Below are 66,634 nucleotides of genomic sequence, written 5' to 3' on the forward strand. Positions count from 1 at the left end.
AAATTGGATGCAGTCTATCACAGTGCAATCCATTTTGTCACCAAAGCCCCATATACTACCCACCACTGCGACCTGTATGCTCTCGTTGGCTGGCCCTAGCTACATATTTGTCGCCATACCCATTGGCTCCAGTACTTCTACAAGTCTTTGGTAGGTAAAGCTCTGGCTTATCTCAGCTCACTGGTCGCCATAGCAGCACCCACCCGTAGCATGCTCTCCAGCAGGTATATTCCACTGGTCACCCCCAAAGCCAATTTTTCCTTTGGCCGCCTTTCCTTCCAGTTCTCTGCTGCCAATGACAGGAACAAACTGCAAAAATCACTGAAGCTGGAGACTCATATCTCCCTCACTAGCTTTAAGCACCAGCTGTCAGAGCAGCTCACAGATCACTGCACCTGTACGTAGCCCACCTATAATTTGGCCTCACCCAGGCCATCCCTCCAGACACTGTGGAGGACATCCAACTCCTCATGGTGAGAACGATGACAGAGGCAGGGACTGACCGAGGAGACAGGGGAGGGTGTGGCTCTCTGCAGTGACCTCATCCTTTGCAATCGCCTCATTTTTTATTCATTTTTTTATTTCATCTTTATTTAACCATGTAGGCTAGTTGAGAACAAGTTCTCATTTGCAACTGCGACCTGGCCAAGATAAAGCGTAGCAATTCAACACATACAACAACACAGAGTTACACAAAACATACAGTCAATAATACAGTAGAACAAAAGAAAACAAAAAGTCTATATACAGTGAGTGCAAATGAGGTAAGTTAAGGAAATAAATAGGCCATGGTGGCGAAGTAATTACAATATAGCAATTAAACACTGGAATGGTAGATTGGCAGAAGATGAAGCTACATATCTATTCACTCCAGTGTTAATGCTAAATTGTAATTATTTCGCCCCTATGGCCTGTTCATTGCCTTACCTCCCTTATCCTTCCTCATTTCCACACACTGTATATACACTTTTCTATTGTTTTATTGACTGTATGTTTGTTATTCCATGTGTAACTGTGTTGTTGTTTGTGTCACACTGCTTTGCTTTACCTTGGTCAGGTCACAGTTGTAAATGAGAACTTGTTCTCAACTAGCCTACCTGGTTAAATAAAGATGAAATAAAAAAATGAATAAAAAATGAGGCGATTGCAAAGGATGAGGTCACTGCAGAGAGCCACACCCTCCCCTGTCTCCTCGGTCAGTCCCTGCCTCTGTCATCGTTCTCACCATGAGGAGTTGGATGTCCTCCACAGTGTCTGGAGGGATGGCCTGGGTGAGGGGGACGCCAAGGAGCTGCATTTCACCTATGACAGGCTGCTGCAGCAAGACAATGGCTTCAGCTGTCTCAGTGACACTCTCTGGGTCCCCCCTCATAACATATCAAATCAACTCAAATGTTATTTGCCACATGCCCCGAATACCACAGGTACAACCTTACAGCGAAATGCTTACTCACAAGCCCTTAACAAACAATGTAGTTTAAAACAAGAAAGAAAGAAAAAAAGAAAGAAAGTAACAAATAACTAAAGAGCAGCAGTAGAATAACAATAGTGAGGCTACATACAGGGGGTACCGATACAGTGCGGGGGCACCGGTTAGTTGAGGTAATATGTACATGTAGGTAGAGTTAAAGTGACTATGCATAGATAATAGACAGAGAGTAGTAGCAGCGTAAAAGAGATGGGGGGGGTGCAAGTAGTCTGGGTAGACATTTTATTAGATGTTCAGTAGTCTTATGGCTTGGGGGTAGAAGCTGCTCAGAAGCCTCTTGGACCTAGACTTGACCCTCCGGTACCGCTTGCCGTGCGGTAGCAGAGACAACAGTCCACGACGAGGGTGGCCGGAGTCCTCGACAACCTTTTGGGCCCACCTCTGACACCGCCTGGCATGTCCTTTACTACAGAGCTGTTATTAACATACTGTAGCTGGGGTGGGAAACTGATACACTAATGGGGTCACTGTTATTAGGGGTTCAAGCAGCAAAAGAAAGCCTATTCCCATGAGATGGTAAGGCCTAGGAGGTTGCAACCTTGCATGAAGGTAAAGGGCCAAAGGCCACACCCTCTCATGGAATGGCATGCCAATTGACCACATGGTGGCGCTATAACAAGCGATACAAAATGCTAACTTTAAAATAATAATAATTTAAAACAGTTCCTGACATAACCACACACCGGGGGCGGGCTCTGTGTTCCTCTCCTTTAGCATTTAAAAGTACAGGGTGGGGTTTGAAAATACCTTGACCTGAAAATATGGTTTGTTGTGCAAATATGTACATGATGAGTTATGTGTACATGAGAGCTAATGGCGATGTATTCAGTTTGTGTCAAGCCTTTTACTGGGTTCTTATGGTAATTGTTTTCTCAGGTATTTATTTTTAAGACAGAGTGGAACTGTATATTTATAATTGATTTGTTACATATTTTTGATAAATTCACTCTCAAATACAAACAAACACTGTGAATGATGGAGTCTCAATACAGTTCTATTACATGCTCTTAAATATGAATGCTAAAAGTAACAGTTTGAAGTGAAGGGATACAAATAACTGACATTTGTGTGTTCTTACTATGCATTATTTTGAGTTGTAGTTTATTACCACCCTCCTGGTTAGGTTGTGGTTTATTTGTTATTATTTTTTCAGAAATAAACAAATAAGACAATATAAAGCTAAGACTACAGAGTGAGGTCACATTTAAAAAAAAAAAAAGCCAGTTAATGCTAAATTATATATCTGGCTCAAATTGCATAATGATGTCTGCTCTGTCGCTGTTGCTACTGTATGTATTGTACATCAACATATCTGATTCTGATCAGTCACAAACACAAATATAACAATTTGGCTTCAAGTCAAAATGTTTTAGTATGTTCTTTTTACAGCATCACTGTATTATTCTAATAATGAACAATCGTTCCTTACGTTTGACTCCACAAGCACTGTCAATCATAATTCCATTTATATATAGTGTGCAGATACAGCTCTCCAATAAATCATTGAACAAATTATTTGCAAGCTCAAATATGGTTAGACACACCATTAGGGGTCAGGATAGTCAAGTTCCCTCTAGCATTCTGGTCTGCCTCGATGGCTTCGAAAAGAGCCTTGAAGTTGCCTGCACCAAAGCCCTTGGAAGAGTACAAAGACATGTTTTTACATCATTTTCAGTCTAAATGTAGACCTGCACATCCACCTTTATCATCACTACATACTGCAAATTGATTTTTCAATAAACTAAGAAAGCTCATATTCTTAAAATCATAATGGTTTCATATTGTTTCATTTGTAATGCTCTATGATATTTCATGCTACTCTCACCTGATGGTTGTGTCTCTGAATGACCTCCAGAAACACCGTGGGACGGTCCTGAACAGGCTTGGTGAAGATCTGGAGCAGGTAGCCACTGTCATCAAAATCCACTAAGATCTTCAGCTCCTGTCAAAGCAACAGGACATAAAAGTGCTTATCAGGCTGAAAAGCTAAGAACCGAGCATGGAACTTCAAATTAACTGATTGTAATTACCATCCTTATGCATTTAACTATCAGGTATTTGGATAAATTAAATATAATAAATAATTGGAAAATGTATTCAAACAGCAGGGAAAGTTGTGTCTCTGACCTCCAGAATGTCCAGGTCCTCAGTGATCCTGACTTGGGAGTGTTGGAGATTCTTTCTCAGCAGCTGGTAGTAGGTGTCTGGCACACACATGAACTCCATGCCACGCTCCTTCAGGTTACGGATCTACAACAAGGAGAATACACTAACCACACCAAGCTTTCATCTTCCATTGATGTGTATATTATAGTGACCAGGTTGAGCTTAGCCTTTATTTGTGAAAATACTTACTGCAGTGATGATGTCTGATGTGTTCATGGCGATGTGCTGGACACCTGGGCCACCGTAGTATTCCACATACTCCTGTTAAATCCAGTGAGTTTAGCAAGGTACAAACTCTACACTTGACTTTTTTGTAATGCTACGTTTCTTAAAGGTACAGTACTAAATATATGTGAATGGAGGACATTTGTATGTCTTTGTTACATAAGTAAATACCTCTTGACATACTTAATATATGATATATTGAATAACAAGGCATATGACTTGCCTGGATCTGGGACTTGCGTTTTCCCATGGCTGGCTCATTAATGGGCATCTTCACTGTCTCTTCATAATTGGCCACAACGATGGAGCGCAGTGCACTGAAATCTGTCTGCAGCTGCTTGTCATCCACCGACCAGAACCGGTGGAAGAGCAGGTTCTTCTGGTACCTATGGAAACATAACTACTACTCAGGAATCTTTGTGTGTTGAATGGATAGGTGAGAGACTACACTATATCTATCCCAAGGCCCTAATCCTTGGGCCTTCCCTTTAGAGATCAAACCCATCCCTGTTTTTCATCTCAGAGCTGCATGGGGGACCTCTAATTGACTCCAGATGTGGGGAGCCCCTGGGACCCAGCTCAAAAACTGCTAAGTAATATTAGTCTCTGACCTATGCCAAACAGCCTGGGTTACGTAATACAGACACGTCCCCACCCACCCATCTATCCACCAACCAAACCACTGCTGTATGGAGAAACGTGAAGAGCAGTCAAACTTGGCTTTACTTGCATTGGATGGAAAACATTCTAGAGAATGTCAAATGAACCCTAAAATGTTGTCTATAGACTGCTGTTTTTTATATTGTGATTAGTGTGTGGTAGTTTTTTTTTTCGAGGAGGAAACTGATATCCATGGATGTTTTTGTATGGAACAAAATGTACAGCAGGATGTGTAATAGTAGGGCAGCAGGTAGCCTAGCGTTTAAGAGCATTGGGCAAGTAACCGAAAGGTCACTGGTACAAATCCATGACTAGGTGAAAAATCTGTTGAACTCTAATTGCTCCTGTAAGTCACTCTGGATAACACCATCTGCTAAATTACTAAAATGTAAATGTTGTAAATCCTCTAATCTAGACCTAGACAATGCCTTACCATTCCACCACAGGCACCATCTCATCATCCGGCTGGTTCCCCACAACATGGTCAATGAAGTTCAGTAATCCACAGGGTCTGTAATGTTAGATAAGGCTTCACAGTGACGCCAAACTGCTTAACTGAAACAGTGTCTCGTTTACAATGATCTATAAAAGCTAATCTCATCTCTAACACCAGGTATATTTGCTCATACTCACAGCTTGGCCAACAAGGGGTCCCGGTGGAGAGGAGGATGGAACCCTGGGAGGAAAAGCCCTTTGTAGGCTGTCCTCTCCACAAATGTGTGTGTTGTGTCCCCATACTATAGTGATATAAGAGAAAATCCCAAATCTAGAGCATACTGTAAATCTACTTTCCTCTGCTCAGTTTCAGCAGATGTTGACTGACTTACCGTCTGGAGAACAGCTAGCTTAACCCTGCCATAATTGTCCTCCAATACATACGGCTCTTTCACTATGATGGCACCACGCTCTCTGGCTTTCTAAAGAGTATAATAGACAAATAAACATATGCACATGTGATAAAGATCCAGGAAGATTAAAATAATTATCCTATAGCTATGCGTCTTTTCAATAAATCCAAGAAAAAGATGGCAATCCTTAATAATATTTTCAACCCATCTCATTAGGAAAGAAGCATTCTCCTCATTCCAGAAAAAGCTGATATTTTGGATTAAATAGCAAGCATGCTTTGATACCTGCACAAGGTAATCACAGTTCTCCACAGTGAATGCAATGTCCCTGGCGCCATCCCCATGCTTCACCAAATGCTCCCCCATTTCTGAATAAGGCAGATGGACAAAAGTGCAGTATATTAAAATCAAAGTGAGTGAAGTAGCACACTAGTCAGTGACAACCAATCTCATAATATTTAACCATATGAACGGTGACGTTTTTGTCATACTGTACCTTTGTTTCCAGGATTGAGGGCGGACGCGAATACATACATAATCTGGGAAAGACAAAAAGCCCAAAAGTTACATGATGGACAACCACGGAACTTCCATCACTTGTAACAAGTTACGATCTATTATTAACATGTGCCATAATTAATTTAGGATATGCTGCAATGCTCTGCTCACCTTGCCTTGTTTGACCACATGAGACACCACATCACGGCAGCCTGTCTCTAAACCCTGGTAGGCCAACGGTTCAAATCCAAGCTTGTTACAATAGTAAGATGCTGCCTGTTGAAACAGAAGAAAAACACCATTGGCACTCACAACCAAACACTTGTACATTTACTGTTTAGGCACAAAACTTTAACACAATTTCTATACAGTGTGTTGTTGTACTGTAAAGGACTGGTGTGCTGGGAGCGCCACCCCTTGGTGATGGAGTGGGAAAGCATCTGGATCAAATTAGAGGATGATGGGGTCTACTCTGAGGTTTCATGCCAAATGTCCCTCCACCCCTTAAAAGAGCCAATAGCCATCCCCCTCAGTGAATAGTCCTCTAACTTTGAGAATGTTCAGGAAAAATGTAACAACATGCAAAACAATTTAAAATCAGCACATGAGCTTCATACCTGTTTGGCATTTCCAACCCAGAATGTGATGTGGTCGAAACAGATGAACTTGCCATGGTCGTGCTTCGAACAAAACCAGAACAATTTAATACTGGTATGTGAGGGGGATACATCTAGCATACATCAGTCCATATGACAGCAATTAGAAAATATGAAATGTAAGAGAACGATTATGCATATTTAAACATATTGGTAGTCTAGTTACATTTTTTAAATCATACTTTGAACTAGTTAAAATACACATCCATAAAAAATAATTGTGTGTTCATTAAAATATCTATTCACAAAGAGTATTAATTGAGGGACTTACATGTTCACCTCTGTCTGTGTAGGTAGTCTAAATAGATACAAAACATTACACATCAGCATAACGTTTAAGATCATCATTCCAACGACTAATAAATCTTGGAATGTGAAATAGTAATTATAAATTCAATAACAACTGACAAATCACAACTGACAAATGTATCTAAATAATACAAATGTAACACTTTTCGAATGAATATATATTTTCTCTTACCATCTTGTACCCTTCGGCGTTCAACTGCTTGAAAATAAACTCAGTACAATAAAGGCAAGCATTTCAACGTTCAGAATGAAGTTCCACGCCCTGCCGCTGTTCGAGGAGGAGAGTACACGGAAGTATGCGGAGCTATTGAGAGAGAAAGAGAGGTTACGCAATAATTTCTCATCCCAATATATATGTTTAAAAAAAATACAAGTAATGGTACGCTTGACTCTACGCTTGGAATACATTTCATACTAGAAGTTTATCTTAGGTGCATCACATAAATTAGGTGCATACATCACATATAACAAAAAGTGATATGCGAAAAAAATGCACTTACCTCTTCTCAAATACCGGAAAAAGTTATATTAAAAACGAAATGGTTAATTATTTTTAAACTGAAACTATGCAAAGACAGAAAATGCACTCACAATCTTTTCTAGTCAGGCCATGTGTTTGTATTTAGTCTCGAGGAGGTTCGCTTGTACAGCTTTCCTATTGGCTGTTTATTTTGACATATGTATGGAGCAGTCGCCACAATTTTCACATTGCAGAAACAAACTATTGGTAGTCCTCAATAGTCTCCCCTACCCTTCTTCATAATTAGTAATCTGTTAATGACAATGTTTTATACCCTCTATCATTCTTTACAAATCCTTTATCATCAACGTTTGTATGAACATGGTTATTCCAGACGTTTTCAATTGATCTATTGTTGTGTGTGAATGACAATGTTGCCTGATGTACTTTTGCCCAATGTGACAATATTGACAGCCCTCCCAACTGATTTACATAGTAGTGAATATGATACACTACTACACTAGAGCTCATTTCCTCAATTGAACTAGTAGTCTGTGTCTTAAGAAAGTGATGTCAACAAATTGGTTAAATTCCTGCATAAATGAGGAAAGCATTTATCCCTAGTGTGGAAATGGAACAGAAAGGCTGCCGAAAAGCTAATTATTCCTAAAGAAGAAGATATTTGACAGATTGTACTGCAGAAAGAGACACCTCTCGAGCTATTCTTTGCTTCTTGGATTTTGAGCGGCTTAAGTTTGACAGCCTCAAAAGCATCAACACAACAATAGGTTGTATCTTGTCAAAGTGATCATTAGATATGTGTGTGTGTGTGTGTGTCCTTATGTTCCAATGGGAGTGAATAAGATTAAGTCAATCAACGAAAGCAATGCATGTCATAACCCTGTAATTTCCCTCAAACACAGGGTCTTTACACTGACTGACCCCCTGTATTCATAAGTGACACTTTATCATGCAAGACTATCACATGAACGCTCTCTGGTGTAACAATACATATGCAGATATTCTGTAAAACACAGATACTGTTTGTAGAACAGATATTGTTCTATCAATTCTCTTTTAGCACCACAGACTAATGAAAGTGCAATGTCACAGTAATGAGCATTTGACACCTTCAGCAACTGTCCCTGATGGGGTTTGTTTATCTCTGTTACCAGGGGGCTTTTTGCTGTCAAGAGACGCAATTAGAGGCAGTAAATGAAGACGGTGCTGCTTACACAACAGTGTGATGTTGGAGTGGTAGACGGTTGATCTTTACATTCTGTATATGAAAAGAAAGTATGATTATTCATGGTCTAGACACGAGGCCTACTGATTTCTGCTAACTCAATGGTGTAACTTAACTGATCCAGAAAGGGCACAACCATTACATTATTGTCTAATTCACAATTGATGTATAACAACATAATACAAATACATCATCCAAATATGTTCAATTCAGGCAGTTTAGTAAAAACAGTTTGATAGCCTGGGATAATTGGCTTGGGCCATTTACAAAAAACAGAGTTAGACAATTGGGCATGAGAATAGTTAATCATATAGGTGTTACAAATGCTGTTATTACCACTGAGCCTAATGTATCCAAACTATTAGAAAATACAAAAGTGATTGTACACTTTAAACACAAAGGCCTGTGAAAACGGTTTGTAAGAACTATTCATATAACTGAATATGAGGCAGATTGCAGTGTATTCCCATGACAAATAGCACCCTTAGGGGAAAGAAGCAACACCTCAGGCAATTAAGACCCTCCTAGTCGCAGGGCGTGCAGAACAGTGTATAGTCACTGAGTTTACAGATCACTACTCAGTGGGGAAGAACAATACAGCAGCACGGACCAGGCAGAAAGTTGAGGAATAACAATGAGTGAGTTATCTTCAGATAAACCACCACAGCAACTGGATGCAGGGACACCAGGAGAACAGGATGGAGAAGAGTCTCTTGACAAAGCAGTGGACATTTCTCAACCCATCTCTCTCCTGATTAATTCTGTCAGTCTCAGTGACGAAAGCGCGGAGGACCGCATCCCCGCAGAGAGGACAACTCAAGCAAAGATGCAGTCTGTTTTCCAGCAGGTGCGCAAGCAAGTCAAATCACAGGTGGGCATGAACGTCCCAAGGAATGGCATTCTGGAACTCGTTCAGATGGTCAAAAGCAGAGAGCTGGAGATGGCAAAGGTGAACGGCCCAGAAAACACAGAGAAAGCAGGTGCAGAGATTTTGGAAGACAAGCGTACCGGTGAGATGGATGTCAAAAGGGAGGAGCTTATAGCGGTTTTTCAACATGAGCTGGAGGCCAGTAATGAGGCACTGAGGGATGAGTTTAAAGAGCAGATCACCCAACTGCAGATAGAAATGCAAGCCTACACAGACCAGGCTCTGAAGAGTCTTGAGTCCAAGGTGCCGAACAGGCAAACATACTCCCGCAATATACTCCAGCGGATGTATCAAGCAGAGCAGCCAGAGACCAGGAGTCTTGAGAAGAAGAAGAAGTCTCCAGCAGCACCCTTACTGGGCTCTGGTAAGACCAGAGTTCTGAGCCGAACCATGACAACTCTCACCCCGAAGACATGTCCCCCTATCGTCCTCGGGCCTCGCTCTAAATCAGAGACCTTGAGCTCCTCGAGGGATAACAGTTCTCTGCCTCACTTCAAGGATCCACACTTCCATGTTCTCTCTTTTCGGAGCCCCAAGTACCATCAGTCCTGTGGACCTCTGCTACCTAGCTGCCCCCCACGTCTCAATTGCAAAAAGCCTCTCCGCACCAAAGCTCAGACAGGAAACTAAAACAGTTGCATTGAATTGGATAAAATGTAATTGCTGACACAGAGATAATAGATTGACCCAAAAGGAATTTGGGGAGTTGTCATAGGCTACATGTTACCTTTTCATAAGATGCCTTATCTGAAGTCAGTGCAGCCAGCCACACAGACATGCTGAGTTGAATGCTCAAAATCAGGTGGGATGCTGTTGTTTACATTATATTTTTTACATGAAGTGAAATACTACTTTTACTTCTGTTCCATATTAACTATATGGCTATGTTAGATCTGTTAATATTTTCAGTCTATTTGATTTCTAATTCTTAACTTGTTTTAAGCGGTACCTCCTGAAAGGGCTGCAACAACTTAGAATAAGCTAATAGAAATGGGGTGAATTTCTAATTACTTTGTTTCAAAAACCCATGTTTCAATCATAGAAATAGTTCACATGGTATATGATTGTATGGAAAGATAAAACATTTCTGCTCTAGGATCAAAGCTGATATTTACAATATGCTTCACAAATCACACTGAAAACTTCTCTCAAGTCTAGAGCCTCCAAAGAACCATGCTCAAGATTACAGTAAACAATTGTATTATTGTCATTTGTGTGTGCTGCGAAGGATACAGTGAAATGTAACTTTAAAAAGTGATACAGAATGTTAAATAATGGGCGGCAGGTAGCCTAGCGGTTAAGAACATTGGGCCAGTAACCGAAAGTTCACTGGTTTGAATCCCAAGCCGATGAGGTGAAAAATGTGTCGATGTGCCCTTGAGCAAGGCACTTAACACTAATTGCTCCTGTAGGGTGTTGCGGTCGGCAAACTACCTGGCCTCCAGGGCACCCGATGTCACAGGAAGGCCAAAAAGATCATTAAGGACAACAACCACCCGAGCCACTGCCTGTCCACCTCGCTATCATCCAGAAGGCGAGGTCAGTAGAGGTGCATCAAAGCTGGGACCGAGAGACTGAAAATCAGCTTCTATCTCAAGGCCATCAGACTGTTAAATAGCCATCACTAGCACATTAGAGGCTGCTGCCTTAGACTTGAAATCACTGGCCACTTTAATAAGTGTAATACTAGTCACTTTAATAAGTTTTACATATCTTGCATTACTCATCTCATGTGTTTATACTGTATTCTATCCTATTCTACTGTATCTTAGTCTATGCCACTGACATTGCTCGTCCATATATTTATATATTCTTAAATTCCATTCCTTTACTTAGATTTCTGTGTATTGTGTAATGTTGTGAAATTGTTAGATATTACTTGTTACTTGTCATTATTGCACTGTCGGCGCTAGAAACACAAGCATTTCGCTAGAACCACAATAACATCTACTAAACACGTGTATGTGACCAATAAAATGTGATTTGAGTTGGATGAGAGTGTCTGCTAAATGACAAAAATGTAAATGACAAAATGAAATATCTGTATAATTGAGTGAGACTAGAGAACTGGATGTGAATTCCTCAGGGGTCTGGGTTGCCCTCAAAATGAGTCAAATAAGACTGTAACACTTCAATATCATTAGAGCAATACACTTCACAAGGTGAACAATAAACAGGGATACCCGTTGCTCACTCACTGCTTTGCATCCTTGTGTTCAAGTGCAGCTGACAGTCACATTTAGAACTTTGAGTAACAACTGAACATACTTGTCTGATGGGAGTTTTTAGGCTGCAACAGATGTCAGAGGGAAAAAAAGAGGTACAAATGAGGGGATGGCACTGGATGACCGGGTCGTAGGGCTGTTGTGAACATATTGTACTACAACAAGAAACATTGAATAAAGACGAACACAAAACAATAAAGGTTCATATGACAGCATGAAATGACTGACGATTAACAGGTGCTGTGAATTGCAGGGGTTTTGTAAATGATGTTGTGTATGTTCATTGTTTAAATACATTTATACAAATACCTGATCATGAGAGATGACAATGGCTACTTCAAACACAGACCAATCAGCAACTGCAGTACAAGGGGGTGTCACACCTCAGAGGTATTGATCAATTGAGTCAGGTTGTTTTTAGGTAGAAGGTTCATCAGTGGTACAGGACTGAAGGACCAATTACGATATAAACGATATCATAACCGCCATCGATAAAAGACAGTACTGTGCAGCCGTCTTCATTGACCTGGCCAAGGCTTTCGACTCTTGTCAATCACCGCATTCTTATCGGCAGACTCAATAGCCTTGGTTTATCAAATGACTGCCTTGCCTGGCTCACCAGCTACTTCTCAGATAGAGTTCAGTGTGTCAAATCGGAGGGCCTGTTGTCCAGACCTCTGGCAGTCTCTATGGGGGTGCCACAGGGTTCAATTCCCGGGCCGACCCTTTTCTCTGTATATATCAATGATGTCGCTCTTGCTGCTGGTGATTCTCTGATCCACCTCTACGCAGACGACACCATTCTGTATACTTCTGGCCCTTCTTTGGACACTGTGTTAACAACCCTCCAGGCAAGCTTCAATGCCATACAACTCTCCTTCCATGGCATCCAATTGCTCTTAAATACAATTAAAACTAAATGCATGCTCTTCAACCGATCGCTACCTGCACCTGCCCGCCTCCAACATCACTACTCTGGACGGCTCTGACTTAGAATACGTGGACAACTACAAATACTTAGGTGTCTGGTTAGACTCTAAACTCTCCTTCCAGACCCATATCAAACATCTCCAATCCAAAGTTAAATCTAGAATTGGCTTCCTATTTCGCAACAAAGCATCCTTCACTCATGCTGCCAAACATACCCTTGTAAAACTGACCATCCTACCAATCCTCGACTTTGGCGATGTCATTTACAAAATAGCCTCCAATACCCTACTCAACAAATTGGATGCAGTCTATCACAGTGCAATCCGTTTTGTCACCAAAGCCCCATATACTACCCACCATTGCGACCTGTACGCTCTCGTTGGCTGGCCCTCGCTTCATACTCGTCGCCAAACCCACTGGCTCCATGTCATCTACAAGACCCTGCTAGGTAAAGTCCCCCCTTATCTCAGCTCGCTGGTCACCATAGCATCTCCCACCTGTAGCACACGCTCCAGCAGGTATATCTCTCTAGTCACCCCCAAAACCAATTCTTTCTTTGGCCGCCTCTCCTTCCAGTTCTCTGCTGCCAATGACTGGAACGAACTACAAAAATCTCTGAAACTGGAAACACTTATCTCCCTCACTAGCTTTAAGCACCAACTGTCAGAGCAGCTCACAGATTACTGCACCTGTACATAGCCCACCTATAATTTAGCCTAAACAACTTCCTCTTTCCCTACTGTATTTAATTCATTTATTTATTTTGCTCCTTTGCACCCCATTATTTTTATTCTACTTTGCACATTCTTCCATTGCAAATCTACCATTCCAGTGTTTTACTTGCTATATTGTATTTACTTTGCCACCATGGTCTTTTTTTGCCCTTACCTCCCTTATCTCACCTCATTTGCTCACATCGTATATAGACTTGTTTATACTGTATTATTGACTGTATGTTTGTTTTACTCCATGTGTAACTCTGTGTCATTGTATGTGTTGAACTGCTTTGCTTTATCTTGGCCAGGTCGCAATTGTAAATGAGAACTTGTTCTCAACTTGCCTACCTGGTTAAATAAAGGTGAAATAAATAAATAAAATAAATGTTTTGAAGCAATAGCAGGCGCCATAGAAGTTTACAGTCATGTCAAAATTTTTCTACAGAATTGTAACGTGATAGGCAATGCATCCATACACGGTTCCAGTTTAGGTGGTGAACAGAACCATTTAATTTAGCTAGCATATTGTAACGGGCTAATGTGGTGCTCCATTAGCCGTTACAAGATGGGTACTGTTTGGTGTATGCACAGAGAATTTTCTACCAACCTTAACTTTTATGTGTAATGGAGTTGACTGGAGACAATAGCTAGCATAGCTAGCCATTGCTAGCATTCACAAGTTGAAGTAACTTTTGAGTGTAATGGAGTTGACTTGTGACTTTGACATGAATATATACCATTCACAACATTTGGATGGAAGCTATAATCCAGTTATAATAAATAAAGTTATTCAATGAAATCAGGTTTGGCTGCACTGCTTTCAATGAGGAAAGATTGCTTCCCCTCCTCTGCTTGTCCCCGCTTCCGTGAATTTAGTTGAAAACGTCACTTTGCCATGTGGACCATAGAGATCCTATTAAATTACTTGAGGTGTTATGTCATAAACCCTTAAAGTCCCAGAATGGGGTGAAAATGGCAGCCATTGTGGTTAGGGAGAAATCCAAAACCAGTCTAGTTGGAATTAATGACAGTAGAGGCAGAACTGATGCATTTCCTGATTTGACTTATGCAGGAAATTAAAAGTAGGCCTAAGGCATGTGATACATCAGAAAAGTGTTATAGAAATATTTTCAACCTAAAATATTGTCATATAATTAATTATAAACACAGTTTATATGGGTTTTATGCCAATTTCCTGGACAAATAACCCCTAAAAGATATGTAAACAGACCATAAATGTCTCAATTGTTGTTTTCTTGGAAAGCTGTTAGTATTACATGATACAATGTCAGTTCTAGTTGCTTGTACAACTTGTCTAAGTCCTATCATCAACTGATTTCAGTCAGTGTATGGCTGTGGATTGACTGCATTGTTTGAAAGGAATGTTGTTCATATTGTTGGAATGTTGGACAAGGAGACAAGCAAAGGGTGGAGAGGACCCTCTCCTCAGGAAACGCAAGGGTGGCCTGGCAAGGGATTAAATCCACAGCTAGCGCCCCCCACATAGGCAGGGGAAAAACCAGTGCTGACTTTGTGGGATATGAGGGCCAGAACATGGCTAATGAACTGAATCTTTTCTTCTCAAGATTTGAAACAAACGACTTTGTGTCGGAGGTAAAACAAATGGAAGCATCATTACAAATGTTTAAGAGGGTTGTTGTTCAACAGTCTGATGTTTTGAAGTTGTTCAGGGGATGTAACACATACAAAAGCCCAGGCCCAGACAAAATAAGTGGACATGTGTTAAAGCACTGTTCTGAACAACTGGCTGGTGTTTTTACAGACATTTTCCAATCCTCACTCGACCAGCAACACATGTCAGTATTGTGGAAAAACTCAATAATTATACCAATTCCTAAAGCATCTATTCCACTCTGTGCTGAATGTCTACCGCCCTGTCGCCTTGACATCCTTAGTAATGAAATGCCTTGAGAAACTTGTGGAAAGTCTTATTCTCAGCGTCACTCAGAAGCTTCTCGACCCATTTCAATTTGCCTGTCAGCCTAGCAGAGGAGTTGATGATGCCATTCTCACCCTCCTTAACATGGTCTATAGACATCTAGAGGGTGCCAAATCCCATGTTAGGGTTCTGTTTGTTGACTTTTCTTCTGCCTTCAACATAATCCAGCCTTATATTCTGGCACAGAGACTCATTCGGGACTTCTCCTTAGATGATGGGCTGGTTTTGTTGCTGTTGGACTTCCTGAACCAACGCTCACAGCGAGTCAATATAGGTCCCCACATGTCGGATATACGCAATACCAACACAGGTGCTCCTCAAGGATGTGTTTTGTCCCCACTCCTGTACATCTTATACACTAATAGTTGTACTAGTTCCCATACTGACAGACACCTTGTTAAGTTCGCTGATGACACTGCCTTGATCAGCCTGTTGCATGATGACGAGGAACATCCTGGCCCGGTCCTAGATGACTTTGTAGAGTGGTGTGAGGAATCACACTTGGTCCTCAATACCAACAAGACCAAAGAGATGTGCATAGACTTCAGGAAGCGTACAACACCTGCCTCTGCAACATCTATCAGAGGTCAGAACATAGAGATCGTAGAGGAATACAAATACCTGGGTGTCCTCTTGGGACAATAAGCTTCAGTGGAGTAAATGTACAGACCTGATCTACAAAAAGAGCCAACAGAGACTGTACTTTCTTAAAAAGCTGGAATCTTTTAATGTAGACTGTACTATACTGACTCTGTTTTACATATCTTTTATTGAGAGTATTTTAACTTTTTCTATTGTTTGTTGGTTTGGCAATGCCACTGTCAGCCAGAGAAATATGCTGAGAAGGATTATCACCACAGCAAGCAAGGTACTTGGAGTCAAACAGACAGGCCTGAATGAGATCTTTAAGGTCAGGGCCCTCCGCAAGGCTCACTATATCATTTTAGACCCAAGCCACCCCCTGTACCCAGACTTTGAACTACTCCCCTCTGGGCACACCCCTAAGCAGGAAAAACAGAACTAGACAATCATTTGTGCCAGGTGTGATATCCCTCCTAAATAGCTCGGGCTAATGTTCATATCGACTCCCTAAGGCCAGCAGGCTAGTCTTTAAAAAAAAAGTGTTATGGAATCATTCCACTAAAACTGGCTGGCTAGCTAGCTAGTTAACGAACATACAGTGAAGATACATTCTTCAATTTGTGCTGAGGAGTATTTTTATCCGCTCACACAGAGTATTTTTTATTATTATTATTTTTCATTTACATTTATTAGCAGGTGCTGCAGCACGCTTACTTCCTCCGGCTATGTATCTTTATCACAGCAAAGCCAAACCGTGGTTGACCAACTACCTGACCAGAATGGTGACCCTTAACTCCGTCATAAGAAGGTTCATAACCATTCTAGTTCATGCCCATTCTAGGATCTCTATGGGTGTGCAGAAGGGTCTCTCTCGCTCTCTCTTCTACTTCTTTATGAAGCTGCCATTTGCTGACCAAACTGAGGAATTGCAAAGTGATGAGTGTTACCTCTTTTTGGTCAGCAGATGGCAGCTTCATAAAGAAGTAGAAGAGAGAGCAAGAGAGACCCTTCTGCACACCCATAGAGATCCTAGAATGGGCATGAGCAAGGTCACCATTTTGGTCAGGTTGTTGGTCAACCATGGTTTGGCTTTTTGGTTTCTCATCAACAGCAAACGTTTGTGCTGGAAATGTAATTGGAGTAGGTGCTTGCAATTTGTTCTTTATATTTGCAACTTTAACAATTTTTTCTATATTAAAATAATAGAATACACAACTGCAACTTTTAAAACAGCCATGCATCTCTTGATCGTCGCCAGCGTCTGTCCCAAGATCCCTGCTTGCCCTCGTAGCCCAGCCAGGCTCTGATAGATTCCAGTGCAGAGCTAAGGCAAGCCAACTAATACTGGGGGCACCTGTCAGGAAGAAGGGGGGGGGGGGGTCTCTACAGGCCCTAGGATTCACGATGCCGGAGAATGGGAGGGGTATGTGACAGGAAGGAGGTGCAGACAGAGCACAGCATCACACCAAGTAATCACTGAGGCAGCTTTGTTCTGTTATTTGTGCAGCAATGGCCCCTATTGATATGTGTGCTCAAATCGAGGAAGCTGTCAAGGGCACCTGGCAAGGGTTAGGGGCAGTAATGTTTGATGGCGTCGCAGAGGTCTACAGGGTGAGACATGGTGAGAAATATGGAAGAACATCACTGATATATATTATAATGCAAATGTTCCTGTGTGAGCATCACTAAGTCATAGCCTTGGAAGCCCAGTCTTCTCACATCAATGAGTCATGTCAAGTCATGTCAGATCACCTGAATGAGTCAAATTCTTACCATGTCAGAACTTATTATTTGAGTTTGGTAACAATTGGTTCAATAGAATGTACCCTTCTGGTCATTGTTTTTATTATTGTTATTTTTTTGCAGGATCCGAGCACCTGTATGCATCCAGCTGAACTGGCACTGGGTATGGGCAATGACAGGAGATGCATTTAGGTCTGTAATGGGCATGGGGGCAGTGTGCCCAGAGGCACCACTCTTTCACAATGGATGGGATAGAGGATGTTGTGAAGAGGAGCTTTGTACCCCAGGGAGGATGAGCCTTGAGCGCCCAAATCCGGAAGGCCACGAACCAAGCACATTCAGCTCTGGCCAAGGCACGCTGTCATCGGAAGCATCACATAACGATGTCCACCCAAAAGCACTGCTAATATGCCTTGGTTTCTCCTGTGATAGGTTGTTTGGAAATTCCTCAATATTATAAGGAATCTAGTCATCATTCAGTTCAGTTTAGTAATAATGGAAGTCATCAGGGCTTCAAAAACATTTTCTGATTATTTTTGTGGCCAGGTTTATTTTCCACATGCCCATCCATCCTTGCCCAATGATTCTGAAAACCAGGTTATTTTATTGTCACATACACTGGATAGGTGCAGTGAAATGTGTTGTTTTACAGGGTCAGCCATAGTAGTACAGCACCACTGGAGAAAATTAGGGCTAAGTGCCTTGCTCAAGGGTACATCGGCACATTTTTTACCTTGTCGACTTGGGTATTCAAACCAGCGACCTGTCGGTTACTGGCCCAACGCTCTACGACACGTGGTCAGTAGCGGACAGGATGAGGGATCCAGGTCTGTCTGTCCATCTTACCCCACATTGCCGTTGTTCATTTCCTTCAAAACACATATGCACTTCCTTCTTTTTGAACCTGCCTAGCTGCTTATTGATGTTTATTGCACAGTTAAAACCGATGACAAAGTTATCGTTGTTGTCTTGGTGTTGACATGGGAGCACAGTTATTTTACTGCTCCTTTTGTTCATAAAATATATATATATATTTATTTACTTTTTACCCCTCCACCACCCTCCTCTTCGGAGGACAAATATTGTAGTTTTTTTTTTACAGCTTTTTTGCTACATATATGTACATTTTAACTATACATTTTACATACGTGGTACTTTTATATATAACAACAATACATTACCAAGCAGACTCTTTAATCCCACCCCTCAGCCACACTCAGCCCATCCCACCTATCACCACAGACCACCCTCGTTTGGTTTCCATGTGCCATATATTTTTCAATTGTGCTGTGATGTGTTACAAAATGTTTGAATCTTTCTAATCGTTTGTTATCCACAGATTGTGAGCTAAAGATGGAAATCTTTCCTACGAGTATTCTTATATTATTTATTGATTGGCTATGGCTTTTCAGATCGCCCCAACACTGCTATTTGTAAGATTCATTTTAACTGAATGTTTTTTTTCCCTCAAATAGCTGCTGTCTCATCAAAAAGATCCCCCTGAAAAAAATGTTTAACGGGGCATGATTTTCACCTTCTCGATGATGTCTGAAAGGTGCCACATATATCAGATTATTAATAAAGGACAGATCATCAATAAGTCAAGCTTTATTCAATGCATATCTAATTTGGACATTACTAATGATCACACCCACACATCACAAATGGATAATCAGGTCCATTTTTTACATCTCAACCATTAGCAGGGCAATGAGGAAGGAAGTCACCCCGTTTTGAGGTCAGTCAGTGTCACGCCCTCTGTTTTTACATCAGTTTCTGCTACAACACAGCTGTCTCTCAGGAATACACATGTTGTACCCTCTACTGGGTCTGGTACTTGTCATGCTTGACCGAAATAGGTAGTATTATTGCTCAGTTTATGATACTACTTAAAATGTATGCGACTCACAATGTGGAGTATTTTAATTTCCTGTAGAATGTCAATGATCAGAATTCTGCTAGAAGTGCCACCGATCCTGATTTACATCTAGTATTTTATGCTTCACTTACTGTATTACAAAATACAAGGGTCTTAGTCTTCATTCTTTATATCCTTTCATGCACTCGTCCAACTGGCTAAAATCCTCCTCGCCCAAGCAGCCCTGTCTGTCACTGGTACCAGTGGGTGGAACAAGGTGTGGTCCTGGGCATGAATAAAAACAACATGTCTAAACAACATCGGTCCATTCAGAGAATCTGCTTTAATCAGATGCCTGTTAAAAACTTCTCAGATCTCCCACCCAGTGAAGGCCCAAAAGGCCAAACTGTTACCATCCCAATACTGCTGCCTTACTGTAGACAGCACAAGTCTGGGCTATCTCACCTGTACAGTGTGTTGGTGTAACAGGTTAGTGAGGGAAGGGTACTTCCTGGTCGAACAGGACAGCTGATGATGTAATGGGTCACTACTCAACATACAGCCTAGGGGAAGATTATCTGAGACAAAGTACAGTGTAGTACAGCTACAAAGAGAGAAAGAGAGATAAAGAAAGAGAGAGAGACACAGAGAGAGAAGGATACAGACAGAGAGAGAGAGAGAGAGAGAGAGAGAGAGAGAAAGAGAGAGAGAGAGAGAACGAGAGAGACACAGAGACAGGGACAGAGAAAGACAGAGTTAGTTACAGAGAGACAGAGAGAGTGAGACACAGAAAGAGAGAGAGACACGTTGAGAGAGAGAAAGACAGAGAGAGACACAGAGGGAGAGAGAGAGGGAGAGAGAGAGGGTGAGACAGAGAGAGAGAGAGACAGCGAGACACAAAGAGAGAGAGAGAGACACAGAGACAGAGAGAGAGGAGGAGGAGTAAAGATAATGGTTCTAGACACTGTAACATCATGGTTGTGTATTGGCCGTCCAATTGTTCTCCTTTTCATTGTAATGCATAAAGACCTGTATTATCCCATTAGCTCAGATTACAAGATCTTCAATTGCTATCTTTGTTTAGGTTTAAATCCCAATCATTGAGTGAGTGTTGACAACTTGTTGGCCATATAGAAAAGTTTAGTTTTTTTACAATACTCCCCCATCCTCAAGTTACACAATCTCGATTTTTCAACGTCCATCGTCCATTATGGATATTATTTAAGTCACCATTCATCAAAGCACATGAGTGTCTTACAGAGAAGACAGACTGCAGACACCATAGTATTTTTGGAGAAAAACAAGCTCATTACTGTAAAGACAGCAATTATAGTCATTCCTATCAATCACTATCAATGGAGCTTCGTATTAATGTTTTGTTCCGCAAAACCGATTTCGTAACTATAGTGACATGTATAAATTAAACATATGAAAAACCTAATCTTCAAATAAGCGACAAGAGTGGTGAGATAAGCTTGGGCATTGATCAACAATGATAATCTTTGCCTGGGGGTCCGTTTGTCCGTTCTGACCTTTCAGAGTGGAGAGAATTGAGTCCACACAGAGAATGGATGAGGTCTGCCCTGAGACGTCTGTTGATGGATCAGACCTTGTGAAATGAGTTAATGTTTGTCCTGCGGTCACAGGAGGATTATGAGGGGGTCCTGACAGAGTGACCCATGGACTGTCAGAGTGTATAGGGGGTCTGCCCTTTGACCCCAACAGATTGGAACCAGCCAGGTGGATTAACAGGCTCCCCACCGGCCTGCCCTTTGGCTGAGGGTTGAAAAATACTTATAGAAATACGATTTTTCTCAGTCGGGTTTTGCTCATCTACGTCTCTCCTCTTTAATTCACTCACAACCTGCAATTTCTGGGGTTACGCCACACACACACAGGAATGCTGGCTGTGTGTCAGGGCAGGGCTCACAAATACCATGGTGTGAGCATGTGTGCAGAATGAGTGCTTCACACACGTTAAGAACAGGGGAGAGAGATCGGAATGCATGGAACAGAAACTGAGGTTTCCACACAACACAAGGCAGCTGGTCAGGCTGAAGTTCATCGGACATAGCTGAACAATTGTTCAAGCCCTGCTATGGAGGCTTGCTTTGCAAAACGGCAAAATGAATTTTCCAGAAGGTACATGGCATGAAATCATTTGAAAATGATGAAAGTGGAGGCTTAAATCTCACAAGAGATATTAGGATATTGAACTTTGAGGTTCCCAAAAGACAAACTGTTCTCAGTTTCAGTGATTTACTTACTTTTAGACTGCCGTTATGCTTCATTTTTGCAAGCTCTTTGAATATTTATCACACTGTAACACTGTCTGGTCTCCTTTGCAGAAGGATAAATGGTTCCTTTGAACTGGGGTGAAGTCAGAGATTGTTGACATTGGTTGAGTAGTCTCCTATAAAGTGTTGTTTAACTTCAAGTTAATGTACCTTTCTCTATTTTCTTCTCAAACTGCTCATTACAGTGCTGTGGAGAAGCAAGGTGGGGGTGGGGGGGTATTTAAAACATCAAAGGAACTCACTTTGGGGGGCTCCTCTGGGAGAGAAAGACAAATAGAGAGAAACCCACAGTGTGGAAGGGTGTGTGGAACTGATGTATTGTAAACGCACAGGACAGGCAGGGAGATCAACCCATGGAAAAATACCATCCCAATATTAAGAGTCCTAATTTGCTAGTTGGGTCATGGGGTGGGGGCATTCCAATGAGTTGGTTCTGGAACTGTTGGATGGTTGTTGGTTGTATTTAGGTTTGGTAATCGGCAAATAACTTAGTTGAAATACCATTATGTCCTTATATAGGATAAAGCTAACTCCTTCATCTTCTGGGGAAGGAATCAGTTTCATCCACCCTGACCAGCCTGGTCTCATAGACTAAACATAACATAGTAAATTGAAATCCAAACCGCTCAAATTAGTATGATATGTTTGCTATGTGTGGTATGGTTACAGAAGGTAATAGATTACTTAAAGCAAAAAAAATAAAGTTGGGTGGTTGGTTGGGATGGATGGGTATGAGTATAACGTGAATGTCCAGCAACCCAAAAGTTGCATGTTCAAATTTCATCACAGACAGTTTTATCTATTTAGCAACTCTGCAACTACTTACTACTTTTTAGCTATTTTGCAGCTACTTAGTAGGTTAGCTTACCTTTACATTAACCCTTTAACCTAACTCCTAACCTTAACCCTAACCCCTAGCCTCGCTAATGTTAGCCACATAGCTAATGTAAGCGCTAGCCACCTAGCTAACGTTAGCCACAACAAATTGGAATTCATATGAAACCATATAAAACATAACATATCATTCTAATTGGAGTGTCCTGGATGTACGTTTACTATGTTATGTCTACCCCTGAGTCCAGGTTGCCCCGACAGGAAAGGGGTTCCTGCTACTTTCTGGGGTTCTCAGAGGTCAGACTTGGTCATGTTTGGCCCATGTGTTTTGATGGATCAGAAGCTCCATTGTCTAGACTGGTGTGGAGCCCATGCACAGACGCATTCAGTTATTAACACTGTTGTGTGAGAGTCCTAATCCTCCAGCCAGATAGGGTTTCCCCTTTACAGACAAGCAGACTTCAGTCCCTCCACAAGGCCACAGTCTCAACTCAGCCTGTTTTTATCGTTAGACAGCATGTGCTCGTACAATCACCAATAACACACTGCTCGAGCTAGTGATCACTGTACATCCAATTATATCATGTTTCACTTCAAACCTATCCGTGGCTTATCTGATGTTGGTTGTGTTTTTAAGGTGGTCACTAAAATCCGATGTAACCAGGAAAGACTTGTTGAATCTGACACACTCTGTCATTCTACATTTAACTTACCCCTAAAATTCTGAATGAGAACTTTTCATTAGTAGATACCGTCCTTTCATTCTTTCTTTCTTTCTTTCTTTCTTTCTATCTATCCCTCTTCCCCCCCCCCCCCCCCCCCCAAATGGGACCAAATTGTGTCCCATTAAAGTGCCCCTAACCTGATCCCCTGAACGTGGGCTCCAGTGGCTCCTTTGTGTTACAGCTCACATGTAGCCAGGGTAGGGTCTAATAACTATGCCCTGTGCTAAGCAGGATGACACCCCAGGCCTCCCTGTTCTGTGGAGGGATGGAGTGGGGGAGGGGAGGTGAGGGGTCCCTAAACCTCTATTCTCACAGCTCTCTTGTTCCATTCTCTATATGTAACTTCACTAATTGTTTTTTGTTAATGATGTGAGGTTCTAACATGATCTTTGTGAGTACACATGCCTTTAGCAAGTGCTTTGTTTGTTTGATAAACATTTGAGTATTTGAGTTACTGTTTGTATTTTTAAAAGCCTGCAAATATGTTATGGGCTCCATTCTCTGATCTCAGGTGTTTTCTGTAACTTTATTTTGACATATGATACTGTGTGCGTGCCTGTGTGTGTGTGCGTGTGTGTATGTTCATGAGACAGGTGGACGGATGCTGGGGGGAAAGTAGGGATAGTGTTGACAGGCTGTGGAATGTGTCAGATCTCTGTTTACACACACACACACACACACACACACACACACACACACACACACACACACACACACACACACACACACACACACACACACACACACACACACACACACACACTAATTACTATGTGTTTGTATGCGCTTGGGTGCGCCTGAAATGCGTGGACATTTGTAGCTGTGTGGGTGGGATAGGACAGCAGGGAGATCTGAGGGGAGGTCCGGAGTAGCGACCTGCAGTTGTGTTTAGGTTCAGTTGTGGGGTGTTCAGATGCTCCATTTGAGTGTGGCAGCTCACGCTGATGACAACACTCAAGGACAGACACCTGTGTTCCTGGGGTTGGAGTGGGGACTACGGGAGGTGAGTTGGACTGGTGGTGTACATCAATTAAGCAGGGTATATGCTGCATGGCTTTCTCCATCTTGACATGGGGTGACAGTTGTGTGAACATTGATACTCACCCCCAGGGCTGGTTCCAGGCATAAACAACATAAGCGGTCACTTAGGGCCCCTGGTCACTATATATATTCTTTAGGAACTCAGTCGGGTAAGAATAGTAGAATACTCCAGGTGCAATTTCGATATTTGGTTGCACATCAGCATTTTTTCTCTTGTTACACTAAATATACAAAAGTATGTGAACACCCTTTCAAATTTGTGGATTCGGCTATTTCATCTTCTACCGAGTTCCAAACTGGCTCTGGAAGCAACGTCAGCACAAGGACTGTTCGTCAGGAGCTTCATGAAATGGGTTTTCTTGGCCGAGCAGGCACACACAAGCCTAAGATCACCATGCGCAATGCCAAGCGTCGGCTGGAGTTGTGTAAAGCTCGCCGCCATTGGACTCTGGAGCAGTGGAAATGCGTTATCTGGAGTGATAAATCACACTTCGCCATCTGGCAGTCCGATGGATGAATCTGGGTTTGGCGGATGCCAGGAGAATGCTACCTGCCTGAATGCGTATTGCCAACTTTAAAGTTTGGTGGAGGAGGATTAATGGTCTGGGCTGTTTTTCATGGTTCGGGCTAGGCCCCTTACTTACAAGGAAAGGAAATCTTAACGCTACAGCATACAATGACATTCTAGACGATTCTGTGCTTCCAACTTTGTGGCAACAGTTTGGGGAAAGCCCTTTCCTGTTTCAGCATGACAATGCCCCCGTGCACAAAGCAAGGTCCATACAGAAATGGTTTGTCGAGATCAGTGTGGAAAAATTTGACTGGTCTGCACAAAGCCCTGACCTCAACCTCATCGAACACCTTTGGGATGAATTGGAACGAAGACTGCGAGCCAGGCCTAATTGCCCAAAATCAGTGCCTGACCTCACTAAGGCTCTTGTGGCTGAATGGAAGTAAGTCCCTGCAGCAATGTTCCAACATCTAGTAGAAAGCCTTCCACCAGTGGAGGCTGTTATAACAGCAAAGGGGCGACCAACTCCATATTAATGCCCATGATTTTTGAATGAGATGTTTGACGAGAAGGTGTACACATACTTTTGGTCATGTAGTGTATGTCAGTCACTGACAGCCACTCAATTAGCCATGTCAGCTTAACATTTTTAGATTGGTAGATAGTTTAGCCAGCTATCTAAAATAGTAGTAATCATGGCCGAATACCGACCGGGCATGCAGGCCACGTGCCCAGGTTCTCTGACCTCCAGGGGGCCCCCCATTGATTGTGTTAGTAATTCATACTCAGGTATATTATATAAGCATGAAATAAGTCATTATAAAATGCGTAACATTTCTGGAAATAAGCTGTAAAACTGCTAACTTTTTCTTGAAGCCCCATGGCAAAATAAGTATAATTGCATTCCATTTTTTATAAAATTGCAAAGTTCTCTCCGCCCCACGGCAAAATGTGTAGAAATGCAGAAAACTTGGTGTAAAACTGCAACATTTTCTCTGTGCCCCATGGTAAAATGTGTAGAATTGCAGGAAATTAACTTTAAACCTTACATCAACAAAAAATGTTGACGGGAGTTGGGGGGCCCCCAACTTAATCTCACCTAGGGCCTCCAATAAACTAGAGCCGGCCCTGAGCACAACCATCCTCCCATGCCCCCACCCTGATGAGGCATTTCAGTTATTCATAGGGTTGGGGTCTTGAACATTGACATTTTTTTGAACAACAACAAAACATGAGGACGACAACCTGTAGAACACAGAGCATGAATGCAAACATGTATGATGCATCTAAACCAGGGGTTCTGAAACTTTTTCAGCCTGGGACCCAAATGAGAAATTCTGTGTTTTCCTGGAACCCAACCTTATGAAAACATGCAACTATACGTAAATATTAGTACATTTCATTTCCCTTATGTCAGCCTAAAACAAATGCAATATAGACAAATAACAATGAAATGAAATATAATCATATAAATAGCTATTCATGTTTATTTCCCCCTTTAAAAACACTCTTACATATCTGTCTAGGTTGGAACTGTTGCTGTTAAAATATAATACATCAATCATGTGTATTCTGAACTGGAATAAACTGATTGATCACATCACACAGATGTAGACCAGAAACACATACAGTTGAGAAGTGAGAGGTGTGGCTGGTTGAAGATTCAACAAGCAGGTCTATTCTGGGCTGTTTTTAACAGTAAGGTCATGTTCAGCATTGACACTGTTTCTGTACTTGTTTTTTAAGTACGCCAGAGTTGAGAACCCTGACTAGCATAAGTATGTGGTACCAAACTGAATCAGAACATCTATTGCTTTCTCAGCCAGGCAGGAGACAGCTTCCTGCTGTAGATGAACAACCCTGGATTGTGTGAGTGGGTTTGCCTCAAAAAGCATCTTGTTTCAATTTATTCCAGTTCAGAATAAATACAAATATGACTTATTTTAACAGTGACAGTTCCAACCTAGACTTTTTCCACCAATAATTTCTACATTAAGATGAACAGTAGGCCTGATCCTTTTTCATCTTCATATGTACTGTTACTTAGGGTTGCAGTATCAGTTATTTCTCAGAGTTTGTATGAAACCAAGAGAGAGAAACTCATCGCTGTACTTGCGTTTCATGACAATTGAGTTCAGTCAGAACTTGCGGCTAGCTTGACTCCATCTGATGACAGAAGTGAGTGAGTGGGAATGACTGGCAGCACATCATCCTTAGTCATTGACTGGCAGCACATCATCCTTAGTCATTGGCTGACAGCACATCATCAGTTGCACTTGGCCAAATCAATTCCAGCAATTCATGAAATGATTATACATTTACTCTGACATGTCGCCACCCACCATTAACAGGTCCAGGACCCATATTTTAAGAAAGGCTGATCTAAACACACACTCATGCACACACGCACACACAAAATCACAGAAAGCATGTCTGGGATTTTAAAAAGCTAACACTGATGCTTTTTCACTGGCTGTAGCCTTCATATTCCCACTCTGCCTTGGTCAGCTGGTATTCTGGGTGAGTTATCCCAAAACTGCCACTGGCTAACACCATCAGACAAGCTGTCAGTCCAACTCATCTCAATAACAACAACAGGTCTGGCCAGTCGACCATATGCAAGATTGCATCCTATCTCTTCTTACATGATCCGTTATTAGTAGTTTGTTTGTAATCAGGTAACCAGGTGTAACAATCAACATGAGTAGTCTCTCAAACTTGAATGCTTGCATTTAGTTGTGTAATTTTCTCTGACTGTTGTGTGGTCCTTTAAGGGTTTAGGTTCTGGCATAATTCAGAATTACAATCATATGGGATTTATTTTATGCTCTATCATTGTCAAATACGTTCCCTTTCCCAGATGGCAAATGAGTAACACATGATCTCTCACACACAGAAAGATGAATCACTTCTCGCTCTCACTATTTCACATATGTAGTTAGTTTTGGCTGTGCTAGAGGATGAAATTTGACAAAACTGTAAAATGATGATCCTGTCCAATAACTCTCTCCCACTCTGTCTCCCTTTGTCTGTCTCTCTTTCTCTCCCTCTGATCTCAGCAGGCAGAGTCATCCGCTTTTATCTTCGACGTCTGTCGGTTGGAGCATCTGCAGACACCCCCTCCTCCCCCCCACCTCGTCCCTCCTCAGTGCTTCTGACTGCAATCTCTTGTCAACAGGGACAAATATCGACTTGTCCTGCAGCCCAATTTATGCCAGGATTGGGAACCTAGCACCCGAAAACTCATGATTATGTCCAACAGAGCTCATTACTGTCAAATCAAAGGGCCCCTCATAGGAGTCACTCATTGGTAATGACCCCGTTATTCAGCCAACATGTGGTGGTGTTGACCCGCAAACTCTCAGTGAATAATGATCATAATTTGGTTGGTGCTTACATTTGTCCTATGTCACACATGTACAAGTGTGTATTAATACGCATGTCTGAATTAGATTTTTTTGTGCATATGTAACCGATGTGAAATGGCTAGCTAGTTTGCAGGGTGCGCGCTAATAGCGTTTCAATCGGGGACGTCACTCGCTCTGAGACCTTGAAGTAGTAGTTCCCGTTGCTCTGCAAGGGCTGCGGCTTTTGTGGTGCGATGGGTAACGATGCTTCGAGGGTGACTGTTGTTGATGTGTGCAGAGGGTCCCTGGTTCGAGCCCAGGTAGGGGCGAGGAGAGGGACGGAAGCTATACTGTTACACATATCCCAACTCTCCCTGAGACACCCTCAGACTGTTGGGTCAACAGCAACCCGGGAGCAATTAGGATTAAGTGCCTTGCTTCAGGGCCCATCGACAGATTTTTGACCTTTTTGGCTCTGGGATTCAAACTAGCGACCTTTCAGTTACTGGCCCAACCCTCTAACCTCTAAGATAACTGCCACCGAATAGACAGCCCAGTCCAGCCCAGTATAACTAGTTCCCCTACTGGTGCAACGCTGTGCCAATATTTGTTTGTATTTCTAGGGAATGAAACATGTGGCATGCTGTAAAAGTCTCTAGACACAGTTAAGTAAACCTCTGCCTGGAAGGTAAATGATAAAGGATCGCAATGAAAATATGTTTAAAGACAAGCTCAAGCTCACGCCTTGCTGTGCTTATATCACATCAGTATAGTGTGATCCAGCCAAGGCTCTATTCAATCAAAACCTGTATCCAGACACAAAAGCAATAGTGTAGGAGGAATGTTGTTTTTCCCTATCGTTCAGATCTGTATACCGGTTTTGATTGAATAGGGTCGAGTGTTTGGTCCAGTGCTGTAAACCAAGAGCAAGATATTCATAGCAGAGCTGCAGCCCTCTGGGCATCCTTATCACTGAAATAACAGAATGATGTTGAAATCCTATACTCTCTGATGAAACTAATGTGAAAGTTCACATGTGCAGAATGAATAAAGCCTTAACACGCCATAACAATTAGTCATGAATTTCCTGAAAGACAGAACTTTGTGTGTTATTTCAAACAGGACCAAAGACAAAGAGAATACACATACCCGTATTTCTTGAGGATATTCAACAACAAGATCAACAAGGACATTATTTTTATAGAACATATTTCTTTAATACAGTAGTTAGTTACACGGATGTCAAAAAATACAACATATATGCATAATAATAAAACATTCATGAAGTTTCCTTTTCCCCTCTGGCACCAAGAGTGCACTGTAAAGCCCCCACCCCACCTGCTTCCCGACAACATTTGTCTGCTGCCATCTGCCTGTCTGCCCCCCCCCCCCCCCCCCCCACGCCGTCTCCTCCTCAAAGTATGTAATTAAGCAGCAACACCTTAGCTCTTCTTACATCACCCCCCTCCGCCCAGTCTCCTACCTTCACAAACAACAAGCTTAAGAAGATAGTCTCTTTGCAAACAAACTTTCCCCTCTTTAACATTTAATTCATTTAACAAGTGCTTGTAATAAAACAAAAAATATCAACACATCTTAAACAGCAAAAGTATGAAAATACTGTACAAATTTGTGATTTACCCAGTGTAAACAGGTTTGCATATGAAATACGTAACAACGACACAAATAAACCCTCTATGACTGTCTGCCTCTTTGTTCAGAATTCTGGTCCCTTGTATAGAGTAAAGAATAACATTTGAAAAAGACAACAGGAAAATGATTGTGTCTGAAAATAATATTTACCTCTGTCACTTTCTGAAAGTTTGTGGAAGAAAAGGAAGCAGCGATATGGAGATCAGCCAGCTGGCCCCAGCTTCAGGGTCCAGTCCAGGGGTTAGAGGGAACCTCTGTAGGGTCGAGGACTCCCTGGGCTTCTCCCCTACCCAGTGAAGCACCCGTTGGGTTGGAAATGGGAGAGAAATGCACATACACTCAAGAATGAAAACATATATGCAAACCCATGTTCAGGAAAACAAAGTCAATTCATCTGATATGGTTCATTGTCTCTTTTACACCTTAAAAGCATTTCATTACGGACACCAAAAGTCTGTGCGTTTGCCAGTCAGTGTTCCTGTGGTGGCACAGGGATCCAGCCAGCGGTTCCACTCCACCTATCCGTCCCCTCTCTTTACACTTTGGTGGCCAGAGACTGTACCTCTGACTTCTGTGTCTGGGCGCTGAGCGTGGAGGACATGGAGCTCATCTGTCCATGCATGGCCTTCTTCAGGTTGAGCAGGCACAGGCACTGGGAGCGGAAGCGCAGGTCAAAGAAGGCGTACAGGAAGGGGTTGAGGCAGCTGTTGACATAAGCTAGGCAGGTAGCATAAGGGTGGGCCACCAGGAGGAAGCGCTCAAATCCACAGGAGCTGGGAGCCAGGTTCAGGTAGGAGAGGGCATCCATGCTCTTCAGCAAGTGGAATGGGGTCCAGCAGATGGCAAACACGACCACCAGGGTGGTGATGATCTTCAGCAGACGCCGCTTCTTCTGATCCTCCTTCCGCAGGTTGTTAAAGTGGCGTGTGACGGTGCAGCCAATGAAGCAGTAGAAGATGGTCATGGCCAGGAAAGGCAGGAGGAAGCCCAGGGCGGAAGAGGACAGGCTGAGCCCTGCGATCCACAGGGACTCATGTCTCTCGTTCAGGGTGACCAGGCTGAAGTCCATGGCACAGGTGGTGCGGTTGCTGTTGATGTCGTCCATGGTGGTGCGGAACAGCAGAGTGGGCACGGCCAGCAGGCCTGAGAGGAGCCAGATGGCCCCTAGAGAGGCCAGCATTGTGCCCCGCGACCGCAGCCGGCTGCTGGACAGAGAGTGGACGATAGCCAGGTAACGGTCAAAGCTCAGGCAGGTGAGGCAGAAGACACTGGCGTACATGTTGACCAGCACCACATAGCTGCTGATCTTACACAGGGCCACACCAAAGGGCCAGTGGTAGCCCAATGCAGTGTACACCGCCCAGAGGGGCAAAGTGATCACAAAGGTGAGGTCAGCCAGGGCCAAGTTGCCTATGTAGACGTCTGCTGCTCGGCGCTTGGACTTGGACCGCCACACGGTGAAGATGACCACTCCATTCCCAGACAGGCCCAGGATGAAGATGAGCATGTAGAGGACAGGGATGAGGGAGTAGGACGGCTCCCACTCAGAGTAGTCACACATAGTTTCATTGTCACCATAATCATAATCATCGGTATCTCTATACTCCACAGTTGGATCCATGCTTTTTTGTTTGGAACGAAAAATAAATTCTAATGCTAAAAATCCTTTAGAGTGGAAAAAAACGTTTCTGTGCAGTCCAAAACTGGTTCAGTAAAATTCAAATAAACCAATTGTCAATGCTGAAAACGAGAGAAACATTAATGTTACAGGAATGGTCAGTCCCTATCAGTCGCTGGAGAAGAACACAGACAGTATGAGTGAGTGCAATGCTGTGCTGCTTGGCTTTTTAAACTCAGTGCTCCACACCCCTTGTTCCCTCCCTCCCAGGACGAATCCCCCTCCCCATTAAACACTTAGCCCCGGCACCACCCTCACCTCTCTCTATCACAGCACACACTAGGATTTATCCAGTTGCGATGACGCCCCGTCAAGCTTTATTCATATAATTTGAAAATGGAAAGAAAAGCGAAAATAAACGGTTAAATTGGCTCCCTAAAAACGTAGATGTTTTGAAATATTTTTGAAAAGGTTATTGTTTAGAATTTACATCAATTTAAGTTATGTCAATTTAAATGAATAATCTTTCATTTTCAAAATAGTGCAGAAAAAATACAGACTAACTCGACAGGTTTGTGAGACTATAGACAGTAAGCTCATAGAAAATAGTGCTACTTCCAATGCAAATGTTTTTGTTAAGATATTGTAAAATATAAAAATTGTTTCAAAGATGTTCAACTGATTTTGAGAACTATTGCTCAATCTTTAGGGTTCACGGCATGTCTGGACAGGCAAGTTTTCTAATTCACGACTGAACTACTACATTACAATGTAAATGCAACAATGCTAAAAGTAAGTGCTTATTTCCTAACCTGATGGTCTTGCCACTTACATTTGGCTATCAACATGCTCTAATTAAAATGTTTTAAAGTGCAACAATAACAATAGGATAGTTAAAATATTACAATAATAAGGAATACTATTCAGCTGCCAATGCAACATTGTTGCATGCAGAACTTCGGTGTGTCTGGAAAAAAACTTGAAATTGAAATTAGATTGATAGGCGGGCACTTTAGAATTGGTTCAATTGGTTCAACGGTTTTAACGATTAAATTCAATGTAAACAGACAGCTCAGAGGGTGTGTGAATTTAATTCTCACCTCTAGGGATTAATTTCCATGATAAAATGACAAAGACATGCAGGATAAACAATAACAAAAGGAAACGTTGCTTTCGCCTTAACCCATCTTTGATTGACTCACTTTGACCGTGGTAATTTGGCCTATTGGCTCAACTTGCTAATGCCAAAATTAAAACACATAAACTAATATACTCCGGCTTTTAAATAAAACTGTTTAGAAACTGAAATAAAAATTGTGTTGAGGGAAAATGTTAGGCCTATTTGGACCTCTTCCCACCCCCCAAGCTCTTACTCAGTCCCTATGCACTTAAGGAAACAAGTGCAGTGATTTTTCAACTATAGGCTACAGCTAGATCTTGTTTTTTGGGGGGCTGTGACCCACTCCCCAAAGGTGGCTCAGGAGGAGTTGGCATATGCAAAAAAAAACATATTTTCAATTCACACTTGAAATAGGATAAATATAAGCACCCACTCCTTTTTTAAGTTTCTGATCACATACAGTTAAAGCCTCCTTTAATCTTTGAGATGAATGGGTAGATGAAACGTTTACAGTATGTAGAATATGATGTTCATCAAACAATCAAGAAACATAAAAGTGTCTTTAATTCCAAATGTGCATGTCAAAATCTTTCTGATCATAGAAGAGTATTTTCAGGAAAATACAAAACAAGGTTTGGAGGGTCAGTTCAGTGACTCTTCGTTATTCTTCTGCCACCTCAAAAGAACGTAATGTGAAAAGTAGATTTTCAGCCCAGGCCTGATTTTCTAAGTGTTGATTCGGGTTGGGCCGGAACAAGTTTATGGTTTGCGCAACATTGTAACTAACCTATGTTTGCGATCTACACGTTGTGGTGCCTGTGCGACAAGCGTGCCTGAATCTCTCACAGAACTAGAACGAGATTCACTTTCGATGATCGCTCTCCCTTTCTCTGCTCTGATAGACATGAGCCTGCAACTCTCATCTCTCCAGCGTTGCACTTCATCATTAATTTCCTTATAGAATCATAGCCGCGCGAACAGTTCTGGAGGAGCTGCAGCACCCCTGAAAATGTTTAATACATTTGCCAAAGTTATATAATTACTCCTGTCTTTTCAGAAATAAATGAAATAATTCAGAATAGCCTACTACACAATTAGAAGGCTTATAATTTAGCCACAGAGGATCAACAATAACGTGTTCAAATAAAAAAAATAGCTTCGCTGTGGATTGTGTGTAGCCCAACAATAAGGCATAGCGGTCGGGAAATCTGTCAGTGAACATCATGCAAACAAAACAGGCCTTTCGCAATATTTTAAATACAATCGCGGGAAAACACCGGTTGGAAGGAAAATGGCTCCTACTGAAAAGACAATACTTATCTGTCTTGTGTAGCCTACCAAAATATGTTATCAAGTTCCAAATATTGTTTTACAAAGTAAAAAAAGAGAAATAGAGGTTTGGCACTGAGCTCATTGGCCATCACCTGTGAGTGATCTGTGCATCAAATCAAATTCTATTGGTCATATACACATGGTTAGCAGATGTTATTGCAAGAGTAGCAAAATGCTTGTGCTTCTAGTTCCAACAGTGCAGGAATATCTAACAAGTAATCTAACAATTCCACAACAGCTACTAAAGGGATGAAATAAGAATATATACATATAAATATATGGATGAGCATTGACCAAGCAGCAAGATGCAGTAGATGGTATAAAATACAGTATATACACTACCGTTCAAAAGTTTGGGGTCACTTAGAAATGTCCTTGTTTATCAAAGAAAAGCACATTAAAATAACATCCAATTGATCAGAAATACAGTGTAGACATTATTCATGTTGTAAATAACTATTGTAGCTGGAAACGGCTGATTTTTAATGGAATATCTACATAGGCATACAGAGGCCAATTATCAGCAACCATCACTCCTGTGTTCCAATGGCACGTTGTGTTAGCTAATCCAAGTTTATAATTTTAAAAGGCTAACTGATCATTAGAAAACCCTTCTGCAATTATGTTAGCACAGCTGAAAAATGTTGTTCTGATTAAAGAAGCAATAAAACTGGCCTTCTTTACACTAGTTAAGTATCTGGAGCATCAGCATTTGTGGGTTTGATTACAGGATCAAAATGGCCAGAAACAAAGCCCTTTCTTCTGAAACTCGTCAGTCTATTCTTGTTCTGAGAAATGAAGGCTATTCCATGTGAGAAATTGCCAAGAAACTGAAGATCTGGTACAACGCTGTGTACTACTCCCTTTACAGAACAGCACAAACTGTCTCTAACCAGAATATAAATAGGAGTGGGAGGCCCAGGTGCACAACTGAGCAAGAGGACAAGTATATTAGAGTGCCCAGTTTGAGAAACAGACGCCTCACAAGTCCTCAACTGGCAGCTTCATGAAATAGTATCCGCAAAACACCAGCCTCAACGTCAACAGAGAAGAGGCGACTCCAGGATGCTGGCCTTCTAGGCAGAGTTGCAAAGAAAAAGCCATATCTCAGACTGGCCAATAAAAATAAAAGATTAAGATGGGCAAAAGAACACAGCCACTGGACAGAGGAAGTCTGCTTAGAAGGCCAGCATCCCGGAGTTGCCTCTTCACTGATGATGTTGAGACTGATGTTTTGCGGGCACTGTTTAATGAAGCTGCCAGTTGAGTACTTGTGAGGCGTCTGTTTCTCAAACTGGATACTCTAATGTACTTGTCCTCTTGCTCAGTTGTGCACCGAGGCCTCCCACTCCTATTCTGGTTAGAGACAGTTTGTGCTGTTCTGTGAAGGGAGTAGTACACAGCGTTGTACCAGATCTTCAGTTTCTCGCATGGAATAGCCTTGATTTCTCAGAACAAGAAAAAGTAGATTTTTTGCCCCTCAGAGCTCCCCAGGTCACGCCCCTCTCGAGCTCACGTTTTGTTCAGGCACCTCCTGATTTACAAAATAAGCCCTGGGCAGCTTCTCAGGAGTGAGTGAGAGACAGAGACAGAGACAAAGCAATGGGGATATTTGGGAGGAGTCAGAGCACAAAGATGATTGGACTCATTACACTTCTGAGCCATTGTTCATCAGCACGGAGATGCTGTCGCCCAGTAGACGCAACACCCGCTCAGGTCAGCAGTACTCACTGTCTAATATCCTCCTGAAAGCCAACAGCTCTCAGCTATTTATTGTGTGTGTGTAACGTGGGGGAAATAAACATAAATACCTCTTCCTGTAGCCGATATTATGTCCCTTGTTTTTTACAAACAAGGTGAGGTCCTTGGGCCTAAGCTAACACTGCACATGTTCTTTATATCAAGAAATGCAGCATGGGAATGATCAGGCCAGAAGTATACAGAAATAGGTTTAATTCTCAATTACTCAAGCAACTCAATGAAAGCTAATCTCGGACACCATCTTCAGCACCTAGGGCTTGCTGCAGTCACTGCTGCCAACAACATATTGATGGGAGACTGTTGGGGAGGGGTGTAAAATGCTTTTTTTAGGCTGGATCATGTTGTTGTATTGTAGTATGTTGTAATTCTGTAATGTATTGATTGTTGCTGCCTTCTTGGCCAGGTCTCCCTTGAAAAAGAGACTGGGTCTCAATGGGCTTTTCCTGGTTAAAAGAAAAAGATAAAACAAATAACTAACAAGCACACCAAATCAAATCCAAATCACATTTGATTTGTCACATACACATGGTTAGCAGATGTTAATGTGAGTGTAGCGAAATTCTTGTGCTTCCAGTTCCGACAATGCAGTAATAACGGAGTAATCTAACCTAAAAATTTCACAACTACTACCTTATACACACAAGTGTAAGGGGATAAAGAATATGTACATAAAGATATATGAATGAGTGATGGTACAGAACGGCATAGGCAAGATGCAATTAATGGTATCGAGTATATACATATGAGATGAGTAATGTAGGGTATGTAAACAAAGTGGCATAGTTTAAAGTGGCTAGTGATACATATATTACATAAAGATGCAGTAGATATAGAGTACAGTATATACATATACGATGAGTAATGTAGGGTATGTAAACATTATATTATATTAAGTGGCATTGTTTAAAGTGGCTAGTGATACATTTTTCCATCAATTCCCATTATTGAAGTGGCTGGAGTTGAGTCAGTATGTTGGCAGCAGCCACTCAATGTCAGTGGTGGCTGTTTAACAGTCTGATGGCCTTGAGATAGAAGCTGTTTTTCAGTCTCTCGGTCCCTGCTTTGATGCACCTGTACTGACCTCGCCTTCTGGATGATAGCGGGGTGAACAGGCAGTGGCTCGGGTGGTTGTTGTCCTTGATGATCTTTATGGCCTTCCTGTGACATCGGGTGGTGTAGGTGTCCTGGAGGGCAGGTAGTTTGCAGCCGGTGATGCGCTGTGCAGACCTCACAACCCTCTGAAGAGCCTTACGGTTGTGGGCGGAGCATTTGCCGTACCAGGCGGTGATACAGCCCGACAGGATGCTCTCGATTGCGCATCAGTAGAAGTCTGTAGAAGTTTGTGAGTGCTTTTGGTGACAAGACTAATTTCTTCAGCGTTAAATCATCAGTTTCCTCACCACATTAATAGGCATTCAATCGTTAATGTATACATTTCAATCAATATTTGTATTCTTTCTGGCAAATCACCTACATATTAAGGGTATCTATCCCCTAAATGACTAAAAACACAACTTTTATACCTGGGCATTTGGCAGGCCCACCCTTAATTGGCAATTACCAACACCTGGCATTGACTTAGGGTGCATTCAAGATCTTCAAGTGTTTCACCTTGTTACATGTGTGAGCACTGTACATTATAAAATTCTCTGAAAAAAAATATGTTTTTTTCAATAGATTTGGTTTGCAGGACGACAACACAATAAAGGGGAAGGAAATATTGTCAGGCAAAAATTATGCATTTAGTCCTTGAAGACAAGCACACTCCTCCCCATGAAGTCACGCACGCACACACATCTAGGCAGTGCTCCGCCTCCATCTCACCCCCCAGGCAGAGGTTTGGCTGCATGCTGTTTTCAGGCCTAGAAGTCTTTAGATAAATACATTTACAAATGTAGAAAATTAAGGAGGACAGATAAGAAACAGATGGTCAGATTAGCCCATCGTCTCATTCTGGGACATCCTTACAGATAAAAACAAAGCCTACTAACTAATATTGAACGTTTGAAGCACATTAAACTATCTTTCCATACTTAAATCTGTGTTTATTAGATTATAATCAAGATTTGATTGATTTCTCTTGCTTCATCTGTTCACATATTTGTACATATTCCTAACACTGTGACCATTTTACTAAAGTGTATTTTGTGACCTTGGTAAAAGTGTTTCCCTGTCCCAGAGTTTTTTTTGTTGCTGTCTCAGGGTTAGACCACACATGTGAGAGCTGGCTAAGGTGTCCCTGACACAGTTGTGAGTGCTTTTGATTTTGTGTTCAAATGACCCTGCTGTTGCAATATGACTGCTTCTGTCTCACTGTGACCCTGGTCAAACCACGACTGTGTTGCTCTGCCTGCAGACTCTAAGAAACATGTTTTAACCATCTTAGGAGCTGGAGGAATAAACATGGTTGTTTCCCTTCCAACAATCCAAACAGAATATCAGTTATCTTGAGTGTTCTGGAAAGAACCAAATTCCACAATCACCTCGGGGAGTGGATGTTCAAGAATTCCCATATTTCATATTCTTTGAATTGAGTTTTGACTGACAGCCATCTTTGGCTTAGATTGCCTTAAATTACCTCCATATAAAACAACAGGTTCTACGTGCACAGCTGGATTTTATGAATGTCCAATATACCCTGAACAGCAAGTGAGCAGAGGGTGCAATTTATCTGTTGTTTATCTCACTCACACAAAGTTCAGTGAGATCAGAAACTGGGAACTTTGGGGACATTTATAATGGACACATGTCAGCTCCAGTCTGGTGAGGAGCAATGGTTGGAAGGACATGTCATCTGTGACCAGGGACCTGTTTGAAGCATAAAGCTGTCAGCCACAAACAGATTGGCCCTCCTGATTTGTGGACCAATGCACCAGACCCCAAGCCCAACAAATCACACCCAGGCGCCCAGGGCCAGGGGGACGAGGGGGCCAGGGTCACAGCCTGGAGTCACCTGAGTAGGCCTGTGGTTGAGGTAAGACACTAGGCATAGGGTGTCTGTCAGCTCCTGAAGAACTGTGGGGAAGGTTCCTGACCCTGTTTCTGACATTTTGAAGCAAGTTATGTTATATTATAACATTGTAATATGCTCTCTGTAAAGGACTAAGGAAAGATAGCGCCGATAGAGAAGGCAGACATCTTACGAGTTCCAACCCGACTTTGCTATTTAGTTACTTTTTCGTGTTTATCTTTACTTTTTTTAAGAACAGGTACTTTTGGACATCCGATCGACAGTTACTAACCTCGATTTCGACTTAGACTCAGCTATACCATTGTTCATAACACACCCTAATCCTTGGTTTCATGGGCTACCAAAACGCTGCAGGCGTAGACACGATAGATGGGCTGGCGTCCTGGTGAGACTGCGATGAAGAGACAAATCGACCGGCGCTCCCCTCCGTTTTATTCGCAAATGTCCAGTCACTCGATAATAAGATGGATGAGGTTTGTTCTGGAGTCTCCCATCAGAGAGACTTGGAAAGCTGTAATATTATATGCCTTACAGGAACTTGGCTGGCTGCTGAACAGAGAACTCAGCGGTTGCTCCATGCAGAAGAATGATAGGAAGATACCGGCCTTGGGAAAGTCCAAAGGGGGAGGGGTGTGCCTCTTCAGAAACAACACTGCTTCCGTGTGAAGGAAATCTCAAGCTTTTGCTCACCTGATATAGAATAACTCATAGTAAGCTGCAGACCTTTTCATTCCCCAAGAGAGTTCTCATTCATAAATATCACGGCTGTCTACATCCCCCCACAAGCCAACATCACTTTGGCACTCAACAAACTGTATGGGGTCATAAACAAACAAGAAACCGCAAAAACCCAGCTGCAGCGTTTCTGGTAGGTGGAGACTAACGTGGGGAGACTTAAAACCATTCTACCTCACTTCTACCAACACATCTCCTTTTCCAGCAGGAGTGCAAAAAATCGAGACTTTTATTCTACTCACAGAATCACATACAAGGCCCTCCTTCGTCCTCTCTTCTGCAAATCAGATCATGACTCTATCCTCCTATTTCCTATTTACAAACAAAAGCTCAAACAGGAAGTACCAGTGACGCACTCAATACGGAATTGGTCCAATGATGCAAGGCTACAAGACTGTTTTGCTAGTACAATGGAGGAGTTCACCACATCAGTCACAGCTTCATTAATAAGTGCATACACGTTGTCACCCCGACAGTGATTATACGAACATATCCAAACCAAAAACCATGGATTACAGGCAATATCCTGGCTGGGCTAAAGGCTAGAGCTACCGCTTACAAGGAGCGGGACACGTTACACGAATGTACACAAGAAAGTCGCTATGACCTCCAACAAGACAAAAAATATACAAAAGGACAATATAGGAGGAAGGTGGGATCCTATTAAACCAGCTCCGAAGCTCATCGGATGAGGCAGGGTTTACAGACGATAACAGATTACAAAGGGAAACCCAGCCGTGAGATGCCCAGTGATGCATAACTACCAAACAAGCTAAATACCTTTTAAGCCTGCTTCAAGGAAAACACAGTGTCTTGAATGAAAGCTCCCATTGTTCCAGATGACTGTTGCTGTCCGTGGCTGATGTGAGTAAATCTATTAAACAGGTTAACACTCGCAAGGCTGCTGGGCCACACAGAATACCCGGATGCATTCTCAGAATATGCGCAGACCAGCTGGAAAGTGTCTCCACGGACATTTTCAATCTCTCCTTGTCCCAGTCCCCCTCTAGCACTCACATCTGTAATTAAATCAAATCAAAGTTTATTTGTTACATGTGCCGAAGACAACAGGTGTAGGTAGACATTACAGTGAAATGCTTACTTAAAAGCTCTAACCAATAGTGAAAAAAGGTATTCGGTGAACAATAGGTAGGTACAGAAATAAAACAACAGTAAAAATACAGGCTATATACAGTAGCGATGCTATAAATGTAGCGAGGCTACATACAAACACTGGTTAGTCAGGCTGAATGAGAGAGTATGTACATGTAGATATGGTTAAAGTGACTACACATATATGATGAACAAATACTAGCAGTAGTGTAAAAGGGGGGTTTGGCAAGTGGTGGGTGGGACACAATGCAGATAGCCAACGTGCGGGAGCACTGGTTCGTAGGCCCAATTGAGGTAGTATGTACATGAATGTATAGTTAAAGTGACTATGCATATATGATAAACAGAGTAGCAGCAGCGTAAAAAGAGGGGTTGGTGGGGGCACACAATGCAAATAGTCCAGGTAGCTATTTGGTTACCTGTTCAGGAGTCTTGTGTCTTGGGGATAACAACTGTTAAGAAGCCTTTTTGTCCTAGACTTGGCACTCTGGTACCGCTTGCCATGGGGTAGTAGAGAGAACAATCTATAACTGGGGTGGCTGGGCTCTACCCTCTGTAGTGCCTTGCGGTCAGAGGCCGAGCAATTGCTGGTCCAGGCAGTGATGCAACCAGGATGCTCTCGATGTTGCAGCTGTAGAACCTTTTGAGGATCTCAGGACCCATGACAAATCTTTTTAGTTTCCTGAGGGGGAATAGGCTTTGTTGTGCCCTCTTCACGACTGTCTTGGTGTTTTTGGACCATTCTAGTTTGTTGTTCAAATCAAATCAAATCTTTATTTGTCACATACACATGGTTAGCAGATGTTAATGCGAGTGTAGCGAAATGCTTGTGCTTCTAGTTCCGACAATGCAGTAATAACCAACAAGTAATCTAACTAACAATTCCAAAACTACTGTCTTGTACACAGTGTGAGGGGATAAAGAATATGTACATAAGGATATATGAATGAGTGATGGTACAGAGCAGCATAGGCAGATACAATAGATTGTATCGAGTACAGTATATACATATGAGATGAGTATGTAAACAAAGTGGCATAGTTAAAGTGGCTAGTGATACATGTATTACATAAGGATACAGTCGATGATATAGAGTACAGTATATACGTATGCCTATGAGATGAATAATGTAGGGTAAGTAACATTGTTGTTGATGTGGACACCAAGGAATTTGAAGCTCTCGACCTGCTACACTACAGCCCCATCGATGAGAATGGGGGTGTGCTCGGTCCTCCTTTTCCTGTAGTCCACAATCATCTCCTTAGTCTTGGTTACGTTGAGTGATAGGTTGTTATTCTGGCACCACCCGGCCAGGTCTCTGACCTCCTCCCTATAGACTGTCTTGTTGTTGTCGGTGATCAGGCCTACCACTGTTGTGTCGTCTGCAAACTTAACGATGATGTTGGAGTCGTGCCTGGCCATGCAGTCGTGGGGGAACAGGGAGTACAGGAGGGGACTGAGCATGCACCCCTGGGGAGCTCAGTGTTGAGGATCAGAGTGGCAGATGTGTTGCTACCTACCCTCACCACCTGGCGGCGGCCCGTCAGGAAGTCCAGGATCCAGTTGCAGAGGGAGGTGTTTAGTCCCAGGATCCTTAGCTTAGTGATGAGCTTTGAGGGTACTATGGTGTTGAACACTGAGCTGTGGTCAATGAATAGCATTCTCACATAAGTGTTCCTTTTGTCCAGGTGGAAAAGGGCAGTGTGGAGTGCAATAGAGATTGCATCATCTGTGGATCTGTTTGGGCGGTATGCAAATTGGAGTGGGTCTAGGGTTTCTGGAATAATGGTGTTGATGTGAGCCATTACCAACCTTTCAAAGCACTTCATGGCTAGGGACGTGAGTGCTACGGGTCTGTAGTAATTTAGGCAGGTTGCCTTTGTTCTTGGGCACAGGGACTATGGTGGTCTGCTTGAAACATGTTGGTATTACAGACTCAATCAGGGACATGTTGAAAATTTCAATGAAGTTGGTCAGCACAGCCTTGTGTATGTTGACCTGTTTAAAGGTCTTACTCACGTCAGCTATGGAGAGCGTGATCACACAGTCGTCTGGAACAGCTGATGCTCTCATGCATGCCTCAGTGTTGCTTGCCTCGAAGCAAGCATAGAACTGATTTAGCTCGTCTGGTAGGCTCGTGTCACTGGGCAGCTCGCGGCTGTGCTTTCCTTTGTAGTCTGTAATAGTTTGCAAGCCCTGCCACATAAGACGAGCATTGGAGCCGGTGTAGTATAATTCAACTTTAGCCCTGTATTGACGCTTTGCCTGTTTGATGGTTCGTCGCAGGGCATAGCTGGATTTCTTGTAAGCGTCCGGGTTAGAGTCCCACACCTTGAAAGCGGCAGCTCTACCCTTTAGCTCAGTGTGAATGTTGTCTGTAATCCATGGTTTCTGGTTGGAGTATTTACGTACAGTCACTGTGGGAACGACTTCCTTGATGCACTTATTGATAATGCCAGTGACTGATGTGGTGTACTCCTCAATGCCATCGGAAGAATCCCGGAACATGTTCCAGTCTGTGATAACAAAACAGTCTTGTAGTTTAGCATCTGCTTTCATCTGACCACTTATTTTGTAGACCGAGTCACTGGTGCTTCCTGCTTTAATTTTTGCTTGTAAGCAGGAATCAGGAGGATAGAGTTGTGGTCGGATTTACCAAATGGAGGGCGAGGGAGAGCATTGTACATGTCTCTGTGTGTGGAGTACAGGTGATCTAGAATTTTTTTTCCTCTGGTTGCACATTTAACATGTTGATAGAGATTTGGTAAACTGATTTAAGTTTCCCTGCATTAAAGTCTCTGGTCACTAGGAGCACCGCCTCTGGTTGAGTGGTTTCCTGTTTGCTGATTTCCTTATACAGCTGACTGAGTGCGATCCAGCATCTCTCTGTGATGGTAAATAAACAGCCACGAAAAGTACAATTATGAAGTGCTTTGAAAGGCTGGCTATGAAACACATGAACACCATCATCCCAGACACCCTAGACCCACTCTGATTCTCATACCACCCCATCAGATCCACAGGTGACGCAATGTCAATTGCACTTCACACTGCCCTCTCCCACCTGGACAAGAGGGGAAATAACTGCTGTTCATAGACCTCAGCTCAGTATTTAACAACATAGTCCCCTCCAAGCTCATCACCAAGCTCGGGACCCTGGGACTGATCCAGCAACTGGATCCTGGACCATGATGGGCCGGGCCCAGGTGGTGAGGGTAGACAACAACACCTCTGCCATTCTGACCCTCAACATGGGGGCCCCTCAGGGGTGTGTGCTTAGTCCCCTCCTGTACTCCCTATTCACCGACAACTGCATTGCCAATGACAACTCCAACACCATCGTCAAGTTTGCTGACATGTTGGTAGGTCTGATCACAGACACCGATGAGGTAGGCTAAGCAGTGTGGTGCCAGGACAACAGTCTCTCCCTCATCGTCAGTAAGACCAAGGAGCTGATTGTGGACTACAGGAGAAAGAGGGGAGAGCAAGCCCCCATCCACCTCAACGGGGCTGTAGTGGAGCGGGTTGAGAGCTTCAAGTTCATCACTAAGGACTTAACATGGTCCACACACCGGCGGTCGTGAAGAGTGGCTGAAAAGATGAAGGCTGAAAAGATGGGCTCTCAGATCCTCAAAAAGTTCTACAGCTGCATCATCGAGAGCGTTTTGACTGTCTGCATCACCGCTTGGTATGGCAAATGCACTGCACTCGACCGCAAAACAGTACAGAGGGTGGTGTGGATGGCCCAGCACATCACTGTGGCCAAGCTCCCTGCCATCCAATACCTCTATCAGGCAGTGTCAGAGAAAGGCCCAAAAAATTGCCAATGACTGTTCACTCTGCTACTGTCCAGCAAATGGTACTGGAGCATCAGCTCACAGACAGCTCACAGACTGTCTCCGAGACAGCTTCTACCCCCAAGTCATAAGACTTGTTCACCCATTTACTGCTAAGTAACCATTTAATTATCTGCATTGATCGTATCTTGCACTGACTCTATGCACATTCACAAGACTATATAGTATATACATGTCACATCCTAGCTGAGAGGGGTTGTGATTAGATAACACTACCATTGGCTACACAGGTTCTTTCAGTTTGGGGTTGAGTGGAAGAACATTAAATGAGGATCAGAGGCATGTCAATTCACAGTCCACCATATCTGCCAAGTTCAGTTTCCATACCCACTTCAGCACAAATGGAGGGAGGATAACACCAGAAATACAAACAAAACAGGTTTCCGTGCAGGTGGAGGGAAAGTGTTAACATTCTCTTTAACTTAAATCATTATTTCATCAAGGTAATACTATACTTCTCTCAGATAAAAACCCAAGGCTTCCAAAAGAGCTCTGCCACAGCTTCAAACAGCGTAGCGTCCCTCTCACTTGTGCCTTCCACTGAGTTGCCACACCTCAAACAAAGGAAACGGTTATAAACAGAGACAATCACATAGGGAGCCAATCACATTGATCCATGAATCAATCAATTAAATAGGAACACAACTCTCACACACACACACACACACACACAGTTTCACACTCATCATATGCTGCTGTGTCACGAACCGGCTCGAAGTCCGTAACAAAAAGGGAGACAAAGTGGAGATTAGGAATAACAAAAAATATATTTATTAATTGAGGTAACGTAAATACAATTAACAATGGTGTGTGTAGTCAGTAGTGTAAGTGAGTGGTTGCATGCATAAATGTGATAATGAGGGGTGTTGAAAGGTACCAAAGCAAACAAACAAACAAGCAAACAAACAAGCAAACAAACAAGCAAGCAAGCAAGCAAGCAAGCAAGCAAGCAAGCAAGCAAGCAAGCAAGCAAGCAAGCAAAACAGCCACAAAAATGCCACAACCCAAATCTAACAGTGTGTCTGCATGGAGAGAGTCTCCTCAATGAATGGGGAAAAGGTGTATTTATCCCAGGACACACCCGGGCCCAGGTGTGTCCCATGTCGCTGACGACCCTCCCAGCTCCGCCCGCCAACATCCTAATAAGGAAAACAAGAGCAAAGAGAAAGAATACGTCAGACAGAGTGGGAGGGTCGTCACAGCTGCTACTCTTTATTTTACTCTTATTATTATCTATCCTGATGCCTAGTCATTTTACCCTGCCTCCATGTACATACAGTATCTACCTTAAAATACCTCATACCCAAGCACATTGATCTGGTACTGGTACTCCCTGTATCTAACTTCATTCTTGGGTATTTTATTCCTGTTACAATTTCTGTTTGGTTTTAATGCATCGTTGGGAAGGGCTTGCAAGCAAGCACTTCACGGTAGAGTCTACACCCTGTTGTATTCGGGGCATGTGACAAATATCATATCTGTATATAGTCTCGCTATTGTTATTTTACTGCTGCTCTTTAATTACTTGTTACTTTTATTTCTTATTCCTATCTGTATTTTTTTTTAAACTGCATTGTTGGTTAGGGGCTCGTCAGTAAGCATTTCATTGTTGTATTCGGCACATACAATTTGATTTGATTTGATTTGATTTGAAATACTGGTGAGGGTGTCTAATATAGTAGACTATGTCTTATATTTGTGTGTATATCTCTTCTCACTTGTGCTGATACCTACAGCAGCTTGCTATAAACCGCGGCTTCCTTTCACATCAGCGTTCTAAGCATCGGGACTCCTGTGCCACAGATCAACAGCACCACTCCCACCCAACACCCCCTGTGTGAAGGCACAGCTCCTATTGTGGTGATCCGCAGAGCCGCTAACTTGTTACAACTTCATTAGATTTACAGATGATGAGCACTGTCCTGTGTTTTGGATAAGATTGCATGTTCCTGCTCTTGATTCTAGGTCACTTGAAGTGACACACTTGTGGGTGAGCTGCTGTATCTTGTGCAAAAAGTTATAAAGAAATGAGTGAATCCCGATGGGAACCAGAGTGCAATTATTTTTTTACAGAACCTTGATTTAACTATGCAAGTCAGTTAATTAAGAACAAATTCTTATTTACAATGACGGCCTACCGGGGAAAAGTGGGTTAACTGCCTTATTCAGGAGCAGAACAACAGCTTGGGGATTTGATCCAACAACCTTTCAGTTACTGGCTCAACCCTCTAACCACTAGGCTACCTGCCACCCCAGGCATTAATACAAATCAAACTCTGCTCTCCTTTACCATAACTAGGCCTTGTCCCATAACAACTTCCTGGAGACGTTGGGTGGACCTAATTAGCCTCTCAAACATGACCGGTTACACAAACTGCTATCCTTTTCCCACAGCTGTCCTGCCTTGACCTCACCATTGAATTGAATAGAACCCCACCTGATTGTAAGAAGTGTTTGGGTTGATAAGGTTCATCTATTGTTTCATTTCTGCCCTCAGCACGTTTCTGTTAACGAGCTATACACCTGTTTTCAGTCTGAGCTCTCCTCTAGATTTTCACCAACATTTGTTGTTGTACGAAGGAAGATTGAAAAATCCTTCGCTGTGCACTGCTACGCACCACATCACAGACAGTCATTCATTTTTTTTGGAAGGGGAAATGCTCAAAATATCTGTTTACTTGTTCAAAAAAGATAATAAAGCTGAAAATAACATCCCAAAATTGAATGAGGGGGGATCTGCTTATGTAAAAAGACCATTGTTATCTGCAGTCTGGAAACTTCATTCTGCAGCCTCAATAGCCGCAATATTTTAGCCTTTATTCGTTCAATGTTATTAAAAGCAGAAGTGTAGGAATTGACCTGGGGTCTATCAAAGCAGAACTCTACTTCCATGGATGAGTTGGACAGGGCAGTCCATTCATTAGTCTGTGTTCCTGCACCAAGGAGCTTCAGACCATTCCCTGAGCCTTGGAAACAATGGGAGCCAGCTATCAAAACCCAAACAACAGGCAGAGAAAAAAAAACTCTGATCTGATAGATTGAGACCTCATTGTTGTTGTTGCTATGAGAAACAAGATTCTGTTTGTTTACATATGACTTATTTATCTTCCAAGCAGCTGTATCATAGCCAAGAAAGGCATAAAACAAAAGCTCAATGGCTAGACTGGTGCCTCTCCAGTTCTATCTCTGCATTTCAATTCATTTCTGCTGTGATCAAGTTAGCCGGTAACACTTTCTTAACTTCGCAAATTTTGATTTCTTCTCCTACTATACTTGACCTACAGAGACCATCAGTAACTTCATATCCTAATATGGGCAGACAGTTTTGCATCCAAACATACTGGAGATTTTGTTTTTGTCTTGGCAGCATTCCTCTCTGTCCGTCCCTGTCTCTATACCTCCAGTAACTGTGTCATGTCATGGGAGGAACAAGGGGGTCACAAGGTGTTTCCCTTCTCCCAACTCAGGACTCTGGACCACCCCCATCCACTCTGCACCATGCCCCCCTGTCAATGGACAAAACAGCAGGACCGACAGGATGTGCTATAACGGAAGTTTGTCCTCCAACCGAGATGCTTCGGTCAAACTTTTGTTTAATGGTCGTTCAAGGTAAGCTATTTGTTGTAGAGGCAGCATGATTGGTTGATAATATAAATATTGTGTTTAAATAAAAACGTACATCCTCGGTTGTTTTCATAGTGTAGTAAAAATAGGTCAACGCTTTAATTCATGAGAGAAGATGCAACATGAAAAGATATTGAAATATTCCAACTTAAAGACACTTACATATTGCAAAGTGCTGAAGGCCTTGGATATTACAGTTTTTTTATGACTTTGGTGCAATTGTCACAAGTATGTGGTACATTTTCACAATTCTTAGTCAAAACTCAAACAGAACATCAAAAAGGCAGTTGTTGCAAAACTCAAAGTACAACACACAAAATCACTTTTCACCAAACGTATTCAGTTTCACTTAGAAATACCTGTTTCACAATGCAATACCTGTTTATATAAAGTAATAGCCTTTCATAATGCAATGCTCACATTACTTACTTTTGTTATGATTGTTGTTAAAATACAGTTTACCACGTAATCCGACTGCTCTTAATTGATGACCACTTAAACATTTGGTGAACCTGTAGATTTGACAGGTAAACTGGTTTGTCTGTAACAGATTTGGAGAACTGCATAATGTACATGTATGTCTGTAAAGTAGAAACATCACAAGTATGATATAGTATAATATAGTATGATATATACTCAAATGTACTACTATGATGATGACTATTATGATTTATTTTATTTCATGAGTTTCAAGTAAATCTGATATTGTCAAGATCAGAGATGTATTGTGTGTTACTGTCACGAATACCACCGAAGGTGGCTCCCCTTCCTGTTTGGGTGGCGCTCGGCGGTCGTCGTCGCCGGTCTACTAGCTGCCACCGATCCCTTTTTCCTTGTCGTTTGTTTTTGTCTAATTGTTTTCACCTGTTCCTTGTTTGGGATGAGTGTTATTTAAGTTCGTTTAGCCCGCTGGTGTTTGTGCAGGCTTGTTGTTATTGTTACGTTAGTGGTTATCGTTGTCTTTTGGGTTTTCGCTGTCCGGGTTTTTGTAACAGTGGTTTTGGGTTTGTTTGCACCTGTGTTTAGGGCTTCACTTAAGTTTGGACCTGTTACTTTGAAAGAGGACATTAAAGTGTTTTTTTCCTGTTCACTTTCTGCTCTCTGCGTCTGACTCCACACCCATCACTCACCCGGCATAACACTTACAAATAAAATCTAAATGTATTGGTCAAATACACAGATTAGCAAATGTTACAGCAGCTGCAGAGAAATGCTTGCATTGGCCAATATAGTACTATGATACCATAATATATGCAATTTACATAACAGACGCTGTTATCCTCAGTGACAATAGTCCATTCATTTTTCTATGTGACCCCAGTGGGAACCAAACCCACAACTCTGGTGTTGCTATTGTCATGCTCTTATGAATGGAACCATGTACAGGACCACTACAATACATAAGTACAATACAATACTGTAAAATACAATACAATTACTATACAGATGGAAGATGCATGATTTCCAGCCCCTTGAGCGTACCACCCTCCTTCAGGCCATGGATGAGACATGCAAAGATTTCAATCCAGACCTATGCCAGGCTTGGATTCACCATGCCAGAAGGTTTTTCCCCAGGTGCATGAACAATGAGGATATTTACTGCGATTTCGACGAGAACCTATGGCTAAATGCTCAAAACAGTCTTGATGCAAACTAGTGCCTGCTAAACACTATGTTTCTTTCATTTATTTAATTTGATTACATTGTGAAATGTGTCTACAAAAATCACACTTTTGATCACACATAGGATAGAAATTATGGAAATGTGATGTTCAGACAATTTTAATGGGTAGTGTAAGAGTGTTACCTATTGTGAAAACAGTGTAAATGTACTGTAATTTACAGTACTGTAGCATACTACATTCAAAAGGCAATTGTACATGTTTTTGCTATTGGATTAACTGTTAAAATATCTAAATTGAGACAATATCATTATGTTGTGTTTTGGTGATTTAACCAATGTTCTCATTCTACAGTGGGGAGAACAAGTATTTGATGCACTGCCGATTATTGCATGACATAAGTATTTGATCACCTACCAACCAGTAAGAATTCCGGCTCTCACAGACCTGTTAGTTTTTCTTTAAGAATCCCTCCTGTTCTCCACTCATTACCTGTATTAACTGCACCTGTTTGAACTCGTTACCTGTATAAAAGACACCTGTCCACACACTCAATCAAACAGACTACAACCTCTCCACAATGGCCAAGACCAGAGAGCTGTGTAAGGACATCAGGGATAAATTGTGGACCTGCACAAGGCTGGGATGGGCTACAGGACAATAGGCAAGCAGCTTGGTGAGAAGGCAACAACTATTAGAAAATGGAAGAAGTTCAAGATGACGGTCAATCACCCTCGGTCTGGGGCTCCATGCAAGATCTCACCTCGTGGGGCATCAATGATCATGAGGAAGGTCAGGGATCAGCCCAGAACTACACGGCAGGACCTGGTCAATGACCTGAAGAGAGCTGGGACCACAGTCTCAAAGAAAACCATTAGTAACACACTACGCCGTCATGGATTAAAATCCTGCAGCGCACGCAAGGTCACCCTGCTCAAGCCAGCGCATGTCCAGGCCCGTCTGAAGTTTGCCAATGACCATCTGGATGATCCAGAGGAGGAATGGGAGAAGGTCATGTGGTCTGATGAGACAAAAATAGAGCTTTTTGGTCTAAACTCCACTCACCGTGTTTGGAGGAAGAAGAAGGATGAGTACAACCCCAAGAACACCATCCCAACCGTGAAGCGGTGGAAACATCATTCTTTGGGGATGCTTTTCTGCAAAGGGGACAGGACGACTGCACCGTATTGAGGGGAGGATGGATGGGGCCATGTATCGTGAGATCTTGGCCAACAACCTCCTTCCCTCAGTAAGAGCATTGAAGATGGGTCGTGGCTGCGTCTTCCAGCATGACAATGACCCGAAACACACAGCCAGGGCAACTAAGGAGTGGCTCCATAAGAAGCATCTCAAGGTCCTGGAGTGGCCTATCCAGTCTCCAGACCTGAAACCAATAGAAATCTTTGGAGGGAGCTGAAAGTCCGTATTGCCCAGCGAGAGCCCCGAAACCTGAAGGTTCTGGAGAAGGTCTGTATGGAGGAGTGGGCCAAAATCCCTGCTGCAGTGTGTGCAAACCTGGTCAAGAACTACAGGAAACATATGATCTCTGTAATTGCAAACAAAGGTTTCTGTACCAAATATTAAGTTCTGCTTTTCTGATGTATCAAATACTTATGTCATGCAATAAAATACTAATTCATTACTTAAAAATCATACAATGTGATTTTTTGGATTTTTGTTTTAGATTCCGTCTCTCATAGTTGAAGTGTACCTATGATAAAAATTACAGACCTCTACATGCTTTGTAAGTAGGAAAACCTGCAAAATCAGCAGTGTATTAAATACTTGTTCTCCCCACTGTATTTGACAGTAAACATACACGGAGTCAGTAGCGGTGCATGGGTAAAATCACTGAGGAAGCCAAACAAGCCTGTAAAAAAGCTATATTACAGCCTATGTTGGGATAACTGCGTTGTTTGCTCTATAACCCATTCGTTCATGCACCACCGTGATATACAGTAAGGCTGTGACAACAAAAAGACAACAGTCACACAGTGGCAGAATACGTACATTCAACTACACATTTGTTTGTTTCATCACAAAACCGGAGAGCAACTTCTATCCGGTGAAGTCCACAAAGCAAATATTGCATGTAACAAACAGTATGTCACTTGCAGCATGGTCAAGCAAGTTAATGTTTTCTATAGCTTACTATACAGCTAGTGATTTAGAAACACAGAGTTACTGCAAGTCAGCAGAAAGACAACAGGATCACTACCTATGCTCTTCCAGCACCATTTACACTGAAACATTTAAACATCATCAAATCAACAAGGCTATATACTGTATGCTTAGTTTAATACACTGAAAACAAACTTAAAGATGCCAAAAACAATTGAGTACAATCAATGTTGATAAATATCATGTGGCTGTCCATGGTACTGCTTTGTGTGTGTGTGTGCACGCAAGTAAAAACATTTTTTTTTCACTCACCTTACTTATAGACTAGTTGAACACCAATGCCAGCAAAACAGTCTATGGCTCTGTCATACAGTACACGTTTCGTTTTTGTTGTCATAGGCTACCTATCTAAAATGCTTGCTAGCCTAACTTCCTTGCATGGGCAACAATGAACTAGCTAAGTTAGCTAGCTAGTTAATGTGAGCCTACTAGACTACATCTAGGCTACACACTGACCTTCCGTCGTCTCAGGCCAGGGGCACAACATATTAATTTATGGTTAGAACAGAATCACCATCATTATCATTGGCCTGAGAGAATTGAGTCAAAACCACAAGTTGAAATCTCCATCTCCATCCATGGTTTAGGAAAGGGACGATTTAGAAATCTTTTCGGAAAATTACGTTTTGCTTAGGAAGTGATTTTATTGGTCTGAAGCCAAATCCAAAAAGGCATCTCTTGGTGAATTGAGTTGAGCTCAATTATTTTATTTAAGAAATCATCATGGGAGGCCAAATGCTTGCTGGCATCTATCAATCAAATGCTACTTCGGCAGCATGCTATATTATTTTGGTCCAGACAGCATCAAATACATGGGCTACACATACTGAGACAGCGGGGTGCTGTGTCCCTTGCTCAGATGATTTCTCCAGTGAGATTCAGCCACTTGCAAATTGATGGAAAATTATGAAGACACAGAGAGATGAAAGATAAATGATTTTATAAATAGATATTTAGGGAAGCCTATAGTACCAAAGCAATAAAAAGAACAGTCGCAATACTGAGGAAATAAGTTTAAGTAGATCTGAAAGACACATTCATTTGCAGTCTCTCTGCAAGGCCACTCCATGGAAAGAGTAAGATTGAGAGAAAGGGGGGTAGGAAACCTGAGAGAAGAAGGGGATGAAAACATGAGAAACAATAACATGAGAGGAGAAAAATAGAGAGGCAACAGATAAAGCTGATGAAAGAGGGGAGGACGAGACTCCCCTCTTTTAAAAGGGAGGAATAGAAGGACAAAGGCTAAGGCTGATGAGAGGGTTGGGGTTGGCGGAGGAGAGTCTCCCCTGTTTCTTGGCCCAGACAGCCCAGCTCTGTGGAAAATGACAGGGATTAGGAGCTGGAGACAGCTGGGATCCACTGGCCCCGGTAGACACTCGAGGGGTTGAACTGCCCCTGTCCTGCCTACCCATCCCAGGAGATCTATAGGAATCTGACTCCATTTGGCTCAAAATCTCTTGACAAAACAAAACTCCTTTTACTCAATTAGATGGAAATAAGCTGCTGTGAGGCTAGCCTGTCTCCATTTAACATTACGGTTACCGTTCTAAACCATTGGCCAACCTCGGACATATGGTAAGAGGAGGCTTGGATATGTCTAACCATTCCATAATTGACCTTTACCCTTTTATACGTGAGGGTGTCACATTCTGTTATTTCTCCTTCCCCCAGATTCAAAAACACTCAATGGTTATCCCTGTCATGCAGAGGCTTAGTGAAAACCCAAACAGTGGCCACGCGAAAACCAGGTGCTCAGACTTTCCACACACAACCAATGTCCACCTGGAAACTCTGGCTGTCATATGATACCTTGCATCAGGATGGGAATGAAAGCCCAGTCTCAGGCCTCACTGCCAAAAACAAGGAGGGAATGTATCATGATCGGATGCCACAAGGCTTTTGACTCCTACAAATACATCACAGATTTGCTTATTTTTCCATCACATTTTTTTGTATCAAGGCAATAATTTACCATATATTGCAAGAGTGATTTGTAGACTGAACATTTAGTTATTTCTGTATATAGATCAGGCCTGAGAAAGCAACATTAAAGTCTACTTATATAACAGTCAATTTAAGCATTTTAATCTAACCCTAAACTGGAGCCTTGCCAGTCAAACCCTCAGAGATCTTTATAAAACTCAAATAAATCAACCCTTTTTTATAAAATGTCTAAACTAAGCAGTGTGTTGTGGCCCGTACTCTTAGCATGCCAGGAATAAGCCATCATATTTATACAGTATTTCTGTCCCGAGTGGCTGTCTGTCAGAACGACAGCGCCTGTACTGCTAGGACCAAGGGGGTGTGTAACTTTCTCACTCTTATTTCAGAGCTGCGAATAACAATGTTTTTACAAGGGTTAAACAAGTATTACCCATGTTTATTCACCATATGTGTAAAGTTAATATATAGTGTCAAATGCCACTGAATCTCGTGTAACAGAGGCAGGTCTTTGTCTCAATCTCCTGCAGTGAGCTCCAACTGTGAGATGATGTTCTATCTGTTTGAATGACAGGTGGTTCCATGGACAAATCTGGTACACAACAGAACTGTTGATGTTCTACAAGAAGATGTTTATGGTACCTGTTAAATCTTCCCACCAAAAACACATGGACTTCACCTCAGCATTCTAGACGGAAATGGGGAGAGTTTGGACAGTGATGTGTGTCTGCTGTGATGCTGAGGCGGCAGTGCAGCGCTGGGTCCATCTGTCAGCTGATTGATAGACAGCACCAAACTGTAAATCAGGGAGTTTTGAAAGCAGCCTAGCCCAACTCCCCAAGCTGGGAGCAAACAAACAGCAGGTCTGTATTCACCATTATCGTGCCAGTCTCACTGCCTCTCTCACTTCCTTAACCCATGTCAGCTGTTCTCGCTGTTCACCACTTTTACCAAGTACCATTACAACCTTCAACCTAACCCACTATCAAGCATCATCTCCTGTTGGGTAAATGACAATGGCCAGTGGCTGAGCAAAGAGATGCCTATGTTACACAAATAACACTTCTAGTTATGGTTGTTCTGAGGCTGTCTGTGATGTCACCTCTGTCTACAGCTAGGGTTCATTGCTCCTTCAGAAACAGACTACTGCTCCAAGGAGCTACACAATCAAATCAATCACCAGCACTTTAGCACTTACTCTGCAACTTTGATGTGCAATCACAAGGCGAGGGGGAGAGTAAGTGAAAACATACCCCGCTCTAATCTTTTCTACATCTGTTTCGATGATGCTATTGTCTTGGCGTCTGAAAACAAAACTCAAGCAAAGTGCTCATGTACACACATTTGGAGTCTGCTGGGGACATATATATAGATTGCACTCACGCGCACACACACACACACACACACACACACACACACACACACACACACACACACACACACACACACACACACACACACACAGAGTTTCCTCTAGGTCCATTTCCCTTAATCAGGCAGGCAGTGGCTCTGATTGTCAGAGCAGACCTCAGCCTCGTCTCTATAGCTCTGTCTCTGCCTCTGTGCTTACTGTACATCACACATCAGACTCTGAGAGGTTTTCCTCTTATCACACGTCTCCTCAACAGGCATCTGATTATGACATTAGCCTCATTACCACTCATGATTATTATCATAGAGCCTGGCTGAACCCTTTAACCAGACACTCATTGGACTAGAGGATGTAGGAAAGGAATAGGAAAACACATACAAACAGGGCAGGGCCTGTGTGGCGGTGGTCCTGTTGAATAGGAGTCCCTGATCAGCACCTGATAGTGAAATGGGACCAACAGGTTGTGGACGTTGACTTTGCATTAGACATGTGTAGTTCAGGGATTCTGAAAGAGGAAGCGGGACACTGTTAAAACACAAAAGGCCCAGACGTGGGGCCCCTTAAAACACATCACTCTGTCCGCCTTGTGTTGAAGACTGGCAAATGTACTTTTAACGATGCCAAAACAGGCCCAAAGTCAATGTCAAAGCCATGTGTCACTCTCCCAAGCCTGGTGGGGGAAGGTTTACTACCCTGTAATATGGGCCAGCAACTCTGAGAAAATATTTGGACAAAGCCCTTGACTTTTTCAGCTTTCCAAAACTGCTCCTCAACATGTTCAAGCTTCCATATGTACGGAAAGGAGGTACGGATGTTGTGAAACAGCAGAGCAAGTCAATCAAATTTTAGTAAAGAATGCATTGAAAAAGTGAAGAGGATGGCTGCATGGTGGAGGAACCCATTAGTGGAAGAACAGGCCATGTTATTATACAGAGTTACAGTTGTGAGGGCTGCATAGGGCCCAGGTTTTCAGGGTGGCCATGGGACTGGCATATGTGCTGTGCAGGCTGACGGTGGCACAAAGGAATAGGGGTCCCCTACTATGAGCTCCCTGCCTCCACCACCCCACACATCCCCACCCCCACCCAGCTGACTCTGATCAGTTGATTCAGACAGCTGCAACATCCCCCATCCACCCCTCACACTTCTAACGGAACAATTACCATCATTTGGAAGGATAAGAAAAAACTCTGATGCAAATTCAACTCAGGGGTAAAGATTTGTAGGGGTTGACACATTTTCCGTAAGGAAAAATCAACTCTGAAAGTTCTAAGTAGAAATGACAAACTTCAGAATCTTTTTAAACCTCAAATACTCTGCAAGTTTTACATTTCCTGCCTAGCAGGAAAGTTCTCCTGCAACAGAGTGATCAAATTAAAATCCTACATCTGTATAGTACATGAAAAGAGGTCCTGAAACAAACTTTTGGCATTTTGCTGGCTTTGCAGCTACGGTCAGTCGTGGATGGTATCCACATGACTACTGCTCGTGAACAATCTGAAAGAACAATCTAGAAACTGGATCTCACGTGTCCAAGAGTGACAATGAGGACCTTTAACATAAAATCATCAGAATAGTTGAGTGATGACAATCGACCACTGAGCCTGTCTAGACTTTCCATTTATACGCCCCGTATCTACAAGGCACCAGGTGGGTCTACAGCAAAACTATCATCATGTCTAGCCTGTTCTTAAAGACTCGGAAGGTAAACTATATTATTTCAAAGCAGGTCATTCAGCAGGTTATTCAATCTAAATTTGTATGATTTGTTGAACTTTTTATTTAAGAAATACATGTCAGACCAAGGGTTCTATTAATATCACAGGATCAACTTGCTGTTCATATTATTGTTATTATTAGTAGTAGTTAATTTCCTAAGAACTGTTTTTGGAAGAAAGCTTTCTTTTATGATTGTTTGGAAGGCAAGAAGGATTCTTCTGAATCTGAATAAGCTTCTTTTTTGTTTTGTTGTGCCTGAGCATATATGTTTACCTCAGTGCTAAAATGTTCACATCAGGAGTTTTAGTAATGTGATAAGTTCTAAAAGATAGGTGTGAGAATGTTTTAAACTGTATATGGAAATATTTATGCATGTATCTGGTATTCCCTAGTGTTTATTTTTCAGTGTAACATTTCTAGTGTTGATTCAGAAGTTAAATTCAACACTCAGTGGTGTAAAATAACCCCAGTGTTGGTGTTAATAGCCAGAGTTGACTGTGATTGTGTGGAGTAAAACACTGAAAACCACAACCATCATAATCATATTTCCCAGCATGCACTATTACAGGTTGATTTTCAGAATTGTTTGTTTCAATGTCTGTATTTTTGCATTTACATTGATTGGTTGATTCATCTTATGCTACACAAATATATATAACATACATTTTTTTAAACTAATCCAATCTATTAGTAGTTATTATTGCACCCAATACTGAGATAGTTTAGATCCTTTTGGTAGTCCCATTAATCAATCTTCCCTACCCTGGCAGTCATTCTGCATGCAGGTTGTGGGTGATTAAAAAATCCAATTGATGGATATCCTTACTCTGGACATAGGAATTTCATTTCACTTTTCAAGCCAGCATAATGTGAACTGCAGGCCTGATGCAGCCTGTAAACCAGGAGTTTCCTAACACCACTGTGTTAAGGAGTCTGCATGCTTCCCAGCCAAAACCGTTAAGAACAGTTTGTGCATATATTATGACAACATTTTTGTTAGTTTTGGACTTCGGCAAGGGTTTTTTCGGCTGTTTGGGGACGCAACATTTCGGTTGCTGAAGTCTACGCCCCTTCGTCGGTGATTGGCCAACAGTAGGGATTCTTCAATGAAGTGCCTGTTGTCATTCAACGAACGACGACTCAGCTTCATGCACATTTCTTTTCCTTGAGAAAAACTGCACCAAACATTCCAATCAGATGCAAAATTGCACGACTAAGATCTCCTCTGCAAAAACATCAAAATGAATGACAGATTTCTTGAATTATCTTATAATAATGAATTATCTTCTAATTATCTACTATTTTGAGGAATAGAAAACTGGCTACGGCATCTCCAAATGGACAATTAATATTATTGTCACTTTTTTCTCATTTTTCAAGCAAAGGTCTTTTAAGGGATTATGTGAGCACACTCGTTCGGTTCAAACTAAAGCATGCTGATGCCTTTAGGGTATAACTAGGCCTGGGTTTCACAAAATCGGTCCTCGGGACCCCGAGAGGTGCACGTTTTGTTTTTTTCCCTAACACTGTACAGCTGATTCAAATAATCAACTAATCATCCATCTTTGATAATTTGTATCAGCTGTGTAGTGTTAGAGCAAAAACCAAAAAGTGCAACCCTTGGGGTCCCGAGAACCGAGTTTGGGAAACGCTGAACTTGGCCTTCAAAAGAAAGGCCTGATGACATATGTAATGTAATGTCATAAAGAGTTTAATTTTAAATGTTAATAAGGCTGGTGGAACCGTTCATAGAGGGTTCTAAGAAGAACCTTCCAAAGATAAAAGGATTCTTGGTAGAACCACTCCTGGGCAAGACCCTTCATAGAAAGTTCTAGGTAGAACAATTTACAGGGGTTTCTATGAAGAACACGACATGATTCTACTTAGTACCTTTTTTTTCTGAGTGTAGCTTCAGAGGGTGCCTGTGCTTGGTTAAGGCATCTACCAGTATTCTGCTGGCAGCCAAGTTGGAAGGTAACCGCTAATACAATGGTTAAGAAAGTTAACATCCATCCGTTACCCACACAAGTGAAATCAGTGTGATGTTTATGTTTTCCACTCCGGGGGAAGACCTGTGGGATATGTCATGTCTGTGGTGTGGAGGGAGTGTATGTGTGTGTTTGTATTCCTCTGCGGACCCCTGGTGAGCCTTCCTGTGTTTCAGGAGAGGGATCCTCTCCTCACATGTGAATGCTTCAACAGGAAAAACAGCCTGTGTTGCCTATCATTGTGCTCCTCCCTGTGTCCTCACAGTCAATGCCCTGTACCCAGGGCTGAGTGGACTGGAATCCTTTCTAGGGTGTAGGGTTCAAAGCCCCTGCCCTTCCTGCCTTTGTGGGACTTTGTTTAGGGCGGTGTCATTTCATCAATGAGGGTTGCCCTGGTGCATGGCCCTTGCCCTACAGGTTTGTCCAGTGAGGTCTAACCATACGTCATATGGGAGAGTGGGACATTTGCAGGCATTTCTGTTTGCAAGGCCTTAACAGTTTGACTGATGTTTCTAATAATATTGGTGGGTGTCATGATGAAGAAGCTTCCCTGGAGGCAGAGGTGGATTCCTCCTGTCTGGGGACACAGGATTAGGACTGAGAAGGAGGGCAAGCCAAAACCTGCTCCCTCTCTCTCTCTCTCTCTCTCTCTCTCTCTCTCTCTCTCTCTCTCTCTCTCTCTCTCTCTCTCTCTCTCTCTCTCTCTCTCTCTCTCTCTCTCTCTCTCTCTCTCTCTCTCTCTCTCTCTCTCTCTCTGTCTCTCTCTCTGTCTCTCTCTCTGAGCTCTCTCTAACAAGGCATTACAGGCCATTATCTATGCCTCAGATGAGAGCAACAAGTCGAGGGATCAAATACAAAACAGTTCTCCAGAATTATAGTACATTGCTCCACCAGGTCCTCTGATGTTGTGACAAACAGCATCTACTTTCACTATTATGGTTAGCACTGCTACCCCCATTATACAAAGACAGGATGCTCCCCCACACACCTGTGCCACAAAGAGCTCACGGATCAGTGCAGAGGCAGGGAGATGGGTGAGCGCTAGCCCAAGGTCAGAGGATTTGAGAAGAAGAGAGAGACATGAAGACGCCTAAGCCTTACACTGGGATCGTCTTTGTTAGCGGGGTACTAAGGGGCAGGCTTTTACCAGCCCAAAGTCAAACAGTCCTCAGCATTCCAAAATAGCAGGTTGGTGTGTCAGACACATTGTTCTATTCATAAGCAGAGTGAATGACAACTCATCACCTCTCTCTTCCTAACATACTGGTGGGTTTCAGGAGGATTTGCCTCTCAGGAGAGACAGCTCACCTGGCTGTCAGTAGTGTAAAAGCCCCAGGGCCAGGATACAAAGCACACAGCAAAATATGGTGAGAAAGATGTCTTCTCCCTGTACCTCCCTTGATAAATGCCCTAAAGCATCTGACAGTTTTCTATCTTATCTTTACTCTGACCCTGCACACACATATGTTTTTATTCAAGCTACCAACATGGCTGCTAAGAAGAGTTCGGTTCCCAATGATAATAAAAAACTGCCAATTTTGGGGATAGTTTCACTACATATAACATTTCAATTGAATCCCTGACTTATTGTTCTAAGAAGGTCACCTGGCAAAAATGTGTATTTCTTGTTAAGTTTGTGAACTATAAGCCTTTTGCTTTTTTGTTTGAATCTTGGAGAATCCTATTGTTTTGACCTCCACACCCCCCTGTCCCTCTCCTCCGTGTCTGTCTGTGGGTCTCTGGAGAAGTGCTGGTTTCCGTAGACGTGATGTGGAGATGTTTCCTGTGGCAGGGCTGTCTGCTGCTGATTACAGCCTATCCATCAGCCAGACCTCCTCAGAGTAGAGGGGGGAGGGGGCAGAGAGAGCGGGGAGGGAGAGAGAGTGTGAGAGTGTGAGATGTAGAGAGAGAGTTAGAAACAGAGGGGAGAGAGAGAAGGAAACAGAGGGAGGTCAAGAAGGTGCCCCAATTGCACCTTCCCAATCCAAACCAACCTCAACCGCTCACAAACAACTGCATTGTAGAGACTGTAGGTCAAAGTAAACCTGGCCTAAGTAGCCCACCACACCCAGTGGCACTTATGAACAGGCAGAATCATCCACACAGACAATGATTCACTGATGCAAAATTGGAGAGCAATGCAATTCCTACCTTGTGAGAAACTCAGCCATTATCTATTCTAACTGTCATCTGACAGATCCCCATTGAGGGGTTTTGTAGCCATTATTATCTCTCTTTTTTTGCAAGTATAATTATGGGCACTGATGTCATGTGATCAAAGGGAACATGGGCATAAATCAGATATTAATGTGCACGCACGCACGCACGCATGCTCATACACACACTATATACACCAGGTCACCCAGTGCAGGACCCAAATAGGTTCTACATTACAACAGAGATTGAACTAGGAGTCAGACACAGTGTACTGGTGTCCCTGGTGAAACAGGACACTGCCATAAAGCTGGACCCCAGGTCCTAGGTTCCAAGGAAACGACCCAATGTCCCAGGGCAAAAACCACCCAACACTTCATCAGTTCAGCCATTGTGTGACTAATTACTCTCAATAACAGTGGGTGGGTCTCTCACACAGCAATCATTAACAAGTATGCCATCCCTGGGTATAAGACCCACAATGACAGGACGGCTCTGGTCAAAAGAGACCCTGACAGCTTTCATTACTGTGCTGTGGCATTTCTCCGCACCACTTTCGTTGCATTGAACCAGGCGTGTAAACAGGAGGTTGTGATGTATCCTCCCAGACCAGTAAGAGGAAACCACACAAGGCCTGGGGACTCCACACACCAATGGTTAACTGGTCAACTGGCAGTCACACTGTAGGATGTTGAGTCTGAGAGACTGTGTTGATGCTACTGTCTATTGTGTAGTGCCTGTGTTTGTGGATGGTGGTTTAAGAGTTGTGTGACCTTGGATGTGAATGTGAGCATGCTGGGAGGGCCCCGCATAATGCGAGGGCCCCAATAATCCCAATGGTGATAAATAACTTCAAATTGCTCTAAAACTAAGTCATGCTTGCACTTTACAGAAAGGCTCATAAATTGTATTTCTATTCCCATTGCTCTACCTTCCTACCCAATGGTCTCAACACTAAGCTCAATTAATTCAATTAGCATTTATCATCAGCTTTCAGTAAAGACACAGATCTTTCTAGACCCCAGTACATCTCTCTCTGAGTCTGCAGTTCCAGACCCCTAATTTTCTTCACTCTAAATGAAAGTTTATCTCACTCAGTTTTAGGCTACAGCTGTCATAGATAGCCCAACATATCTCCCTTTGGCTTAATACTGTCATGTAGCTTGTAGACCATATTGTTTTTATATAAAACACATTGTTACAAAGGTTATATACATGGTTTATAACTATCTTCATATTGCAACGATAAAACACAACTAATCAGCAGATGAATCACAGGAGGATGCAGTGACTCTTGTCTCAATCACTTTTTCAGGGCCCCTCCAGGGCAGGAGGTTGTAAGGATGGAACATTCCTCAGAGAGTTGTGACTGAGTACTGCTGACCACACTCACCTCTCCACCTGACATGTTATTCAACATAAGGCTCAGACAATGCCCTGGTCGACAGGTCATCTACATTGTGATCACTACAGGCAATGCATTCCATTAGCCAGAGCTGACCTTTGACCTTAATGGTGGTCTCCGAATGAGGTCAAAGAATGGACCCCCACCAATACAACTGAACACAGTGATGTCTCAATACAACATTCAGCTACATATCAACAGAGAAACATGCCAAGAGTGTTTTCATAAAATACTACTTCAGACACACATCAATGATGTAGATTGCATCATGTCCCACTGCATTTGGTGTCTTTTGATGAATACAGTGGTAGTGCTAATTCACTAACAACCTATTCCATGATCAGATTGGCGGGAAACCGTTTCCCCTCTGACAGGAAGTCAACCAGGAAACATGCCAGGCAGAAGCACCGGTACAGTGACAGGGACAGGGAGTTACCCCCAATGCACCAGGAATGTTACATCTCTACCTATTCCACTCTGCTGTCCCCAGTTGCTTCAAGATGTCCACCGTTTTTTCGTGTACCCAAGAAAGCGAACGGAACACTCATGTCTGTCATCATGAAGTGCTTTGAGAGGCAAGTTAAGGATTATATCACCTCCACTTTACCCGACACCCTAGACCAGGTATTCCCAAACTGGGGTACGAGGTACGCGCAATGCCGTCGGGGGTACGCCAAATTAAAAATGTGATTCACATTTAATATATATATACATATATATATATATATATACATATATATATATATATATATATATATATATATATATATATATATATATATGTGTGTGTTTTTAATTGTTTAATTTTTTTTCTCACATTTTCAAACAGTCCATTTCTATTTTCCAACGGGGCTCTAGATTTGGGTGAGGTTGTTTCTCGCCTGTGTAGCCTCGTTTCACTGCCAAAAATCTAATTAAACCATCTAGTGTTCAGCAAAATAAGAACACAATGTCACATACAGGTAGCCTAGTCAAATAATTAACATCCAATCATATTAACCAGTGTCAGTGTCTCTCACGGGAATTCCACTAACGGTCCATATGTAGCCAAACGTGGCTGCTGGGTTTGAACCCCGCCCTGTGCAACTGGGTCCTGGACTTCCTGACGGGCCGCCCCCAGGTGGGGAGGTGGGCAACAACACCTCCACTACGCTGATCCTCAACATAGGGGCCCCACAAAAGCCCCCTCCTGTACTCCCTGTTTACCCATGACTGCGTGGCCATGTCACCTGAGCCACAGCCTGTTCACCCCGGTATCATCTAGAAGGCAAGGTCAGTAAAGGTGCATCAAAGCTGGGACCGAGATGGCCCTGAGATAGAAAAACAGCTTCTATCTCAAGGCCATCAGACTGTTAAATAGTCATCACTAGCTGGCTACCACCTGGTTACTCATCCCTGCACCTTATAGGCTGCTGCCCAATGTACACAGACATGGAATCACTGGTCACTTTATTCATGTTTACATACAGTTTCACCCAATTCATATGTATATACTGTATTCTAGTCAAGTCCATCCTAATCAACTATTGCTGTACATATACTATTCTATCCACGTATTCTTCAGATATACTATATATTCTATCCACATACTGTCCATAATATCTGTACATCCCATCACATATATGTACTTGTGACGACCCTCCCACTCTGTCTGCCGAATTCTTTCTCTTTGCTCTTGTTTCCCTTAATAGGATGTCGGTGGGTGGAGCCGGGAGGGTCGTCAGCGAAATTGGTCACACCTGGGCTCGGGTGTGTCCTGGGATAAAGACACCTCTCACCCATTTATTGAGGAGACTCTCTCCATGCAGACACACTGATTGAGTTTGGTTGTGGCATTTTAGTGGCTGTTTTGTTTGTTTGTTTGCTTTGACACCTTTCAACACCCCTCATTATCACATCTATGCACACAAACACTCACTTACACTACTGATAACTGACTACACAAACCATTGTTAATTGTATTTAGTTTAATTCAGTTAATAAGTATATTTTGTTATTCCTTATCTCCACTTTGTCTTCCTTTCTGTTACAAACTTCGAGCCGGTTCGTGACATACTGTATATGCAGTACCAGTCAAAAGTTTGGACACACCTACTCATTCAAGGGTTTTTCTTTATTTTTACTATTTTATATATTGTAGAAGAATAGTGAAGACATCAAAACTATGAAATAACACATATGGAATCATGTAGTAAACAGAAAAGTTTTATACAAATCAAAATACATTTCATATTTTACTTTCTTCAAAGTAGCCTTGCTGGCGGTTTTGCTCACTCTTGGCATACTCTCAACCTGCTTCACCTTGAATGCTTTTCCAACAGTCTTGAAGGAGTTCCCACATGTGCTGAGCACTTGTTGGCTGCTTTTCCTTCACCCTGCGGTCCAACTCATCCCAAACCATCTCAATTGGATTGAGGTCAGGTGATTGTGAAGGCCAGTTCATCTGATGCAGCACTCAGTCACTCTCCTTCTTGGTCAAATAGCTCTTATACAGCCTGGAGGTGTGTTGTGTCATTGTCCTGTTGAAAAACAAATGATAGTCCCACTAAGCGCAAACCAGATGGGATCGCGTATCACTGCAGAATGCTGTGGTAGCCATGCTGGATAAGTGTATCTTGAATTATAAATAAATCACTGACTATTTCCAGCAAAGCACCCCCACACCATCACACCTCCTCCTCCATGCTTCACCTACTATGTGTCTCACAAAAACACGGCAGTTGGAACCAAACATTTCAAATTTACTCCAGTCTAATGTCCATTGCTCGTGTTTCTTGGCCCAAGCAAGTCTCTTCTTATTATTAGTGTCCTTAAATAGGGGTTTCTTTGCAGCAATTGATCATGAAGGCCTGATTCACGCAGTCTCCTCTTAACAGTTGATGTTGAGATGTGTCTGTTACTTGAACTCTTTGAAGCATTTATTTGGGGTGCAATTTCTGAGGCTGGTAACTCTAATGAACTCTGGGTCTTCCTTTCCTGTGGCGGTCCTCATGAGAGCCAGTTTCATCATAGCGCTTGATGGTTTTTGTGATTGCACTTGAAGAAACTTTCAAAGTTCTTGAAATTTTCCACATTGACTGACCTTCATATCTTAAAATAATGGACTGTCGTTTCTCTTTGCTTATTTGAGCTGTTATTGCCATAATATAGACTTTTACCAAATAGGGCCATGTTCTGTATACCACCCCTATCTTGTCACAACATAACTGATTGTTTCAAATGCACAAAGAAGGAAATAAATTACACAAATTAACAAATTAACAAGGCACACCTGTTAATTAAAATGCATGAAGCTGGTTGAGAGAATGCCAATAGTGTTCAATGCTGTCATCAAGGAAAAGGGTGGCTACTTCAAAGATTCTCAAATATAAAATATATTTTGATTTGTTTAACACTTTTTTGGTTACTACATGATTCCATATGTGTTATTTCATAGTTTTGATGTCTTCACTACTATTCTCCGATGTAGAAAATAGTAAAAATAAAGATAAACCCTTGAATGAGTAGGTGTGCCCAAACCTTTGACTGGTACTGTATATATATTTGTCCTCCGGACTCCGACATTGCTCGTCCTAATATTTCTATATTTCTTAATTCCATTATTTTACATTTAGATTTATGTGTATTGTTAGATATTACTATACTGTGGGAGCTAGAAACACAAGCATTTGGCTATACCTGTAGTAATATCTATCTTGAAGGGAGAGTTGCTTAAGAGATGTGGGGTGACAGGGGCAGAGCCGGGCATCAGAGTGTGCTAATACGGTCAACTTTAGCTGGGGGGATTAGTCCATAACAATATAAGTGTGGCTGTTGTGGAGGAGTTTGGCACCAGAAGACAGTACTGTTTATAGCCTGACGCTGCTGTGATTGTTTGGTAGCTAGAGCTTGGATAACTGCTTGTATCCTCTGTGGGTTAGATAGCGGGGTTCTCAGTGGCAGGGTAGGGCTCTGTTTCCCACTGAAGCCTAGCTACTGCCTGCCTGGCCCTCGTCATGATGGGAGACCCTCTGAAGTCAGAGCCAGCTGCCTCTGTATAAAGGAACACTCACACATGACACTGTAGCTGTCTGCAGCACTCTGCTCCGTTTTGCCACCTCTGGTCTCTTGGGCCTCACACCCCTACGGGAGAACAGCTCCCGCTCAACCCAGTCCAAGCTCTTCTCTGTCCTGGCACGCCAATGGTGGAACCAGCCTCCCCCTGAAGCTAGGAC

General features: G+C 42.4%; 2 protein-coding genes across 2 annotated transcripts; both read right to left on the reverse strand.

Annotated features, from left to right (window-relative positions):
* Window positions 1-2,479: 2,479 nt before the first annotated feature.
* On the reverse strand, window positions 2,480-7,131 carry LOC139389628 (4-hydroxyphenylpyruvate dioxygenase-like). The gene is made up of 14 exons (XM_071136485.1): window positions 7,024-7,131; window positions 6,814-6,840; window positions 6,504-6,566; window positions 6,058-6,162; window positions 5,885-5,927; window positions 5,674-5,756; window positions 5,368-5,457; window positions 5,174-5,277; window positions 4,974-5,051; window positions 4,104-4,266; window positions 3,845-3,916; window positions 3,617-3,739; window positions 3,315-3,431; window positions 2,480-3,124 (listed from the first exon to the last, which is right to left on the reverse strand). The coding sequence occupies exons 1-14, from the start codon at window positions 7,024-7,026 to the stop codon at window positions 3,014-3,016; spliced, it is 1,182 nt and encodes a 393-aa protein (XP_070992586.1). The 5' UTR covers window positions 7,027-7,131; the 3' UTR covers window positions 2,480-3,013.
* A 22,324-nt stretch (window positions 7,132-29,455) lies between these two features.
* LOC139389664 (apelin receptor A) lies at window positions 29,456-31,721 on the reverse strand. Its single transcript, XM_071136540.1, has one exon. It carries the CDS (start codon window positions 31,526-31,528, stop codon window positions 30,443-30,445), a length of 1,086 nt encoding a protein of 361 aa, XP_070992641.1. The 5' UTR covers window positions 31,529-31,721; the 3' UTR covers window positions 29,456-30,442.
* Window positions 31,722-66,634: the final 34,913 nt, after the last annotated feature.

Source organism: Oncorhynchus clarkii, chromosome 30 (assembly GCF_045791955.1).
Source record: "Oncorhynchus clarkii lewisi isolate Uvic-CL-2024 chromosome 30, UVic_Ocla_1.0, whole genome shotgun sequence".
NCBI classification, from domain to species: domain Eukaryota; kingdom Metazoa; phylum Chordata; class Actinopteri; order Salmoniformes; family Salmonidae; genus Oncorhynchus; species Oncorhynchus clarkii.

Excerpts from the sequence above, each read along its gene's own strand:
- LOC139389628 (XM_071136485.1), bottom strand. Across the intron at positions 6,567-6,813 it reads ACACAGACAGAGGTGAACAT|CACGACCATGGCAAGTTCAT; the intron begins GTAAGTCCCTCA and ends TTTTGTTCGAAG. Across the intron at positions 6,163-6,503 it reads GGGTTGGAAATGCCAAACAG|GCAGCATCTTACTATTGTAA; the intron begins GTATGAAGCTCA and ends CTGTTTCAACAG.
- LOC139389664 (XM_071136540.1), bottom strand. The coding sequence starts at position 31,528 with ATGGATCCAACTGTGGAGTATAGAGATACCGATGATTATGATTATGGT.